Below are 72,089 nucleotides of genomic sequence, written 5' to 3' on the forward strand. Positions count from 1 at the left end.
TGACAGTGTTCCCCTGCCTCTGCTGGATTGGAGTTGCGTCTCTCTCGCATGTACGCCTTGGTTGGGCAACAACGAACTGTGACCTCTGCCGCTAGCGTGTTCAGATGGGATTTTTTTAACAGTTCTGCAGCAAGGGCCTTCTGGTACTGCCCCATTTTTGTAGACCTCTCCACCTCAGGAATAAGAGAGTGAAAGTTCTCCTTGTAGCGGGGGTCTACAAGTGTCACCAACCAGTAATGACTGTCACCCAACATTTTGACAACACGAGGGTCACAGTTAAGGCAGCGTAACATAAAGTCAGCCATGCGTGCCAGACTGGTAACGGGCAAGATTTCCATGTCCTCACCAAGATGACGACTGACCATGCTCTCCTCCTCCTCCCCCCCTGTCCTCAGGCCACCCACGCTGAACCGACGGTATGACAGTTGTAGAGGTACTACCGTCTACAGCGCATGATTCCAGCTCCTGTTCTTCCCCCTCCTCCTCCTCCTCTCCCTCATTGTCCCCTAATGCACGTTTGGATGAGATAAGGCTGGGCTGCGTGTAATCGCCCGCTATGGCTTCTTGATCCATCTCATCATACTCTGGCTGCAATGTCTCCTCTTTAATTCTCTGCAGAGAGCGTTGCAAAAGACAGACAAGTGGGATGCTGACATTAATGATGGCGTCATCGCCACTCACCATCTTGGTGGCCTCCTCAAAGTTTGTCAGGATGGTACATATGTCAGACATTCAGGTCCACTCCTGAAGTCTTATGTGTGGAGTCTGACATGAATATCGACGGCCTTGTTGCAGCTGGTACTCCACAGTTGCTCTCTTCTGCTCACAAATCCTTAGCAACATGTGGAGGGTAGAGTTCCACCGTGTGGGGACATCACACACCAGTCGGTGTGCCAAAAGCTGCAAACGCTGCTGCAACACAGCAAGGGCGGCGGAAGCTGTAGCCGACTTGCGACAATGAGCTGACAGGTGGCGTACTTTGACGAGCAGATCTGGCAACTCGGGGTACGATTTAAGAAACCGCTGAACCACGCGGTTAAGCCCATGAGCCATGCATGGTACGTGTGTGATCTTGCCTCAGAGCCGCCACCAGGTTACGGCCATTGTCACACACGACCATGCCGGGATGTAGGTTCAGCGGTCTCAGCCACAGATCTGCCTGCTCTTTCACAGCTGTCCAAAACTCACAAGCAGTGTGAGGTTTCTCACCTAAGCTTATGAGTTTCAGCACAGCCTGTTGCCGCTTGGCGGAGGCACTACTGCAGTGCTTTCAGCTTGCAACTGATGTGGTGATATCTGAGATGGAGGCTGAACATGAGGAGGAGGAGGATGATATGCAGGAGCTGTACACTGTGGGGGCAACTCTGACTGACATAGGGCCCTCGGTGTGGGGAGGATGTGTTCCGTCCCAAGGTCCGACTGGGTCCCGGCTTCCACTATGTTAACCCAGTGGCCCGTCAGGGAGATGTACCGTCCCTGGCCACAAGCACTTGTCCACGTGTCCGTTGTCAGGTGGACTCTCCCAGTAACTGTATTGTTGAGGGCACGGCAGATGTTTTGGGACACGTGCTTGTGTAGTGCGAGGATGGCATACCGGGCAAAATAGTGTCGGTTGGGGACCGAGTACCGAGGGACGGCCACCGCCTTAAGGTTGCGGAAGGATTCTGTCTCCACCAGCCTAAAAGGCACCATTTCCAATGCAAGCAGTCGTGAAATGTGCAAATTTAGGTCTGTGGCCTGTGGGGCGTAAGCTGCGAATTTCCGCTTTCATTCAAAGGTCTGGGTTATGGAAAATTGAATGCTGCGGTGGGATGTGGACAACAACGTTGATGCTGTTTCTTGAGAAACTGCCATAACAAGTGAAGACTGAGAGGAGGGGGCATCTTTACATGCAGTATGGACAGGGGATTGCCTTGCACACACAACAGGGGGTTCTATTGCATTCACAACAGCGGAAGAAGCAGTGGTGACACCCGCTGACACTGGTCGTGGACCCTGGGGTTCGCCCCACAAAGTCGGGTGCTTTGCTGCAATGTGCCTGATCATGCTGGTGGTGGTCAGGCTGGTAGTTTTGTCACCCCTGCTGATGCTGGCATTGCAGGTGGTACAAATGGTCTTTTTGGGGTTATCAGAAGAGTCTTTAAAAAAATTCCAGACTCTGGAAGACCTACAGCTTGTACTGGCAACGTCCCTCGTGTTGGTGTTACGGGGAACGGTTGCCCGCCTTCTGTCTGCGGCCACCACACTGCTTCTTCCTGCCTGTTGGGGCACTCTGCCTCCCTCCCCCTGTGTGCTTCTGGCCTCACTCTGCATGTCCTCCTGCCACAGTGGGTCAGTTACTATATCATCCACCACCTCCTCCTCTTCCACTTGCGCACCACGGTCCTCCTCCTCACTTCCTGGCAAATGTGTCACGTCATCGTCCACCTCTTGTGACAAATTGCCAGCGTCGACTTCCTGTGGCCGTGGCTGCTCAAATATTTGAGCATCGCTACATGGGATCTCCTCTTCCACCACTTCAAGCGGAGCAGGCGAGGGGCACAAATATGGAAATGGACCAGTGAACAGCTCTTCAGAGTGTCCACGTGTGAGATCAATTGCTGTCTGACGACACTCTGCATGGTGGGAGGAAGGCGCATCAGGGTGAGGAGGAGTATGCGGTCGAGACTCATGGCTACTAACATTTGACCGTGTGGAAGACAGACCGGAGGTGGTGGTGGTCAGGTAACTGGAAGTATTATCTGCTATCCAATTAATAACCTGTTCACACTGATCAGTTCGCAATACTGGTGTTGTTCTGTGCTTCCCTAGTAATTCGGTCAAGAAGTGGGAGCGAGAAGATGTGGCTGTTGGTTGTGGCACATTTTCACCTTGGCCACGGCCCCGTCCTCTGCACGCACCATCACCAGAACGTCCACTTCCACGTCCCTTGCCACGCGCCTTGCCCATTGTACAGGAAGTAAAATAGCTTACACTCGCACTATCAATGGAAAAAGGGTAAGAAAAAGGAGATTAGAACCGTGGAAGAGGAAAACCACAGTTCTATTTCTCTGGCCAACACCTGACTCTTTTAAACAATCAGAACAATCAGGGATAAACTATTTCTGTTTTTCTTTACGGAAAAAATACCAAAACCTGAATAATAGAGATTTTTTACCATGGAGTGGCAAAACCACAGTTATTGTTTACTGGGGTATACCATAAAATTTTAAATATATATATTTGTGGAAAAACAGTGAGCGACACACTCAAATTGTTTTTTTTTAGATACAAAAGGTCCACAACTAGATACTACAGAGATTTGACCCATGGAGATGCAAAACCACACTTGGATTTGTTGGGTCTACAACAGACTATTTTCAACAGATATATTTTGTGTCAGAACAGTTAGGAGACACTACTGTTTTTCTTTAAGGCAAAAAAGCGAAAAGCAGAATAATAGAGATTTTTTACCGTGGAACAGCAAATCCACAGTTATAATTTACTGGTGTATACCAGACTTTTTTAAATATATAGATTTGCGGCTGAACAGTGAGCGACACACTCAAACTGTTTTTTTTTAGATACAAAAGGCCCACAACTGGATACTACAGAGATTTGACCGGTGGAAATGCAAAACCACACTTCTGTTTCTGTGGCCTATTCCAGACTCTTTTCAACATATATATTTGTGTCTGAAAAATCAGAGACACACTTTTTTTGGGGGGAGGGGGGGGGGTACAGCTATAGGTTAATAAGACGGGTATTTGTACAGTGTGAAGGAGGAAAAAAAAAAGAGGATTTAGATAAAAAAAAAAGGATTTTTACTGGCCCCCAAGACCTGGAGCTAAGTCCAGCAATTTCAGAAACAGGAGCACACAGGACTGTAATGCAGCGTTTGCTGGTATAACCACTGCGTCTCATATGCAGCCTGCCTGCCTGCCTGATATCCGGGATGGATAATAGTCCTGAGAAGGACTGTTTGTTTGTTCTGGCAGCCTTTACAGACCCTACACTAACTATTTCGCAGGAAAAATCTCTCCCTAGCTCAGCAGCGCTGTCCCTACACTGTCTAATCCAGAGCGACTGTGTCCAAAATGGCGGCGCCCGGTTTTAAATACTTGAGGTGACGCTGTGCGGCCAGCCAATCACTGTAATGCCCACAAACAACATGGCTGCAGCATTACAGTGACTGGCTGGCAATCCCTGCATGTTCATTGGCTCTGTAAAGAGCGCCAAACATGCAGGGCGGAGACCCGAGCTCCCGCCCGAGTAACCCGGAAATGCTCGGTGCTCGCCGAACATCCCGAGTAGCGTGATGCAGAATGGAATAGAAAATCACAGAAGAGTCCCATACACACCTGAACAGAGTGGTGTAACAGAGAGATAGAATAGAACCTTGACTGAAATGATTAGATGTATGCTAACAGATTCCAATCGGCCTGAAAAATATTGGGGTGAAGCTGCAATAACAGTCACTTATCTACAGAACCGACTCTTTTCAAGAAAGGTGGAAAAGACCCCATATGAACTATGCAATGGTGATAAACTAAGTGTTAAATACTTAAGAGTTTTCGGTTGCAAAGCATTTACATTTTTTCCACAAGAGAAATGTTCCAAACTACAAAGCAGAGCCATACAAGGAATCTTTGTTGGATACAATGACAACTGCAAACAGAATACAGAATCCTAATCCTAAAACAGACAGAATTACTGTAAGCAACAGTGTAACTTTCATTGACGATTTAAACAAAAACACAATGACAACACTTGAAGCATAAAAAGAGAAAAACAATAATTGGCAGATTACAGTAACACCCAATGAGTAAATAGTTGAAATTACTGCAAACCCAAATACACAAGGTGAACAAATTCTAATGCACACAGATACCGAACCAAAACTTTCAATAAGAGAAAACGGAGGTAAACCATCATTATGTCTCTCATATAAAGTGAGCACAACTAGTGTATATGAACCCACATCATGGAAGGATATATCTCTACTCTCAGAAAGGGAAACCAGTAAATGGATAAAGGCAGTAGTAGAAGAAATTAAATAAATGCATTATTCAAGAACTTGGACATTAACAGAATTGTCAACAGGGAGAAAGGTCATAGGATGTAAATGGATTTTTAAAGTCAAATACAATACCAATGGCACAGCTGAATAATACAAGGAAAGGTTAGTAGTAGAAGAATATTCGCAAAAATATGAAAGAGATTCTGATGAGACATTTGCTCCGATGGTCAAACAATCAGCAATAAGAAGTTTGATTGTAGTTCCAACTACTAAACAAATGCAAGTGAAACATTTAGATGTGAAGACTGCATTTCTGAATGGTGAATTAACAGAAGATATTTACATGGAGCAACCTCCATGATTCAAAGATGAATATGGTCTTAAGCAAGCTGCCAGAGCATGGAATGTAAAACTGAATGAATTGCTTACAAATGAGAATTTCCAAAGAAGCGGAGCTGACCCTTGTCTATACATTAAGAAGGTGACAGACAGATGGATCTTCATACTCTTTTATGTGGATTATATTTTAATCTTCTTTGAGCAAGAAAGGGATGAAACAGAAATACTGAAAATTATAAATCGGCACTTTGATACCAAAGATTTTGGAAACATAAGCCATTACTTAGATATGAAGATTGAAAGATTTGATGATGGTAGTTTCCTTCTCAAACAAAACCAAAAGGTACACAAGATAGTTGAAATGTTTGGATTGAAAGATGCAAAACCAGTAGTCTCCAATTTAAACTGAACAACCAGCAGAATATGCTATCAAATAATGAACTGTATGCAAAGACAATATGAAAATTGTTATATCTTGCTACTGTTACAAGACTAGGTATTGCAGCAGCAGTGGGAATCTAATGCAGAAAATTATCAATGCCAAATCAGATGGATTGGAATGCTGTAAAGAGGATCATACACTACCTGAAACGAACCTCTGGTCTTAAATTCAAGTTACCAGCAAGTAAAGAATGCAATCTGACTGGATATGTTGATGCTGACAGGGCTGAAGACCCTTCTGATTTATTTTTACTTTCAGCCCGGGTCATTAGTTTGCTACTAGAAAGCAATCTACTGTAGCGCTGTCGTCAACAGAAGCGGAATATGTTGCTTCATCACAGGCAAGTCAAGAAGTCATATGGCTAAGACAACTATTGACAGATCTTGGTCAGCAAATGTTAAAACCTACAAAAATATTTGAAAACAATCAAGGATGTCTTGCATTAGTTCAAGTGGAAAGAGTTAACCCAAGAACGAAGCATATTGATGTTAAATTTAACTTTCTGAAGGATCATCAAGAACAAAGTCATCTGAATCTGGAGCACTGTCCAATTGATGACATGACCGCAGTTATATTTACAAAGGCACTAACTGCTGAAAGGCATCAAAGGCTAATAAAGTAGTTAGGACTTATCGAATAAGTCTTTGCTGTTGAGAACTGGTGTTGAAATACATGCAGCAAGCTACAGACTTATTGTATATTGGAGGAGTTAGATTGCAGAAGGAGCTGTTGTATCTGTTGATGCTTAATATGTAGTATATCTGTTTCTCTTGTTTAAACTGTCACTATCTAGTATAGCAGCCATCTTAGGCTAAGTCTCGTTTTTCCTCTCCGTTAATGATTTGTATAGTTCCTGTGTGTCTCCAGTGAACTATGGCTTCTCCCACAAATGTCTGATGTTACTTCTGTTGAAGTCGATCAAATCTTCAACACCTTTCCATCCTTTTCTAACAAGGAATGTATCTGTCATTGGATTGTCCGCCATAAAATGATTATCCTGCTCCTTGCCTTGCCATTAACTCCTTATCAATGGGCAATTTATCCTCATCAGCATTATAAGATCTGGAATTTTCTTTCCCTGCCTTCCCAGCAAGGAATGCCCCTTCCATTGTCCAATGACCTGAGTGCTTTGAACTGAAATCCCCCTATTCTCTGCTTTTATATAATTGACAGATGTGAGAGCAGGAGCAAAAATATAAAGACCCTCAGCTGATAGAAAAAAAATACACAAGGCAATAATCAGTGGACATGAAGTTACGTAGAAAGGTGACACCTAGCGGCATGGTAAAACTGCCGACAAGCTCATTTCAAAATATAACTAAAACATATTGTAAAGAAGGCCCTAATAACTAATTCTGTGGTTGATTTGCTAAAGTGTACATTGACTTATATAATTTATAATGAAGTTAATATGATATTCTCCATTTTTTTTAACATGGATGATTCTGAAAACTTTCTCTCACAGGTCACCTGAAATCTACCATAAATTTACCGGTCTCCAGAAAATATTAAATTTTACAAAACTTGTCAACACTAGCTTTTGAATTCAATAAAATTAATGATAGTCATAAGTATTTATTTCCGGAAGATATTTCAGTGATGTCTTCATTTGTATAATGTGCAAATTACGTGAGATTACTTGTGTTTAGTGTTTTATCCTTAAGGAATTCCAAACAATTTCTGGACAAGTACCTGTTTACCACCATATTCATGTCTCATTAATTTTATCAGTTAAAGAGTAAATTTGAAATGAAGTGGGAGCTTAAGGTCGGTAACCTCCATAATGCATCAGAATGTCTGGCAAGAACATTCTCTCTCTCACTTGCTTCCTTTACAACACATAGTAACTTTTATAGAGTTTTGTTAAGAAATATAATTCCGAGTCAGGATATCGGTGGCCAGTTGGCAAATAATCAGTACATTAACTTTTGGTTATTACAGTCTGTTTGGACGAAGTCAACAATTATTTCCCCTGAGAATGGTCTATTTTTTACTTTTAAATTTGAATGCAATGCATACAGAAATACAGTTTTTTTTGTGTATGATCTGATCAACCTTAGTAAACTTAAAGCATATTGCCGAAAGCTTAAGATGAGGATGTACAAAACAACGACTTATGGAAATCACCACAACAAATAATAAATCAAATAATTAATAAATAACTTATACAGCAGGTGAAATAAGTAATGAACATGTCACGAAAATAAATATGTTTCTAAAGTTGCTATTGACATTAAATTCTCACCAGATGTTGGTAACAATAACAACCCATCCAATCCACACAAGCTAGAATGACTCAGTAAATTGCCTAACCTGAATCCAATAGCAAAATTCTGTAAGGAACTAAAGCCCAGAGTTCATCAAATTAGTCCATGGAATCTTCAGGATTTGAAGAGTGTTTGTGTGCAAGAATGGGACAAAATCACACCGGAGCAATGCATGCCACTAGTTTCTCAATACAGGAGGCTAGAGATGAGCGTTTTCTACTCGAACTGTTCGCCAATCTCAAATTCGAGCTGTTTTGGGCGGTGTTCGAGCCGTTCGGCGAACACGAACAATTTGAGAAAAATTCGGCTGTTCGAGGTTATGTTCGATAACTGTTCGTGCACCAAAATCATAACTGGATTTTTTCTCAGTAATGATGAAAATTAATGTTAATACGCAGTTTGAGTGTACAGCGGGGCGGGGGGAGGGGCAGGGGATGGATCTCTGCAGGAACAATGAAGATCTCCATTTTTTTTTCTCTTTCCCGCATTTGCAGTGGGGAGGTGCAATCTGTCAGCCTATCAGCAGCGCACACACGGAGCGAAGTGCTTTTTTTCACACAAGCAAGGGCATGTGTCATTGGCAGTGTATGTCACATGTCCTTGCCCTATAAGACCAAGCCATTTTCCCCGTCGCCACCATTTTCTCACTGCTGCAGCTGCGTGTTAGACGGCACCGCTGTTGCTGTGTGCGCTATACCTTGTTAATTTCAAGCCAATTTTCGCACAAATATACAGATAGCTTGGGAGTAGGGAATAGTTGTGCTTGCAGTCCTTTTAAGGACTAGGTTACAGCATTTCCTACGACTTTTATCAGGGAGGTCTGTGCTCTTAAATAGATAGGTTGTGGGAGTAAAGACTAATTGTAATTGGAGTCCTTTTCAGGACTAGGTTACATGAGTTCCTATCAGTTTTTGCCAGGCAGGTCTGTGCCAGTGCTGTGCAAGTTTTTTTCACAGCATTTGGCTGAATCTAGCAAAGCTAATCCTTTTTGGCCTATAGCAGAGTGTGTTAGTCAGTGGAGTAGCCTATCTGTGTTGCAAGATATAACACCTGTGTATAGAATACCAATTTTTTTACTGCACCTAGTGAAGTAAAATCTTTTGGGCATAGCATCATTCTATTAGTCGATCTATACTGACCTCCATCAGGTTGCAAACTGAATATAATTTTTTTCTGCATCTAGCTCTGAAAAAATATTTGGGCTTCTAGCAGTGTGTGGGACTTGGTCTATTAGTCCATCTATACTGACCTCCATCAGGTTGCAAATTAAAAATAATTTTTTTCTTCATTTAGCTCTGAAAAAATATTTGGGCTTCTAGCAGTGTGTGGGACTTGTTCTATTAGTCCTTCTATACTGACCTCCAGCAGGTTGCAAATTGAATATAATTTTTTTCTGCATCTAGCTCTGAAAAAATAGTTGGGCTTCTAGCGGTGTGTGGGACTTGGTCTATTAGTCCATCTATACTGACCTCCATCAGGTTGCAAATTAAAAATATGTTTTTTCTGCATCTAGCTCTGAAAAAATATTTGGGCTTCTAGCAGTGTGTGGGACTTGGTCTATTAGTCCATCTATACTGACCTCCATCAGGTTGCAAATCAAAAATAATTTTTTTCTGCATCTAGCTCTGAAAAAATATTTGGTCTTCTAGCAGTGTGTGGGACTTGGTCTATTAGTCCATCTATACTGACCTCCATCAGGTTGCAAATTAAAAATAATTTTTTTCTGCATCTAGCTCTGAAAAAATATTTGGGCTTCTAGCAGTGTGTGGGACTTGGTCTATTAGTCCATCTATACTGACCTCCATCAGGTTGCAAATTAAAAATAATTTTTTTCTTCATTTAGCTCTGAAAAAATATTTGGGCTTCTAGCAGTGTGTGGGACTTGGTCTATTAGTCCTTCTATACTGACCTCCAGCAGGTTGCAAATTGAATATAATTTTTTTCTGCATCTAGCTCTGAAAAAATAGTTGGGCTTCTAGCGGTGTGTGGGACTTGGTCTATTAGTCCATCTATACTGACCTCCATCAGGTTGCAAATTAAAAATAATTTTTTTCTGCATCTAGCTCTGAAAAAATATTTGGGCTTCTAGCAGTGTGTGGGACTTGGTCTATTAGTCCATCTATACTGACCTCCATCAGGTTGCAAATTAAAAATAATTTTTTTCTGCATCTAGCTCTGAAAAAATATTTGGGCTTGTAGCGGTGTGTGGGACTTGGTCTATTAGTCCATCTATACTGACCTCCATCAGGTTGCAAATTAAAAATATTTTTTTTCTGCATCTAGCTCTGAAAAAATATTTGGGCTTCTAGCAGTGTGTGGGACTTGGTCTATTAGTCCATCTATACTGACCTCCATCAGGTTGCAAATTAAAAATAATTTTTTTCTGCATCTAGCTCTCAAAAAATATTTGGGCTTCTAGCGGTGTGTGGGACTTGGTCTATTAGTCCATCTATACTGACCTCCATCAGGTTGCAAATTAAAAATAATTTTTTTCTGCATCTAGCTCTGAAAAAATATTTGGGCTTCTAGCAGTGTGTGGGACTTGGTCTATTAGTCCATCTATACTGACCTCCATCAGGTTGCAAATTAAAAATAATTTTTTTCTTCATTTAGCTCTGAAAAAATATTTGGGCTTCTAGCAGTGTGTGGGACTTGTTCTATTAGTCCTTCTATACTGACCTCCAGCAGGTTGCAAATTGAATATAATTTTTTTCTGCATCTAGCTCTGAAAAAATAGTTGGGCTTCTAGCGGTGTGTGGGACTTGGTCTATTTGTCCATCTATACTGACCTCCATCAGGTTGCAAATTAAAAATAATTTTTTTCTGCATCTAGCTCTGAAAAAATATTTGGGCTTCTAGCAGTGTGTGGGACTTGGTCTATTAGTCCATCTATACTGACCTCCATCAGGTTGAAAATTAAAAATAATTTTTATCTGCATCTACAGTACCTCTGAAAAAATATTTGGGCTTCTAGCAGTGTGTGGGACTATTTGTATTAGTCCATCTATACTGACCTCCATCAGGTTGCAAATTCAAAATAATTTTTTTCTGCATCTAACCCAGCCAATAGTTTTGGCCTAATACCACAGTTTGGCCACTCAGCTCTGCTCGGTTACCATCCATTGTTTTTTTGTGCAAACAACTCCAGAGTTGTGAATTAGTTAACCACCAAAATGAGTGGAAAAAGGCCTGCTGCTGGTGGAAAGGGGAATAGGCGTGTTGGGAAGGGGAAAAAAGGTTGTGTCCGTGGGGTAGGTGTTAAAGCAACAGTAACATCTGCAGAAGAAAGACCATCTTCCAGCCAAACTAAAATGTCTACTTCTTTTAGCGGACAATGTGATAAGTTCCCTTTCTTACGGCCATGCCAATCGCTACAAATTCCAGATGAGGCACAAAAACAGCAGGTGCTTCAACGGATATCAAGTGCTCCTTTAAGTGGGCTCTCCTCCACATCAACTTCAACATCACAAATACTCCAGTCCTCAAAGGTGTCACCCAAATCGCACTTGCTTCCTCACAGCTCCCAAATCTCCAGCTGCCCGTCTGAGTATGAGGTAGAACAGATGGTTGAGTCTGCAGAGCTGTTTACTCATACTATAGCCTGGGAATCAGAGGTCGACTCCAGCGCTTCTGTGAATCCAGACGAGGAAATGATCTGCACTGATGCCCAGAATCTTTATGAGTCGGATCCAGGACCAGACGCAGAAGGTTCTGACCATAATGTAGACCCTCATTCCCAAACTGTAACTCCTGTTGGTGGAGACAATGAGGAAGACGATGATAAGACTCAAATACCTGATTGGAGCGACAACTTTAGTTTTTGTCAGGGCAGTAACAGGTTGGCTCTGAGGACGACGGGTGTGATAACGCACAGGGTGATGATGATGAGGTCGGAGATCCCACTTACTGTCAACCCACAGTCAGCCAAGAGATGAGGTCAGCAGAGGAGGTGGAGGAAGATGCTAGTGACGACGAGGTCAGGTTGCGCCTTCCTGGACAGAGACGTAGTACTGGAAGCACGTCAACAACTGCATCCTCAAACACAACTCTGCCTCTCGCCACAAGTCGTGGTGGCTCTTCAGGTCGAATGGGTGCTAAGCCTTGCATAGCCTGGGCATTTTTTCAGATCGATAAAGATGACCCAACTCGTGTTATCTGTAACATTTGTCAGCAAAAGCTAAGTAGAGGCCAAAAAATACATAGTTTGAGTACTTCATGCATGAACCGGCACATGGATATGAAGCATAAGTAGCAGTGGGAAGCTCAGTGTGCTACAATGCGGCCTAGCCGGCCGGGCCAATCACCGTCTTCCATATCTTGTGCATCCGCGGCCTCTTCATCCTCTGTGACTGGGGGGACAGCAGTCACACCTGTTTTGGGGCGCAGAGCTGCCACCTCTTTACCCGCAACAGCCAGTGTGATTGGCAGGTCATCATTTTCTTTGGAGGTGGTAACACCAGCTGGTGTTGAGCGCTGTCCGACATCGATAGCACCACCTTTGGATCAAGGCAACCTAACATGTCCGCCTGCATCTTCCTCACAGACCGGCAGTTTGCCGGGGACACCCTTATCAACCCCGTCTAAGCACAATAGCCAGCCCTCGGTCCCTCAGATGTGGACAAGTAAAAGACCATTTCCTCCTAGCCATGAGAAAGCTAAGAGGTTGAATTTCACCATCTGCAAGCTCTTGGCTACAGAAATGCTGCCTTTCCGCCTGGTGGACACAGAGGATTTTCGAGACCTTATGTCCGTCGCAGTGCCCCAGTACCAGATGCCCAGTCGGCACTACTTCTCAAAGAAAGGTGTGCCTGCGCTCCACCAGCATGTCGCACACAACATCACCGCTTCTTTGAGAAACTCTGTGTGTGACAGGGTGCATTTCACCACAGACACTTGGACGAGTAGGCATGGACAGGGGCGTTACATGTCGCTGACTGGGCACTGGGTAACTATGGTGACAGCAGGACAAGGGGCTGCTGTCCAAGTCTTGCCGTCCCCACGAGTTGTGCGTCAATCCTCTTTATGTCATTTTTCCTCCACTGCTTCTGCCTCCTCAACCTCCTCTCGGTCTTCCACCTGCACCCAAAGCCTGTCTGGTCATGCCACAAGCTTTCTAACTGCGCAGAAGGGATCCTGCACACCTCCTTACTATGCTGGCAGTAGGGCTCAACGTCATCAGGCGGTTTTTACATTGAAATGTCTGGGAAATGTGAGTCACACAGCTGAGGAGTTGTGGTCAGCTCTGGAGAACCAATTTCATGAATGGTTGTCTCCACTGGACCTGAAACCAGGGAAGGCCGTGTGCGACAATGCTGCAAACCTGGGTGCGGCCCTTCGCCGGGGCAATGTCACACACATGCCTTGTATGGCTCACGTGTTGAACCTGGTTGTCCAGCAATTTTTAGCCCACTATCCCAGACTAGATGGCCTTCTGCAGAGGGCACGGTCGCTGTGTGCTCACTTCCGCCGTTCGCATCCCGCAGCTCAGCGACTTACATCTCTACAGAAGTCGTTGGGCCTGCCACTTCACCGGCTAAAATGCGATGTGCCTACCCGGTGGAATTCAACTCTGCACATGTTGCAGCGACTGTGGCAGCACCGACAAGCCCTGGTGCAATACGTTCTGACGTATAGCCTGGGCCAACGAGATTCAGAGGTGGGGCAAATCACGCTGGAGGAGTGGTCTCAGATCAGGGACCTATGCACCCTTCTGCACAGTTTTGAAATGGCGACGAAGATGTTTAGTGCTGACGATGCCATTATCAGCATGACTATTCCGGTGATTTACATGCTGGAGCACATGTTAAACAGAATTCGGAGTCAGGTGGTGGCACAAGAGGAGGTGGAGGAAGTAGAGGAGGAGGAGTTGTATGCGGAAGGGCTAACATCTGCAAGGTCCAGACGGTCGGCAGCACCAAGGCAGCAGGCATGTGAGGGTGGGGGAGATGGTTTTACCAGGGCGCATGGTAGCAGCCAAACTAGTGAGGAAGGTGCAGGAGCCCAGGAAGAAGTTGAGGACGAACTGATGGAAGACTCATCAGATGAGGGAGACCTTGATCACATTTCTGTTGTGCGAGGTTGGGGGGAGAGGACAGAGGAAGGAAGCATGATTGTTACCTCGCCACCAACACAACAGGGACTTGGTGCTCCTGGATGCGCAACACACATGAGTGCCTTCTTGCTGCACTACCTGCAACATGACCCTCGAATTGTGAGAATTAGAAATAATCCTGACTACTGGGTTGCCACACTGTTAGATCCCCGGTACAAAAGTAAATTTGCAGAAATTATTCCTGCCATAGAAAGGGATGCACGCATGCAGGAGTATCAGCAGAGACTGTTGCAGAATCTTACATGTGCTTTTCCACAAAATACCAGTGGTGCACGTAGTGAATCTCACAGTTCCAACTTGCCAACCGTGGGACCGTCAAGTGTTCAGCACTCAAACCGTAACAGAACCACAGTATCTGCTGGTAACATCAATTTTGCGGAATCATTTCACCACTTTTTTAGCCCATCCTTTGCAAGGCCACAGGAGACAAGAAGTCTGACACATAGTCAACGCCTAGAGACGATGGTACAGGAGTATCTCCAAGTAAACATTGAATCCACGACTGTGTCACTGGACCCTTGCTCTTTTTGGGCTTCCAATCTGGATAAATGGCCGGAGCTAGCCACTTACGCCTTGGAGATCTTGTCATGCCCCGCAGCCAGCGTTCTGTCTGAACGTGTGTTCAGCGCTGCTGGTGGTGTGCTGACAGATAAGCGCACGCGGCTCTCCACTGATAATGTAGACAGACTCACGTTCATAAAGATGAACAAATCATGGATCCGAAACGACTTTTCTACCCCTGTGTCATCCTGGGGAGAGTAAAAGCTTGATGATTGGTTAAAATCACCCTACCAACCGTTTTAAGCTTTCAAATTACTAATCATGTTTATCTGTATCTTGACTGGAAAATAATTTGGGCTTTGTAGCAGTGTGCAGCACTGATCCTATTAGGCCATCTATACTAAAGCTTCACCAGATTTAAAATTAAAAATAATTTTTAGCTGCATCTAGCCCGGAAAATAATTTTGGGGCTCCGAGATGCGCAAGGCACATAAGTGCCTTCTTGCTGCACTACCTGCAGCATGACCCTCATATTGTCAGAATTCGAAGTAATCATGACTACTGGGTTGCCACACTCTTAGATCCCCCAAACTTTTCGATCAACCTTTTCATTTTAATAAAGACCAAAAAAATGGTCATTTTTGAAATTATGAGCATTAGCAGGTTGTTAGAAACTGAAATCAAACAGTTTTCAACTCAAAACTTTATTCTAGGTGATGTTACATTTTCACATAGGACCCCTTGTTCGAAAGGAGCTTCTGAACTCTCTCGTCCATTGAATTTGTCAGGTTTTGGATGGTTTCTGCTTCAATTGTTTTGCATGAGGACAGAATACCCTCCCAGAGCTGTTGCTTAGATGTGAACTGTCTCCCGCCATCATAGACACTCCTTTTAATGATGCTCCAAAGGTTCTGAATGGGGTAGAGGTCAGGGGAGCATGGGGGTCACACCATAAGTTTGTCCGCTTTTATGCCCATATCAGCCAGAGATGCAGATGTTTTATGTGCAGCATGAGATGGTGCATTATCATGCAGAAAAATGATCTTGCTGTGAAATACACGGTTCTTCTTCTTGAACCATGGCAGGAAGTGCTGTTTGAGAAAATCCACATACATTATGGAGTTCATCTTTAGCGCCTTCAGGGATCCTAAAGGGGCCAACAATCTCTCTCCCCATGATTCCAGCCCAAAATAATACTCCACCTCCTCCTTGTTGGCGCTGTAGCCGTGTTTGCGTGGGGTGTCCATCAACCAGCCATCCTCCACTCCATCCATCTGGACCATCGAGCGCTGCACGGCACTCATCCGTGAACAAAACAGTTTTGAAATCAGTCTTCATGTAATGTTTGGCCCACTGGAGCCGTTTCTGCTTGTGTGAAGTGGATAGAGGAGGTCGACAGGATGGCGCATGCACAGCTGCAAACCTCTGAAGGACCCTGCATCTTGTTGTTCGGGGGACGTTGGAGGCACAAGCAGCTTCAAAAACTTGTCTGCTGCTATGACAAGGCTTTTTTGCCGCTGCTCTTTCAACCTGACGTAATTGCCTGTAGGAAAGAGTCCTCAATTTGCCCTTATCAGCACGCACACGTGTGTACTGTGAATCAGCTACATACTTCTTGATTGCCAAGACACTTCATCCTGATCATCGAACAATGTTGATTGTAGTCATGCCTTGACCTAAACACTCCACAATTTGTTGCTTCTCAGCAGCCGACACATCCTTTTTCTTTCCCATTTTGGCAGAAAATGTAGGCTGCTTAATAATGTGAGAGAGCCTTCTTAAGTAGTCTTGCCTTTCATTGGACACACCTGCCAAACTAATTAGCACAGGTGTCTGCAATTGCTTACAGTGATATAAAGAGCCCTGACACACATCACCATCAATGAGTTTAACTGACAAACAAACAAATTCTTCCCTTATCACTCCTAAACACTTTTTGTATAATAATTTGGAACGCAGTGTACATGTGCTTTTCCACAAAACACCAGTGGTTCACGTAGTGAATCTTACAGTTCTAACTTGCCAACCGTGGTCTGTATGGAGTTGTTCAATAAAGGGCCCAAAATTAAGATAACATAGATGGGAGAGGTCTCTATGAATAGGAATTCCTAAGTATTTGATACCCTGTGAGGGCCAGGCAAAGGGAAAGTTGGACTGGATGGAATCCTATATGGATTTGGGGAGGGAGACATCGAGGGCCTCAGACTTCGCTGCATTGATTTTAAAATTTTACCATGTAACAAAGTGATCTATTTCAGCCACAACAGCATGGATGGATATATTTGATTGAGTGATATATACTAGGACATCATCAGCAAATACAGAGCACTTCTACTCGGTGCCTCCCACCTCAATCCACCTAATATTGGGGTTATGGCGAATTGATGAGAGCAGGTGCTCCGTCACTAGGATGTATAAGAGAGGGGACAGAGGACATCACTGCCTTGTCCCATTGGTGATTGTGAAAGGTGATGAAAATGTTCTGACGCACCCCCTGGGCCTTGGGACACCCGGAGCCGGACCCTTTTTGGTGGATGCTGGTGGTTGTAGTCTTCGTGGCGGCGACCCAGTTCCGTGGCTCAGGGCGGTCAAACCAGTGGCGGAACTATTTATGTGGTTTTCATGTTTAAATGTCCGACCACGCCACCCGTGGATTGCGGTCAGAGTGAACTGCCGCTACAGGGCAGACCACTGAGGCTGGTGTTGTGGGTGCAGCAGAGCGTAGCATAACTCCCCACGGGAGGAGTATAGCCTCAGGGCAGTGTATGCGGAGGATGGGGGTGATGGTGCAGGGCAGCAGCAGTAATGACACGGAGTCAGTGATGCAGTTCAGGGCCTTTACTCACAGTTCTTATTATCCAGACCACGTCTGCAGGTAACGGCTGCCCACGTCGTACTGTGCTCACCAGGTGAGGGGCTCAGACAACTCCCAGATAACTTTGGAGCACTTCACAGGACCCCCTTTGTGTGTCCTTTGTCTGGCCTTTCTTACCAACACTTCTGTCCGGCTGCCTCGGGCCTCCTCTTGGTAAACTTGGCGCCAGTTTCCCTGACCCTATGTGGTGCCTTCCTAGCGGGTGTAGCGAGGGGCTGCGCCACATAAAATGTCAGAGCCTCCGGTTTCTAGCTGAGGGTCGTTTCCTGCCTCCACTAGTTCGGGGACCGGTCTCCCCCTTTGGCCTGACCCCTCCACGCAGGTGGATTCGGGCGTGTGGTGGCGACTCGCCCGTCCGCACCCCTGGGATCCCTTCATTCCTCATTCCTGGAGCCTTCTCCGCTCCTCTTCCTTCCTTCTCCCTCTTCCAGGCCTGGGCCTCTGTTACTAGGCCCGCCTCCGGAGCAGAGCTCATGCAGAGCCCCTGCTCCCTGCCACTTCTGCTCAGACTTCTCTGCACTGAACTAAGATGGTGCCCACCTTTTATACTCCCTTCTCAATGCACCCAGGAACTGCTTCCTCCCTGCTCCTGCACTACAGGGTTCCCCTTCCTCAGTGTTCCCTCCCCCCACTCCAGCCAGGGACAGGGACTGTCGTGCCCATCTCAGGGGCATATTGGTCGCCCTGCCCCACGGCAATGTGGTGTAATGCATGCAGGTGTCGGGTCCTGATCCACACTCCATCCTTACCTGAGAGTGAGATATCACACCTCTGGGTGAGGTGCAATACGTCTGTAGCAACTGAGCCCTCAGGGTGCTACAGTTCCATTTATCTTCAGCCTAGGTGACGTATTGCGATACAGGGCCGTGATTTTGGCTATAAAAGGGTCCCCTAGACCCCTACCCCAAGCTTTTTAAGAGAATCATATATGGCGTGCCAGGAGACTCTATGGAATGCTTTCTCAGCATCCAACGAGAGTATCTAATTACAAATTTTTAACTGCATCTAGCCCAGGAAATACTTTGTGCCTAGTAGCAGTGTCTGCTAGTGAGCGGATTATCCCGGCTGTTAAGCAAGCTGCACCACCTGTAGTTTAGACACTTAATTTTTTCAAAGGAAATGCTTCGGGACCATGGGATACTTAGTGAAGAGCATCAGGAGGCACCCCAAGGCATAGGGGCTGGGACTGGCAGTAGGATGCCTTGCGGTGGACAGCCGAGCTCGATCCTTATAAAAGCTTTTTAACTGCAGCAGCTTTAGTGGACGCTACTGGAGCTGGAATTACCGCGGCTGCTGGCATGAGACTTGCCCTCCAATAGATCCTTGTAAATGGATTTAAAGTGTATTCATTCAAATTAGAGAGACAATTTAAATTAAAAAGCTTAGAGCTGCCTCCACCACAGGGGGGCTCGCTCGACCCACCAGCGGACAGGCACCAGTATTGGGAGAGGGGGGCTGGCCGTCAGGGTTCACCGCGGCTCTGGCACAAACCCGGCGACACGGAGGTGGCACGGGCAGGAGCGGACTGGCCGTGTCGGCTTCTCACTTTTTGGATTTTAGAAGGGCATGACATGCCTATATCTGTGTCTCCCCCTCCTTTTACTCCTCCACCTCTTTTATTTTCGCATGACTATATGTACTTGTCACTTTTCCATGTGTTAGTTATGTCTTCTGAGCAGTTTGTCAGGTTTTGGACACCTTTGAAGGTGTTTTCTATGTGTTTCTATGTGTTTTTGTTTGCCTGCCATTGGTTTTAACGGTGTTCGAAGGTGTTCGACGAACAGTTCGACGAGCAGTTCGGCGAACACACGGGTGTTCGACGAACCGAACCGAACTCGAACACTACGGGGGTGGCTCAACACTACAGGAGGCATCTTGAAACTGTTAACACCAACAAAAGCTTTTGTATGAAGTATTAAATAAACTTCAGTAAGCTTGTCCAATATTTTTCCCTCTGCCATTTCTCATTACAGTACACAACTTAATATATGGACATCTATGGTTTGATTTCTTTGCTTGAGTGGATTAGATGGATTGTTACCGACATCTGGTGAGAATTTCATGTCAATAGCACTTTAGAGATACATTTACTTAGAAAATTGGTGACATATTCAATAGTTTTTTCACCTGCTGTATGTAAAATAAAAATAAAATAATCAAAGATTATAAAATAATCAGCAAAGACACTGAGAATTCTGGTTGGAATCCAATACTACTACACCTCTGAGAGAAGAGAGGTTTTCTTGCATCTATAATGCAATTCTAGGCAGGCACATAAAGTGGTGACTAAATGCAGAAAACAAACAAAAGCTTGGATGTATCTGTATCTTCTGAAGACTTAATTGGAAAGAGCCACATACATTGGGACAAAAGCATCAGTGTCCTTGAACAGAGGCATCCTTTATTTCATTAGTTAGTTACACCCCTCTTCATGGTTACTATAATGGTGTGCAGTATATAATAATTTAAAAGATCGTGAAACAAGAAAAGAGCAAACACCAATTTCTTCTACCCCAGGTGGGTAAAAGTTTTGTGGTGTGCGTGTGAAACATCACCAGAAGCGGGTCTAATTTGAATCACCTCTTTGTATATCATGGAGCAGCATACACATTTTGACAATTTCCAGGATACAATTTAACTAGAGCAATTTGTATGCTTCTATGTGACACTGCACCAGCAAAGACATTTCTGTGATTTCACCTTAATTTTGTCTAAATTAAATATTTTTGTAAAATGATATGGTACGTTGGTATTCACAGTTTTATAATTAACTAAAACAACATAATGCATTTGACATATTATTTGATTTCACTTTGTCATTAGGTCTAGAACATAATCGAATGTCCAGTTTAGAAAATCTTTTTTCATATGCTCTACTAGGAAAACCTGAATCAATAGCGAAAAGTCCTCTTGTCACTGTCTGATATTTCATTTTATCTGTTGTGGTGAAGCCAGGAAGCTGAACACTATAGCAATATAAATTTTTATCATTGTTGAGCAGAATTCATTTTGTTGACTAGCTGATACTGATAATACATGATGGAATAAGGCCTATTTTTACATGTTCTTATCAGTAGCAATTAACCATGCAATTTATTGCTTTTGATAAAGTTTATAAAGAACAGTTAATCATATTGCTCCTGTTATGCAGCCATTTCCCTTGATCAAGAGCTCACAGCACAATATGATGCCCCCCCACAGTCCCCACACACTGTATGATGTCCCCACACAGCCCCTCAAACAGTGTGAGATCCTCTCACACAGTATGTCAGTATAGCTCATCACACAATATTATGTCCCCACACAGCCCCCTTACACTGCATTATGTCCCCACATAGCCCTTCTACACAGTATGTTCCCAGACAGCTCCCAACACAGTATGATGTCCCCATGAAGCCCCCCATACAGTATAATGTCCCCTCATAGAGTATGTCTCTACTGTCCCCACATTTTCCCATAATGTACTATAAAATAAATAAATAAGGCTACTCACCTAAGCCCATTCCTTCTCTGCTCCAGTCTGCACTGTGTACTGAGACTTAGCTGGCGTGATGTAGTAGCGACATGACACCTGCTGTGCTTTCAGATGCACAGGCTCAATAATAGAAGATAGAGCTGATGACACACTTTACCATTGTTGTTTCACCAGTATTCGCTTCTCGAGGATCATGGATGCTGGACACCACTGTATCCAGCCAAGCCAGGATGTAAAAATGGACTGTTTAAAAATAGCTATTGACCAGACTGGGCAAAGTGAGCCAGAGGGTCATATTTGGCCTTTTGGTTGCTCCGATGAGGCCCGCGGGCCACACTTTGCCGAGGTCTGGTCAACAGCCATTTCTAAATATTCTATTTTTAAATCCAGCAAAACCACCCCTATTACCAATTAGTGTCCTAATCTTGAATCTCAATCAAGTCATCTACAATGGCAACTTCATCTATGAAAAGCAGTGAATCACACTCATGGGAGACTTAACCGCTTCCTGACATGCGCCGCATGCGCTCACATTGAACGCCTACGATCAGTGCTAGAACCAATCGCGGACGTTTAACTATTGTGATGCAACATCACAGGGCATCGCAGAGAGAGTTGAGCTCCCCCTTGTGCTTCCACCTGCAAAAAGGTGGCCTGTTAGCAGAGAGCAGGAGCTGAGACACCTCCCCCCTGCTTGTCAGATGCTGATCTGATGCTCTGCAGTGCAGAAGCATTGCAGAGTATTAGATCAGCGATTAGTAGTGATGAGCAAGCATGCTCGCTACTGCTCGGTGCTCGCCTGAGCATCTCACCGCTCAAGATGCTCGGCGCTCACTGAGTATTTCCGGGTTGCTCGGGCAGGAACTCGGGTACCCTCCCTGCATGTTTGGCGCTCTTTAGAGAGCCAATGAACATGCAGGGATTGCCTGCCATGCACTGTAATGCCATAGCCATGTTGGTTGTGGGCATTACAGTGATTGGCTGGCCACACAGAGTCATCAGGTCTATATCAGACCTGGCGCCGCGATGCTCGTCACAGTCACTCTGGATCAGACAGTGTAGGGAGAGCTGCTGTTGTGTCAGGGAGAGATTTAATCGTGTATTAGGTAGTGTAGGGAGAAAAACCGTACATTACACATCCATCTTAACAAACAGTCCTTCTGAGGACTATTCCATCTGCAGAGATATCAGGCAGGCAGGGTGTATAGGCAGGCAGTGTATATAGCAGACTGCAGTGCATATAGCACAAGAGGCTCCATTCCAATTCTGCCTTCTGCTGCTGTTAAATATTTCTATACAAAGGCCCAGGTCTCAGGGGCCAGGAATACTTTTCTTTGGATCTTAATCCTCATTATTTGCATAAACAGCAATCCAGAGAACACTGTTTTTCTGCGCCATTTGCTTGTTTTGGAAGAGGTGCTGCTTTGTCAGGGACAGATTTGCTTGTGTATTAGGTATTGTAGGGAGAAAAACCATACATTACACATATCCTTCTTAACAAACAGTCCTTCTGAGGACTAATCCATCTGCAGAGATATCAGCCAGGCAGGGTGTGTAGGCAGGCAGTGTATATAGCAGACTGCAGTGCATATAGCACAAGAGGCTCCATTCCAATTCTGCCTTCTACTGCTGTTAGATATTTCTATCCTCATTATTTGCTTAAAAAGAAATCCAGAGAACACCGTTTTTTTCTGCGCCATTAGCTTGTTGGTACTGCAGAATACAGCCAGGTCTTTTCTATATTAGAGCGCTAGAAAGCCAGCTATTTAAAACGGTGTTTTCTCCGTCAAACGGATCATATATACGTTGTCAGAAATACTGCCATTTCTGGCCTCCATTAAAAATTTCCTTTAGTGTGTCAGTGAAGCAATTCACCGCAGTTTGCTGGTCAAACTACTTACCTACAGGCCAGTTATTTAAAGCCCTGTTTTCTCCGTCACACGGATCACATATACGTTGTTAGAAAATACTGCCATTTCTGGCCTCCATTAAAAATTTCCTTTAGTGTGTCAGTGAAGCAATTCACCGCAGTTTGCTGGTCAAACTACTTACCTACAGGCCAGGTATTTAAAACTCTGTTTTCTCCATCACACAGATCACATATAAGTTCGCTCCAAACTCAGTCATTTGTAGTGAGCATGGAAGATACTGTCCTCCATTTAAAATGGGCAAGGCACGTGGCAAGGGACGGGGAACTGGACGTGATGCTGATGGTGCATGCAGAGGCCGAGGACATGGCCGTGGGCAAGCTGAAATTGTGCCACAACAAACACAAACATCTTCTCGCCTGACCTTCCTATCCCAATTTCTAGGGGACTGCAGCACATCACTATTGAACCCAGAGCAGTGTCAAAAGGTTGTTGGTTGGATAGCGGATAATGCTTACAATCACTTTGCCACCACCACCACCCTGTCTTCCACATGGTCAAGTCTCAGTAACCGTGAGTCTGGACCACATATTTCTGACCCTGATCCTCCTTCCTCCCACCATGCCGAGTAACCAGAGACAACTGATCCCACACTAGGACACTCTGAAGAGCTGTTCACTAGTGATGAGCGAGCACTAAAATGAACGGGTGCTCGAAGCTCGGGTCGAGCACATTGGAATTCTCGGGTGCTCGACCCGAGCAACGAGACCAATGTAAGTCTATGGGAAACTCGAGCATTTTTCTGGCGGTCCCCCCCCCCGGCGGTCTGCAGAAGGTCAAAAATTGCCCAAATTGATGGGAAAATTGCCTGCGCTCTGCAGTGTCTCTGAAGGATGGCATGCTGGATGGCAGCGTTCTGCTACCATCCAGCCTGCCATCTCAATGCCATCCCAGTGTGGGAGAATTCTCCTGCTCAAGTGGTGACGTCATTTGCTGGCACCGCATGCGCAGGAGAATTCTCCCACGCTGTCAGTGATGTGCATGAGGTGAGCTGAGTTTATTGGACATGAACTCGGATCATCTGGATGCCGTCACAGCCAGACACTGAGGAGCTTCACTGAGGAGCTTCTCAGTGTCTGAGGCATGGCAAGCTGGATGGCAGCGTTCTGCTGCGATACAGCCTGTCATGTCAATGTAGCAGTGCTGGAGCCGTCCAAGGAACCATGGAAAGGTAAGGTTGAGGTTGGTTAATTATTTTACTATTATTGCAGGAGATCGTTGGCTTCAGCTGGAATGGGCGATACGGTAAGTAGAGTTTAATTTAGAACATTAAAGTATTGTGTCTATATTTCAATTAAAGGATTTTATTCTGGGTGTTGGTGTTTTTTTTAACTTTCACTATGGGGTTAGTAATGGGGGTGTCTTATAGACGCCTCTCCATTACTAACCTGGGCTTGATGTCAGCTAGCATTATAAGCTGACATCAACCCTAGCCCTATTACCCCACTGCCACCGCTACAGGGCAGTGGGAAGAGCGAGGCTAAGTGCCAGAATTGGCACATCCTATGGATGCGCCATTTCTGGGGCGGCTGACGTCTGGTGTTTCTAGCCTGGGAGGGGGCCAATATTCATGGCACCCTTCCTGGGCTATTAATATCAGCCGCCAGCTGTCTGCCTAGCCTTTGCTAGCTATTAAAATAGTGGGACCCCACGTAATTTTTTTTTTGGTCCCCCATTTTAATATCTAGTAAAGGCTAGGTATTCAGCTGGGGGCTGATATTAGTAGCCAGGGAAGCTCCGTGGGTATTACCCCCTTCCCAGGCTTCAAACATCTGCTCCAGCCGTCTGCTTAACCTCCGCTAGAGACTAAAATTTACGGGAACCCCACGACAATTTTTTTTTAAATAAATCCTTTATTTTAACACTAAATGAGAAGCACAGTAACCAGCACTGTCACTGTACTTATTATATATGCGACTGACATGTTTCTAGCTATCTAATCTATGTGTGATGCTCTATTCTTTCTGTTCTAAATTGTCGGGTACCGATGTATGCCGCTAATGAATTGCCCGCTTTTCACGTTTCACTGTGAGCACTGTTCCCATCGATTTGGGCAATCACTGTAATGCCACAACCAACATGGCTGTGGCATTACAGTGAGTGCCAGACAATCCCTGCATGATTGGTGCTCTAAATAGCGCCAAACATGCAGGACGGGGACCCGAGCTCCCGCCCAAGCATTGCGGAAGTACTCGGCGAGCTCCGAGCTACTCGAGTACTGAGGTGCTCGGGCCAGTACCGAGCAGTGGTGAGCATGCTCGCTCATCACTACTGTTCACTTTTCCATTTATAGATTCGGGCCTATCGCCCGGTCCACTTGAAGCAGGGCAAGAGGAGATCGCGTGCAGTGATGCCCAAATATTTGAGCAGCCACGGTCACACGAAGGTGATGGTGGGAAAGTGTCACAAGAGGTGGACGATAATGAGACACAATAGCCAGAAAGTCAGGAGGAGGACCAGGGTGCGGAAGTGGAAGACGAGGTGGTGGATGATAGTAACTGACCCAACCTGGCAGGAGGACATGCAGAGCGAGGACAGCAGCACACAAGGGGAGGGTGTCAGAGCACCCCAACAGGCAGGAAGAAGCAGTGTGGTGGCCACAGGCAGATGGCAGGCAACCTTTCCCCGTAACACCAACACGAAGGAAGTTGCCTGTACAACTGTTAGGTCTTCCCGAGTCTGGTTGTTTTTTAAAGACTCTGCTGATAATCCCAAAAAGGCCATTTGCGCCACCTGCCAAGGCCAGCATCAGCAGGGGTGGCAAAACTACCAGCCTGACCACCACCAGCATGATCAGGCACATGGCAGCAATGCACCCGACTTTGTGGGCCGAACCCCTGGGTCCAGGAACAGTGTCTGTGGCTGGCACCATTGCTTTTTCCGCTGATGTGGATGCAAGCCAATCCCCTGTCCATGGTCCATGCGAAGAAGCCTCCTGCCCTGCACCTGTCATTGCACACTCTCAAGTAGCAGCATCTGGAAGCACGTCCATGTCCTTGTCCCACCGCAGCGTTCAGTTGTCTATAGCCCAGTCCTTGGAACGCAAGCGCAAATATGCAGCCAATGCCCCACTTGCCACACTACTAAATGCTCACATTTCATGACTGCTTGCACTCGAAATGTTGCCTTTTATGCTCGTGGAGATGGAAGCATTCCGCAACCTGATGGTGGCGGCCATCCCTCGGTACTCGATCCCCAGCCGCCACTATTTCTCCCAGTGTGCCGTCCCCGCATTATACAAGCACATGTCCCAAAACATAAGCCGTGCTCTCAACAACGCAGTTACCGGTAAAGTTCATCTAATAACTGACACATGGACAAGTGCTTGTGGGCAGGGACGGTACATCTCGTTGACGGCACACTGGGTTAACATAGTGGAAGCCGGAACCCAGTTGGACCTTGGGACGGAACACGTCCTCCCGACGCCAAGGATTGCGGGCCCTAGGTCAATCAGGGTTGCCCCACGGTCTACAGCTCCTGCACCTCATCCTGAACCTACTGCCAGGCATGGCTGTGTGTGACAATGGCCTGAACCTGGTGGCGGCTCTGAGGCGAGGCGAGCTCACACACGTACCATGCCTGGCTCATATGCTTAACCTCGTGGTTCAGCGGTTTATCAAATCCTTCCCGGAGCTGCCAGATCTGCTTGCTAAAGTACGCCACCTGTGTGCCCATTTTAGAAAGTCAGCTACAGCTTCCGCCGCCCTTGCAGTGTTTCAGCAGCATTTGCAGCTTCCTGCTCACAGACTGGTGTGTGATGTCTCCACGCGTTGGAACTCTACACTGCAGATGTTGGGAAGGATTTGTGAGCAGAAGAGGGCAGTTGTTGAGTACCAGCATCAACAAGGCCATCAGTATTCAGTTCAGACTCCACACATAAGACCTCAGGAGTGGACATGGATGTCAGACATATGTACCATCCTCCAAAACTTTGAGGACTCCACCAAGATGGTGAGCGGCGATGACGCCATAATTAGCATCACCATCCACTTCTCTGTCTTCTGAAACGCTCTCTGCTCACATTCAAGGGATGCAGGAGGAGCCCTATGAGATGGAGCAATGAACCATACAGGGCGATTACACACAGCCAAGCCTCATCTCATCCTAACATGGATTGGGTGACAATGAGGAAGAGGAGGCAGAGGAAGGACAGGAGCTAGTTTCATGCACTATAGACGGTACTACCTGAACAGCTGTCATATAATCTGTTGAGCGTGGATGGCCAAAGAACAGAGAGGAGGAGGAGGAGGAGGAGATCATCGTCAGTCATCCTTTTGGTGAGGACACGGAAGTCTTGCCTGTTAGTAGTCTGGCACGCATGGCTGAGTTTATGTTATGCTGCCTTTCCCATGACCCTCGCGTTCTCAAAATTTTGGGTGACGGTCATTACTGGTTGGTGACACTTCTAGACCCAGCCTACAAGGAGAACTTTATATCTCTTATTCCTGAGGCGGACAGGTCTACAAAAATGGGGCAGTACCAGAAGGCCCTTGTTGCGGAACTATTTAAAAAATTCCCACCTGAAAACGCTGGCGGCAGAGGGCACACTTCGTTGGACAACCAAGGAGTACAGGCAAAAGAGACACAACTTCAAACCAGCAGAAGCAGGGGAACACTGTCAAAGTTCTGGGAGAATTTTCTCAGCCTCTCCCATCGCACAGGTCCTGAGGCGTTGGGTACTCTCACAAGGAGTGCAAAGTTTGGGAAGATGCTGAGGGAGTACCTTGCCGATCGTACCAACATCCTCCATGATTCCTCTGTGCCTTATAATTATTGGGTATCCAAGCTGGATACATGGAATGAAATGGCTCTCTATGCCTTGGAGGTCCTGGCCTGCCCTGCCGCCAGCATTTTATCATAGCGGGTTTTTAGTGCCGCTGGTGGAATTATAACTGATAAGTGCATCAACCTGACAACTGAAAATGCTGACCTGCTGAGTCTTATAAAAATGAACAAGGGCTGGATTGGGCCAGACTTCTCAACACCACCGAATTATAGCAGCGTAATATAAACTCCAATCCAGTGTCTTTTCTTGGGAGGTATATTCCCATGCACCTTTTCATACCCACACATGGGTATACGCTTGCTGATTTTGTCTATTTGCTCTTGTCCTCCTCCTTCTCCTCATCCTCCACCACCATATCACCAGGGTGACCGTGGTCCGTGATGCAACACCCACATAATTTTTTTAAAGGGTGTTTATGATGCCTGTAAAAAAAAATTTTTTATACAGTATATTCATGTATACCCAACAGGGGTAAATGTTTGTCAGCCCACACACTTAGTGCATTGGCATTACAAGTATAGTAGGCCCGCTCCTTTCTAATGACAACATTTTTTTATGAGGCCCTCCTCCATGTCTCTTCCAAGGGGCATTGATGTGCCTCCAAATTTTTGGCAGCCCTTGCATTCACTGCATAGGCCAACACTATGGGAGACTCTCTCCTTTCTAATGGGAATTTGTTGTTACTGTGGCCCTGCTCTTTGTGTCTTTAAATTCTTAGTGGGGTTTTTCCTTAAATTGGTCAGCCGTTGGACTCACTGCATACCCTATAACTGTAAAGCAGACCCTCTCCTTTCTAATGGGAACATGTCATACCTTGTTACTGTGGCCCTGCTCTATGTGTCTTTAAATTGTTAGTGGGGTTTTTCCCAATTGTTGGCAGCTCTTGCAGTCACAGCATGGGCATTACCACTATAGGAGACCCACTCCTTTATAATGGAAACATTTATTTTACTGAGACCCTCCTCTATGTCTCTTCAAAGGGGTATTGAGTTGCGTTTAAATTTTTGGCAGCCCTTGCAGTCACTGGATACGCAATAACAGTACAGGAGACCCAATTGTTAATAATGGGAACAACAAAGCATAGCCGACTGATGGCTCTCTAACAATAGCTAGGGCCGACTGCTGGCCTTTTAAGAGTAGTAATGGCCATCTGTTGTCCCTATAAAAAGAGGCATTATGACTTTCAGAGTCTCTCCATCATAAATAAAAAAGGATGTGTCTGATGATGTGTCACACACCACATTGCCAGATAAGGTTATAAAATGTTAAAATGACATTTCCCGGTGAATGCATTTGTCTTAAAAAATAACGTAAAAAAACAAAACAATAGGATCTTTCTTTAGTATAAAAAACAGCGTCACCAATTTAACCTCAATGTAATCACATTGCTCAGCTCATGCACCTCTTCCTCCATCTCCAAAATGACCACATCAGTCACAAGCTGACAGCACTGCAGCACTGCCTTGGCCAAGTGGCAACAGGCTATGCTGAAGATAACATGCTTAATGCTTAATTGACAAACCGCCCAGCGCTGCAGAGTTGTTGAAAGCTGTAACACAGCAGCCTGATCAGGGGTTCTCACCGCTGAACATACAGCCAGGCATGGTCGTCTATGACAATGGGCGGAACCTGGTGACGGAGAAATGACAGCCGGGGTAGATACGGTTTCCCTCTATGCCAGTCCTTTCACCAAGCTAAAGAATATTGCTGAGATGAAATACAACTCCCACTAAGAAGCTGTTTCAGATTGAAAAACATTGGGCCCACCAGAGGATTTGATTCTGAGGGCTAACCTTTCTCACCTGCTCAAGAGCCCCATAGCTGCTGCAAAGTTAGCGCTATCATGAACTCTCCTCAGGTAGAAGCCAAGGCACACCAGAGGATTCTCTGTTGGGACCGTCCAACCCTGCCGAGTAGAGATGAGCGTTGTTCTACTCGAACTGTTCGCCAATCTCAAATTCGAGCTGTTTTGGGCGGTGTTCGAGCCGGTCGGCGAACACGAACAATTTGAGAAAAATTCGGCTGTTCGAGGTTATGTTCGATAACTGTTCGTGCACCAAAATCATAACTGGATTTTTTCTCAGTAATGATGAAAATTAATGTTAATACGCAGTTTGAGTGTACAGCGGGGCGGGGGGAGGGGCAGGGGATGGATCTCTGCAGGAACAATGAAGATCTCCATTTTTTTTTCTCTTTCCCGCATTTGCAGTGGGGAGGTGCAATCTGTCAGCCTATCAGCAGCGCACACACGGAGCGAAGTGCTTTTTTTCACACAAGCAAGGGCATGTGTGATTGGCAGTGTATGTCACATGTCCTTGCCCTATAAGACCAAGCCATTTTCCCCGTCGCCACCATTTTCTCACTGCTGCAGCTGCGTGTTAGACGGCACCGCTGTTGCTGTGTGCGCTATACCTTGTTAATTTCAAGCCAATTTTCGCACAAATAAACAGATAGCTTGGGAGTAGGGAATAGTTGTGATTGCAGTCCTTTTAAGGACTAGGTTACAGCATTTCCTACGACTTATATCAGGCAGGTCTGTGCTCTTAAATAGATAGATTGTGGGAGTAAAGACTAATTGTAATTGGAGTCCTTTTCAGGACTAGGTTACATCAGTTCCTATCAGTTTTTGCCAGGCAGGTCTGTGCCAGTGCTGTGCAAGTTTTTTTCACAGCATTTGGCTGAATCTAGCAAAGCTAATCCTTTTTGGCCTATTGCAGAGTGTGTTAGTCAGTGGAGTAGCCTATCTGTGTTGCAAGATATACCACCTGTGTATAGAATACCAATTTTTTTACTGCACCTAGTGAAGTAAAATCTTTTGGGCATAGCATCATTCTATTAGTCCATCTATACTGACCTCCATCAGGTTGCAAACTGAATATAATTTTTTTCTGCATCTAGCTCTGAAAAAATATTTGGGCTTCTAGCAGTGTGTGGGACTTGGTCTATTAGTCCATCTATACTGACCTCCATCAGGTTGCAAATTAAAAATAATTTTTTTCTTCATTTAGCTCTGAAAAAATATTTGGGCTTCTAGCAGTGTGTGGGACTTGTTCTATTAGTCCTTCTATACTGACCTCCAGCAGGTTGCAAATTGAATATAATTTTTTTCTGCATCTAGCTCTGAAAAAATATTTGGGCTTCTAGCGGTGTGTGGGACTTGGTCTATTAGTCCATCTATACTGACCTCCATCAGGTTGCAAATTAAAAATAATTTTTTTCTGCATCTAGCTCTGAAAAAATATTTGGGCTTCTAGCAGTGTGTGGGACTTGGTCTATTAGTCCATCTATACTGACCTCCATCAGGTTGCAAATTAAAAATAATTTTTTTCTTCATTTATCTCTGAAAAAATATTTGGGCTTCTAGCAGCGTGTGGGACTTGTTCTATTAGTCCATCTATACTGACCTCCATCAGGTTGCAAATTAAAAATAATTTTTTTCTGCATCTAGCTCTGAAAAAATATTTGGGCTTCTAGCAGTGTGTGGGACTTGGTCTATTAGTCCATCTATACTGACCTCCATCAGGTTGCAAATTAAAAATAATTTTTTTCTGCATCTAGCTCTGAAAAAATATTTGGGCTTCTAGCAGTGTGTGGGACTTGGTCTATTAGTCCATCTATACTGACCTCCATCAGGTTGCAAATTGAATAAAAAAAATTTCTGCATCTAGCTCTGAAAAAATATTTGGGCTTCTAGCGGTGTGTGGGACTTGGTCTATTAGTCCATCTATACTGACCTCCATCAGGTTGCAAATTAAAAATAATTTTTTTCTGCATCTAGCTCTGAAAAAATATTTGGGCTTCTAGCAGTGTGTGGGACTTGGTCTATTAGTCCATCTATACTGACCTCCATCAGGTTGCAAATTAAAAATAATTTTTTTCTGCATCTAGCTCTGAAAAAATATTTGGGCTTCTAGCGGTGTGTGGGACTTGGTCTATTAGTCCATCTATACTGACCTCCATCAGGTTGCAAATTAAAAATATTTTTTTTCTGCATCTAACCCAGCCAATAGTTTTGGCCTAATACCACAGTTTGGCCACTCAGCTCTGCTCGGTTACCATCCATTGTTTTTTTGTGCAAACAACTCCAGAGTTGTGAATTAGTTAACCACCAAAATGAGTGGAAAAAGGCCTGCTGCTGGTGTAAAGGGGAATAGGCGTGTTGGGAAGGGGAAAAAAGGTTGTGTCCGTGGGGTAGGTGCAGAAGAAAGACCATCTTCCAGCCAAACTAAAATGTCTACTTCTTTTAGCGGTCAATGTGATAAGATCCCTTTCTTACGGCCACGCCAATCGCTACAAATTCCAGATGAGGCACAAAAACAGCAGGTGCTTCAACGGATATCAAGTGCTCCTTTAAGTGGGCTCTCCTCCACATCAACTTCAACATCACAAATACTCCAGTCCTCAAAGGTGTCACCCAAATCGCACTTGCTTCCTCACAGCTCCCAAATCTCCAGCTGCCCGTCTGAGTATGAGGTAGAACAGATGGTTGAGTCTGCAGAGCTGTTTACTCATACTATAGCCTGGGAATCAGAGGTCGACTCCAGCGCTTCTGTGAATCCAGACGAGGAAATGATCTGCACTGATGCCCAGAATCTTTATGAGTCGGATCCAGGACCAGACGCAGAAGGTTCTGACCATAATGTAGACCCTCATTCCCAAACTGTAACTCCTGTTGGTGGAGACAATGAGGAAGACGATGATAAGACTCAAATACCTGATTGGAGCGACAACTTTAGTTTTTTGTCAGGGCAGGAACAGGTTGGCTCTGAGGACGACGGGTGTGATAACGCACAGGGTGATGATGATGAGGTCGGAGATCCCACTTACTGTCAACCCACAGTCAGCCAAGAGATGAGGTCAGCAGAGGAGGTGGAGGAAGATGCTAGTGACGACGAGGTCAGGTTGCGCCTTCCTGGACAGAGACGTAGTACTGGAAGCACGTCAACAACTGCATCCTCAAACACAACTCTGCCTCTCACCACAAGTCGTGGTGGCTCTTCAGGTCGCATGGGTGCTAAGCCTTGCATAGCCTGGGCATTTTTTCAGATCGATAAAGATGACCCAACTCGTGTTATCTGTAACATTTGTCAGCAAAAGCTAAGTAGAGGCCAAAAAATACATAGTTTGAGTACTTCATGCATGAACCGGCACATGGACATGAAGCATAAGTTGCAGTGGGAAGCTCAGTGTGCTACAATGCGGTCTAGCCGGCCGGGCCAACCACCGTCTGCCATATCTTGTGCATCCGCGGCCTCTTCATCCTCTGTGACTGGGGGGACAGCAGTCACACCTGTTTTGGGGCGCAGACCTGCCACCTCTTTACCCGCAACAGCCAGCGTGATTGGCAGGTCATCATTTTCTTTGGAGGTGGTAACACCAGCTGGTCTTGAGCGCTGTCCGACATCGATAGCACCACCTTTGGATCAAGGCAACCTAACATGTCCGCCTGCATCTTCCTCACAGACCGGCAGTTTGCCGGGGACACCCTTATCAACCCCGTCTAAGCACAATAGCCAGCCCTCGGTCCCTCAGATGTGGACAAGTAAAAGACCATTTCCTCCTAGCCATGAGAAAGCTAAGAGGTTGAATTTCACCATCTGCAAGCTCTTGGCTACAGAAATGCTGCCTTTCCGCCTGGTGGACACAGAGGATTTTCGAGACCATATGTCCGTCGCAGTGCCCCAGTACCAGATGCCCAGTCGGCACTACTTCTCAGAGAAAGGTGTGCCTGCGCTCCACCAGCATGTCGCACACAACATCACCGCTTCTTTGAGAAACTCTGTGTGTGACAGGGTGCATTTCACCACAGACACTTGGACGAGTAGGCATGGACAGGGGCGTTACATGTCGCTGACTGGGCACTGGGTAACTATGGTGACAGCAGGACAAGGGGCTGCTGTCCAAGTCTTGCCGTCCCCACGAGTTGTGCGTCAATCCTCTTTATGTCATTTTTCCTCCACTGCTTCTGCCTCCTCAACCTCCTCTCGGTCTTCCACCTGCACCCAAAGCCTGTCTGGTCATGCCACAAGCTTTCTAACTGCGCAGAAGGGATCCTGCACACCTCCTTACTATGCTGGCAGTAGGGCTCAACGTCATCAGGCGGTTTTTACATTGAAATGTCTGGGAAATGTGAGTCACACAGCTGAGGAGTTGTGGTCAGCTCTGGAGAACCAATTTCATGAATGGTTGTCTCCACTGGACCTGAAACCAGGGAAGGCCGTGTGCGACAATGCTGCAAACCTGGGTGCGGCCCTTCGCCGGGGCAATGTCACACACGTGCCTTGTATGGCTCACGTGTTGAACCTGGTTGTCCAGCAATTTTTAGCCCACTATCCCAGACTAGATGGCCTTCTGCAGAGGGCACGGTCGCTGTGTGCTCACTTCCGCCGTTCGCATCCCGCAGCTCAGCGACTTACATCTCTACAGAAGTCGTTGGGCCTGCCACTTCACCGGCTAAAATGCGATGTGCCTACCCGGTGGAATTCAACTCTGCACATGTTGCAGCGACTGTGGCAGCACCGACAAGCCCTGGTGCAATATGTTCTGACGTATAGCCTGGGCCAACGAGATTCAGAGGTGGGGCAAATCACGCTGGAGGAGTGGTCTCAGATCAGGGACCTATGCACCCTTCTGCACAGTTTTGAAATGGCGACGAAGATGTTTAGTGCTGACGATGCCATTATCAGCATGAGTATTCCGGTGATTTACATGCTGGAGCACATGTTAAACAGAATTCGGAGTCAGGTGGTGGCACAAGAGGAGGTGGAGGAAGTAGAGGAGGAGGAGTTGTATGTGGAAGGGCTAACATCTGCAAGGTCCAGACGGTCGGCAGCACCAGGGCGGCAGGCATGTGAGGGTGGGGGAGATGATTTTACCAGGGCGCATGGTAGCAGCCAAACTAGTGAGGAAGGTGCAGGAGCCCAGGAAGAAGTGGAGGACGAACTGATGGAAGACTCATCAGATGAGGGAGACCTTGATCACATTTCTGTTGTGCGAGGTTGGGGGGAGAGGACAGAGGAAGGAAGCATGATTGTTACCTCGACACCAACACAACAGGGACTTGGTGCTCCTGGATGCGCAACACACATGAGTGCCTTCTTGCTGCACTACCTACAACATGACCCTCGAATTGTGAGAATTAGAAATAATCCTGACTACTGGGTTGCCACACTGTTAGATCCCCGGTACAAAAGTAAATTTGCAGAAATTATTCCTGCCATAGAAAGGGATGCACGCATGCAGGAGTATCAGCAGAGACTGTTGCAGAATCTTACATGTGCTTTTCCACAAAATACCAGTGGTGCACGTAGTGAATCTCACAGTTCCAACTTGCCAACCGTGGGACCGTCAAGTGTTCAGCACTCAAACCGTAACAGAACCACAGTATCTGCTGGTAACATCAATTTTGCGGAATCATTTCACCACTTTTTTAGCCCATCCTTTGCAAGGCCACAGGAGACAAGAAGTCTGACACATAGTCAACGCCTAGAGACGATGGTACAGGAGTATCTCCAAGTAAACATTGAAGCCACGACTGTGTCACTGGACCCTTGCTCTTTTTGGGCTTCCAATCTGGATAAATGGCCGGAGCTAGCCACTTACGCCTTGGAGATCTTGTCATGCCCCGCAGCCAGCGTTCTGTCTGAACGTGTGTTCAGCGCTGCTGGTGGTGTACTGACAGATAAGCGCACGCGGCTCTCCACTGATAATGTAGACAGACTCACGTTCATAAAGATGAACAAATCATGGATCCGAAACGACTTTTCTACCCCTGTGTCATCCTGGGGAGAGTAAAAGCTTGATGATTGGTTAAAATCACCTCACCAACCGTTTTAAGCTTTCAAATTACTAATCATGTTTATCTGTATCTTGACTGGAAAATAATTTGGGCTTTGTAGCAGTGTGCAGCACTGATCCTATTAGGCCATCTATAATAAGCTTCACCAGATTTAAAATTAAAAATAATTTTTAGCTGCATCTAGCCCGGAAAATAATTTTGGGGCTCCGAGATGCGCAAGACGCATAAGTGCCTTCTTGCTGCACTACCTGCAGCATGACCCTCATATTGTCAGAATTCGAAGTAATCATGACTACTGGGTTGCCACACTCTTAGATCCCCCAAACTTTTCGATCAACCTTTTCATTTTAATAAAGACCAAAAAAATGGTCATTTTTGAAATTATAAGCATTAGCAGGTTGTTAGAAACTGAAATCAAACAGTTTTCAACTCAAAACTTTATTCTAGGTGATGTTACATTTTCACATAGGACCCCTTGTTCGAAAGGAGCTTCTGAACTCTCTCGTCCATTGAATTTGTCAGGTTTTGGATGGTTTCTGCTTCAATTGTTTTGCATGAGGACAGAATACCCTCCCAGAGCTGTTGCTTAGATGTGAACTGCCTCCCGCCATCATAGACACTCCTTTTAATGATGCTCCAAAGGTTCTGAATGGGGTAGAGGTCAGGGGAGCATGGGGGTCACACCATAAGTTTGTCCCCTTTTATGCCCATATCAGCCAGAGATGCAGATGTTTTATGTGCAGCATGAGATGGTGCATTATCATGCAGAAAAATGATCTTGCTGTGAAATACACGGTTCTTCTTCTTGAACCATGGCAGGAAGTGCTGTTTGAGAAAATCCACATACATTATGGAGTTCATCTTTAGCGCCTTCAGGGATCCTAAAGGGGCCGACAATCTCTCTCCCCATGATTCCAGCCCAAAACATTACTCCACCTCCTCCTTGTTGGCGCTGTAGCCGTGTTTGCGTGGGGTGTCCATCAACCAGCCATCCTCCACTCCATTCATCTGGACCATCGAGCGCTGCACGGCACTCATCCGTGAACAAAACAGTTTTGAAATCAGTCTTCATGTAATGTTTGGCCCACTGGAGCCGTTTCTGCTTGTGTGAAGTGGATAGAGGAGGTCGACAGGATGGCGCATGCACAGCTGCAAACCTCTGAAGGACCCTGCATCTTGTTGTTCGGGGGACGTTGGAGGCACAAGCAGCTTCAAAAACTTGTCTGCTGCTATGACAAGGCTTTTTTGCCGCTGCTCTTTCAACCTGATGTAATTGCCTGTAGGAAAGAGTCCTCAATTTGCCCTTATCAGCACGCACACGTGTGTACTGTGAATCAGCTACATACTTCTTGATTGCCAAGACACTTCATCCTGATCATCGCACAATGTTGATTGTAGTCATGCCTTGACCTAAACACTCCACAATTTGTTGCTTCTCAGCAGCCGACACATCCTTTTTCTTTCTCATTTTGGCAGAAAATGTAGGCTGCTTAATAATGTGAGAGAGCCTTCTTAAGTAGTCTTGCCTTTCATTGGACACACTTGCCAAACTAATTAGCACAGGTGTCTGCAATTGCTTACAGTGATATAAAGAGCCCTGACACACATCACCATCAATGAGTTTAACTGACAAACAAACAAATTCTTCCCTTATCACTCCTAAACACTTTTTGCATAATAATTTGGAACGCGGTGTACATGTGCTTTTCCACAAAACACCAGTGGTTCACGTAGTGAATCTTACAGTTCTAACTTGCCAACCGTGGTCTGTATGGAATTGTTCAATAAAGGGCCCAAAATTAAGATAACATAGATGGGAGAGGTCTCTATGAATAGGAATTCCTAAGTATTTGATACCCTGTGAGGGCCAGGCAAAGGGAAAGTTGGACTGGATGGAATCCTATATGGATTTAGGGAGGGAGACATCGAGGGCCTCAGACTTCGCTGCATTGATTTTAAAATTTTACCATGTAACAAAGTGATCTATTTCAGCCATAACAGCAGGGATGGATATATGTGATTGAGTGATATATACTTGGACATCATCAGCAAATAGAGAGCACTTGTACTCGGTGCCTCCCACCTCAATCCACCTAATATTGGGGTTATGGCGAATTGATGAGAGCAGGTGCTCCTTCACTAGGATGTATAAGAGAGGGGACAGAGGACATCCCTGCCTTGTCCCATTGGTGATTGTGAAAGGTGATGAAAATGTTCTGACGCACCCCCTGGGCCTTGGGACACCCGGAGCCGGACCCTTTTTGGTGGATGCTGGTGGTTGTAGTCTTCGTGGCGGCGATCCGGTTCCGTGGCTCAGGGCGGTCAAACCAGTGGCGGAACTATTTATGTGGTTTTGATGTTTAAATGTCCGACTACGCCACCCGTGGATTGCGGTCAGAGTGAACCGCCGCTACAGGGCAGACCGCTAAGGCTGGTGTTGTGGGTGCAGCAGAGCGTAGCATAACTCCCCACGGGAGGAGTATAGCCTCAGGGCAGTGTATGCGGAGGATAGGGGTGATGGTGCAGGGCAGCAGCAGTAACGACACGGAGTCAGTGATGCAGTTCAGGGCCTTTACTCACAGTTCTTATTATCCAGACCACGTCTGCAGGTAACGGCTGCCCACGTCGTACTGTGCTCACCAGGTGAGGGGCTCAGACAACTCCCAGATAACTTTGGAGCGCTTCACAGGACCCCCTTTGTGTGTCCTTTGTCTGGCCTTTCTTACCAACACTTCTGTCCGGCTGCCTCGGGCCTCCTCTTGGTAAACTTGGCGCCAGTTTCCCTGACCCTATGTGGTGCCTTCCTAGCGGGTGGAGCAAGGGGCTGCGCCACATAAAATGTCAGAGCCTCCGGTTTCTAGCTGAGGGTCGTTTCCTGCCTCCACTAGTTCGGGGACCGGTCTCCCCCTTTGGCCTGACCCCTCCACGCAGGTGGATTCGGGCGTGCGGTGGCGACTCGCCCGTCCGCACCCCTGGGATCCCTTCATTCCTCGTTCCTGGAGCCTTCTCCGCTCCTCTTCCTTCCTTCTCCCTCTTGCAGGCCTGGGCCTCTGTTACTAGGCCCGCCTCCGGAGCAGAGCTCATGCAGAGCCCCTGCTCCCTGCCACTTCTGCTCAGACTTCTCTGCACTGAACTAAGATGGTGCCCACCTTTTATACTCCCTTCTCAATGCACCCAGGAACTGCTTCCTCCCTGCTCCTGCACTCAGGGTTCCCCTTCCTCAGTGTTCCCTCCCCCCACTCCAGCCAGGGACAGGGACTGTCGTGCCCATCTCAGGGGCATATTGGTCGCCCTGCCCCACGGCAATGTGGTGTAATGTATGCAGGTGTCGGGTCCTGATCCACACTCCATCCTTATCTGAGAGTGAGATATCACACCTCTGGGTGAGGTGCAATACGTCTGTAGCAACCGAGCCCTCGGTGCTACAGTTCCATTTATCTTCAGCCTAGGTGACGTATTGTGATACAGGGCCGTGATTTTGGCTATAAAAGGGTCCCCTAGACCCCTACCCCAAGCTTTTTAAGAGAATCATATATGGCGTGCCAGGAGACTCTATGGAATGCTTTCTCAGCATCCAACGAGAGTATCTACTTACAAATTTTTAACTGCATCTAGCCCAGGAAATACTTTGTGCCTAGTAGCAGTGTCTGCTAGTCAGCGGATTATCCCGGCTGTTAAGCAAGCTACACCACCTGTAGTTTGGACACTTAATTTTTTCAAAGGAAATGCTTCGGGACCACGGGATACTTAGTGAAGAGCATCAGGAGGCACCCCAAGGCATAGGGGCTGGGACTGGCACTAGGATGCCTTGTGGTGGACAGCCGAGCTCGATCTTTATAAAAGCTTTTTAACTGCAGCAGCTTTAGTGGACGCTACTGGAGCTGGAATTACGCGGCTGCTGGCATGAGACTTGCCCTCCAATAGATCCTTGTAAATGGATTTAAAGTGTATTCATTCAAATTAGAGGGACAATTTAAATTAAAAAGCTTAGAGCTGCCTCCACCACAGGGGGGCTCTCTCGACCCACCAGCGGACAGGCACCAGTATTGGGAGAGGGGGGCTGGCCGTCAGGGTTCACCGCGGCTCTGGCACAAACCCGGCGACACGGAGGTGGCACGGGCAGGAGCGGACTGGCCGTCTCGGCTTCTCACTTTTTGGATTTTAGAAGGGCATGACATGCCTATATCTGTGTCTCCCCCTCCTTTTACTCCTCCACCTCTTTTCTTTTCGCATGACTATATGTACTTGTCACTTTTCCATGTGTTAGTTGTGTCTTCTGAGCAGTTTGTCAGCTTTTGGACACCTTTGAAGGTGTTTTCTATGTGTTTCTATGTGTTTTTGTTTGCCTGCCATTGGTTTTAACGGTGTTCGAAGGTGTTCGACGAACAGTTCGACGAACAGTTCGGCGAACACACGGGGGTGGCTCAACACTACTGCCGAGTAGCAGTCCTGGCTAAGAAAATTGTGTGGGAAGGTTCCCGGACACTCTATGGCTGCTTTTTAACTGAGGAGGAAACACACGCAAACACGGGGAGAACATACAAAGACCTTGCAGATGTTGTCCTTGCAGGGATTTCAACCCAGGATCCCAGCGCTGCAAGGCTTCAGTGCTAAACACTGATCCAATGTGCTGCCGTTCACCCTCTAATATCTAACAGGCTGGAGAAACTTGTACTGCTACTCTATCTTCAGCTACTTTGTGAGAAAATGTATTTAGGAAGCCACTCAGTCTACCAAATAAAATTCCTGAGAAGGAAATTGGGGATGGCTTCGCTACTGGTACTGGGGGCAGTGCTAATACCATGGCGTTGTACCTTAGTTTGCTGGAAATACTCCAGGCTGGTAGGAGGCAAGAAAATTCCCACAGAAAAGTACCAGCAGTAATGTTCAGGCCACATTTCAAGAGCAAGCAGCTTTAGAGGACTTCCTGGGAGAAATGACACGCAGGGTAGATAAGGTTTCCCTCTATGCCAGTCCTTTCACCAAGCTAAAGAATATAGATGTGGTGAAATACAAATCTCAGCAAAAAAAGCTGTGGACTGGCTCCGTACCATCCCTGGCCACATTCACCTGTCCATGTGTTTGTGGTTAGGCGGTCCTTTCCAGTAAGTGCACCGGGGAGGGCACGGGTAATGTTATGGGACCCATGCTTGTGGAAAGCGGAGGCGATACCGGGAAATATAGTGGCGGCTGGGGACCGCGTATGGACACCCTGCCGCTGCCGGCATGAGGTTGTGAAAAACTTCCGCTTCCACGAGCTTAAAAGGCCATATTTCAAATGCAAAGAGCTGCCCAGAAATCTGTCAGTTTAGTGTTGCGACCTGTGGGTGGGTGGCAGGCTGCATACTTGCACTTCAAGTAACAGAAAACTAAGCAGATGGTGGCCTCTATCATCATCATGGCCTCACCTCGGCACTATGAACTCTCCTGAAGGAGAAGCCAGGGCCCATCGGAGGAGTCTCCGGTTCTCTGGTGGGCCCGTCCAACCCTGCCGAAAAGCAGCCCTGGCCAAGAAAAGTGTGGGGGAAGGTTCCCAGACACTCTATGGCTGCTGTTTTAATGTGGATTGGCCATGCTTATGCATGGTATTTCTCAAAACGCATTCCAGATGAGGCCATTGTCCAATTTTGTATTCAAGAAATTAAATGCGCAAAAAAAGATATGTGTGTGTCAAAGCACCACCGACAAGTGCGAGTTGATGTTGGATGGGCTGCCATTGCTTCTGCAACAAGCTCAATTACAGGACTTCCTGGGAGAAATGACATGCAGGGTAGATATGGTTTCCCTGTATGTCAGTCCTTTCACCGAGCTAAATACAACTCTTAGCAAAAAAACATTGTGGACTGGCTCCGTACCATCCCTGCCCACATTCACCTGTCCACATGTTTGTGGTTAGGTGGTCCTTCCCAGTAAGTGCATTGGGGAGGGCACGGGTAATGTTGTGGGACCCGTGCTTATGGAAGGAGGAGACGATACCGGGAAAAATAGTGGCGGCTGGGGACCCAGTATGGACAACTTGCCGCTGCCGGCATGAGGTTATGAAAAGCTTACGCCTCCACGAGCCTAAAAGGCCACATTTCAAGTGCAAACAGCTGTAAAAAATTTGGCAGTATAGTATTGCGGCCTGTGGGTGGGTGGCTGCCTGCATACTTGCCCTTGCATTCCAAGGAATGGGGTAGGGACAACTGAACGCTGCACTGGGACAAGGACGTGGACGGTGATTGTTGCAAGTCTGCAACGACAGGTGCATGGCGGGAGGCATCTTTGCATGTGCCAAGGATCACTTATGATGGGCACACTTTTAGGCAGTGACCTGGGGAGTCTGAGATGCTTCCAGAGGTCTTCCCCATGCTGTTCCCATGTCTTTTCAGCACTGTATGCATGTGTCTGATGATGTGTCACACACCACATAGCCAGATAAGATTGTAAAATGTTAAAATGACATTTCCTGGTGAATGCATTTGTCTTGGTTGAAAACAATGCAAAAGTGCAAAAACGCATCAAAAATGCTACGTGTGAACATAGCCCAAGGTGTGGAGGAGTATTTTTGTCTTTGGTTATTTATTTTGCCATATATACAAGTCATTACCCTGGAAAGGATGTTCCTTAACATATTTCCCAGGAAAATCCATTTTGGTTTTGTTCTTGTATGTTTTATTGTGAGTCCGTAAAAGTGGCGTAATACTCTGACAATGTTGTTGACAGCAGTGATCTGGGAGTCAGAGATGCTTCCAGGGGTTATCCCCATGCTGTTCCCATGTCATTTGAGCACTGTTCCCATCAATTTGGGCAATTTTTAGGCCCTCTGCCGATCGCCGGGGATAGCCGCTTGAATAATGCTCGAGTTTCCCATAGACTTACATTGGGCTCGTTGCTCGGGTCGAGCACCTGAGTATTCCAATTTGCTCGACCCAAGCAACGAGTACCAGTGCATTTTAGTGGTCGCTCATCACTAGCGATTAGTGCAGGGAAAACACTGGGACAATGTTAAAAATTAAAAAATAGTTAACAAAAATTGTAAAAATATTTAAATCAGAAAATAATGAGCAAAAAAAATTCCAATAAATACATTTATCTGGGTAAAAAAATAAATAAATAAAAAAGTACACATATTTGGTATTGCCGCGTTCGAAAAGACCCAAACTATAAAACTATCCTACTAGTTAACCCCTTCAGTGAACACCATAAAAAATAAATGAAAAAACAGTGAAAAAAACAAACAGTGGAATGAAACGCGATCAAAAAGACGAATGTAAATAAATGGTATTGCTGAAAACGTCATCTTGTCCTGCAAAAAGCAAGCCACCATACAGCTCCATCAGCAGAAAGATAAAAAAGTTACAGCTCTCAGAAAAAAGAGACGCAAAACGAATTATTTTTTCTATAAAATAGTTTTATTGTGTAAAAATTCCAAAACATAAAAAACTATATAAATGTGGTAGTTCTGTAATCAAACTGACCCGAAGAATAATACTGACTTATCAATTTTTCTTCATGCGGAATGGCATAAAAAAAAATCCCCCAAAAAACAATTTTTTTTTACAATAATAAGCGTCTTTTACTGTGTGACAATCATAAAACCCAATATAAATCTGGCATCGCTATAATCACACCGTCCCAAAGAATAAAGTCGCTTAATCACTTATACCACACGAGGAACAGCATGAAAAAATAAATACGAATTCTGTTGATTTGTTCATTCTGCCTCCCAGAGATTGCAGTAAGGCTCAGCTCACATTTGTCCTGCGCTTTGCGCTGAGCAGTTATACCGGGGTTCCGGTGTAAATCTCTGAAATATGTGATTTAGACAGAAACCCTGGGAAAAGATTCCCTATAATGAGGCAGATGAATGCACTGTGGAAGCCGTCTGGCCTATGATCCAGCGGTGTCCGTGTTTTTATTAGGTGTGCATAAAAGCACCGTCGGCCACAGTTTTGTGCACTTCTGAATAGAAGGACGATCCTGAACAGAGGCTAGACGTCCAGAGTAACTCTGCTGCCTCATTATATTGATTGGATCCCACGGGGGGTTTCATCTGAATCACGTCACTTGGAAATTTAGATGGAAACCCTGATATAAGTGCTAAGTGAAGAGGCAGGATAAATGTTATGCAAAATGTTACCAATAAAAGGTTCAACTCCATTCACAAAAAAATAAAGTTCCCACTCAGATCCGTCATCTGTTAATGGAAATATAGGGGGCTTCCACATTACTGGTAGCACAAAGGCTCTTGAAAAACTAAATGGCTCCTCACTCTCCAAAAGAAATCCAGGGAATTCTGTGCTCTCAAATCCAAATGTCCCACTCCCTTCTGGGTCCCACAGTATGCCTAAACTGCAGTTAGCATCCACATATTTGGCATTCCTGTAATGATGAGAGCTCACCTAATTTATAGGTGCATGTCTCCTGAAGCATGAGCTGAGCATAACGTACTGGTCACTACAACATAGAGGTCACTACAACGTACTGGTCATTACAACGTTTTGGTCCCTACAACAGCAGTTTGCATTCTTCACTTAGCATCATCCACTGCTGCTTGTTTCTGGAAAACATCCATGTAGTCAAAATTCGCCACTACACCAGTAGATTAAATCTCAAAAGGGGTATATTTTCCAAAATGGGGTCACTTGAGGTGGATTCTGCTCTTCTAGCACGTAGGGGCTCTGTATATGGATTCCAAAAACTATTCTAGGAAAATGTGCGCTCCTGGAGGCAAAAAGTGCTCTGTCCCTCCCGAATCTCGCCTTATGGCTAAGCAGTACTGCACAGCCACATATGGGGTATTTCTACATTCAGCAGAAATTGTGGGACAAATTTTGATGCCATTTTACACATTTCCAGTGTGAAAATGTAAAATCTGGGGCTAAAACAAAATTTTGGTGGTAAAAAATTTGTTATTTTTCTTCACTGCCCAATGGAATAAAATGCTGTGACACACATGTTTTGAACTAGGTGAATTAATTGAGAGTGTAGTTTGTAAAATAGAGTCCCTTATGGGGGGTTCTGCTAATCTGGCACCTCAGGTGCCCTACCAATGTGACATATTACCCTCAAACCAGTCCAGCAAAATCTGAACTCCAAGATGGCACTTCTTCCTTTCTGAGCTTTGCACTGTGCCTCAAAAGTAGTTTTCGACCACATATGGGGTATCTGCGTACTCAGGAGAAATGAAAAAATTTGGGAATAAAAAACATTTTTGTTGGAAAAATTGGATTTTTTATTTTCACGGCTCAACGTTATAAACTTCTGAGAAGCACCTTGGAGTTCAAGGTGCTCACCACACATCTATATAAGTTTACTGAGGGTTCTAGCTCCCAAAATGGTGTTACTTGTGGAGGGTTTCCACTGTTTAGGAACATCACGGGTTCTCCAATCGCGACATGACGATTGCTAATTATTCCAGTAAATTTTACATTCAAGAAATCACATGGCGCTCCTTCCCTTCCGAGCCCTGCTGTGCACCCAAACAGTAGTTTTTCCCCACATATTGGATATTGATGTGCTCAGGAGCAATTGCAAAACAAATTTTGAGGTCCATTTTCTCCTTTTACCCTTGTAAAAGTAAAAAAAAATGGGTCTAAAGTAAAATGTTTGTGAAAAGTAAGATGTTTATTTTTTCTTTCCACATTACATTAATTCCTGTGAAGCACCAGAAGGGCTAATAAACTTCTTGAATGTGGTTTTGAGCACCTTGAGGGGTGCAGTTTTTAGATTGGTCGCACTTTTTGGTATTTTTTGTCACACAGACCCCTAAAAGTTACTTCAAATGTGATGTGGTCCTTAAAAAAATTGTTTTGTAAATGTTACTCTAAAAATGAGAAATCGCTGGTCAACTTTTAACCCTTCTAAATTCCTAACAAAATAAATTATGTTTCCAAAATTGTGCTGATATAAAGTAGACAATTGGGAAATGTTATTGATTAACTATTTTGTGTGACACATCTCTTTGATTTAAGGGCATTCAAATTCAAAGTTTGAAAATTCCAAAATTTTCACAATTTTCACCAAATTTCCGATTTTTTCACAAATAGAGGTAAGTCATGTCAAATAAATTGTACAATGAAGTACAATATGTCACCAAAACAAGCACTCCAGAGTTATTAACATAAAATGACACTGATCAGAATTTTAAAAAATTGCCTGGTCAGGACGGGGAACACAGACTTTGGGGTGAAAGGGTTAAAGGGGTTGTCCCATGAACAAAGTTAATTTCAATCAATAGATCTTGGAAAAATAATAATTTCCACAATTAGATGTGTTTAAAAAAATGTTCCTATGCTGAGATAATCTTATAAATGTGCCCCTGCTATGTACTGTGCAATGGCTGTATCTAACATTGTGTTATACGCTTTGCAGAGTGACCAAGCAAGACTGGCACCAAACCAGCAAAGGCGCAGCCACAGATGCACTTGGCACAAGCAGCCCAACAAGGCGAGCCCTTGATGGCCAGGAATACTGTTCATCCAGCTCAAGTAAATGGAAGGGGGACTTTGGCAGAGCCCACTGTCGCTGGACAGCTGGCATATGGTGATGCAGCTGGTGCCTAGTCAAGAACCAGGTGAGTACCTCTGCAAGAACCCCAAGAAGTGTAATCAGAAGGAAAAATGAGAACACCCCTGTAAAGATAGCAATACTAATGCTAGTACCAATCACCAACACAGCACAGGAACTGCAATAACAACAAGGCACTGAGCAGGGAGCAGGATTAAAAATCCCACCCATTGATCAGGTGTTTAATACCTCCCAATCATCCCCAGACAGCCACTCCCTACTGGCTTGCACAGCAGAATGAACATAATTTTGCCACTGCTTAGTGTCAGACAAAGAAGCATCCTGCGCTGCCTGGCAACCGGGGAAATCAGTGAGCGACATGGTGTCCCACGTCCTCACACATCCTAAAACACCAGTACACGATGCTCCATAAAATTGGGACAGTCTCTGTGGACGCATTGTAGCTCTGCCTCCAGGGTCATGATAATGGCGGCGCCTGCGACCAGAGTAGTGTATCACAGGACCTTCTCCATTCCCAGGTGGGAGTCCAGAACCACAATTCCTAACACCGTGCTGGAAAATGGTATGATCATACCACAGCTCCTTGGCAGGAGAGGAAGCAAAAGAGTATTCAGATATTACAGCATGGAATCACAGCTGATTCTTTCTGTGAGATAAAGCATTTCACTGCCTGTTTTAAAAAAAATGTTTTACCTCAAAGAAATAATTATTTGCGATCCCATGCTGTAATGTCTATATACTTTTTTTGTTTCCTCCCCTGCCCAAGAGCTGTGGTATGATCAGGCCATGTTCTGTGCACTGGCAGAAACAACCATTACACAGTACATACAGTAGCAGGGACACATTTATAAGATTATCTCAGCACAGAAACTTTTTTTAAACACATCCAATTGTGGAAATTATTATTATTCCAAGATATGTTGACTAAAATCAACTTTAAAATTAACTTTATTTGTGGGAAAACCTCTTTAATTATAGCATCTGAGACTGGTCTGTTAAGGGTGAAGCGAAGCCCAGCTAGACAAGTAAGGTAATTAGCATATGCTGAGAATGGCAAAAGATGTTTTACCTAATGATACGGCCCCACTATCAGTATTTGGTCAGTATTGGTCAGTATTTTTTCTCAGAAGTGGGAGCAAAAACCAGGAGTGGATGATAAATGCAGAATTGGTGCAATTGTTTCTATTATACCTTTTCTCAGATTGTTCCTCACCTGGTTTTGGCTCCCGCTCCTGAGAAAAAATACTGACCGAATACTGGCCAAATACTGATAGTGGGACTGTGGTCTAACAAAGAAACTAGTAACTGGGCTATCATAGACTTGATTGACACATTAAAATTATGGCTCTAGATGGTAATGTGAATGGTTTGGAAGCCTTACTAGACCTGAAAATTTCACTGTAGAAATAACGCTTGTGTTTTACATGTGACTTCATCATATAAAGTACACAGTGTCCATGTTGGACCTGTTATGCCTTTTTTACAGCAATAGTGCACAGAGCATCTGCATAACATTAAGCTTCATTGGATCATAGTTTTACAGCATTGTAAATGACTATTTTTATTTCAAACAACAAAGTTAAACAGTTGCCAATTTTGTATATAACTGATTATTTTCAGGCCAATTACCACCAGTAAGAGGCTTTCTAACACCTATAAAAATGTATCTAGGAAAAAACAAACAAGAGCTTTGGTTTGTGCTTTATATAGTTTTTCCTCTTTCTGTGAATATACAGTGGCTTGCAAAAAGTATTCACCCCCTTGGCATTTTTCGTGATTTGCTACCTCACAACTGGAATTTCATTGTTTTTAGGGTTTACATCAGTTCATGGAAAGAACATGCCTACAATTGTGAACATTTGATTTTCTTTTTATTGTGAAGCAAACAACAAATAGGACAAAATAACTGGAAACTTCAATGTGCATAACTATTCAACCCCCTAAAGTCAGTACTTTGTAGAGCCTCCTTTTGCGGCAATTACAGCTGCAAGTCTCTTTGAATAAGTCTCTATGAGCAATCAACATCTTACCACTGGGATTTTTGCCCATTCATAAAAGCAAAACTGCTCAAGCTTCTTCAAGTTTGATGATTTTCTCTGGTGAACAGCAATCTTCAAGTCTGACCACAGATTCTCAATTGGATTAAGGTCTGGGCTTTGACTAGGCCACTCCAAAACATTTACACATTTCCCCTTAAACCACTCGAGTGTTGCTATAACAGTATGCTTTGGGTCATTGTCTTGTTGGAAGGTGAACCTCCGTCCCAGTCTCAAATCACTGACAGACTGGAGCAGGTTTTGATCAAGAATATTCCTGTATTTCACACCATCCTTTTTCACCTCAACTCAGGCCATTTTCCCTGTCCCTGCTACTGAAAAACATCACCACAAACATGATGCTGTCACCACCATATTTCACTGTGGGGATGGTTTTCTTGGGGTGATGAGCTGTGTTAGTTTGACGCCCGACATAGAGTTTACCTTGATGGCCAAAAATTTCAATTTTTGGTCTCATCTGACCACAGCACATTCCTCCATACATTTGGGGAGTCTCCCACATGTCTTTTGGAAAACTCAAAAAGAGCTTTACAATTTTTGTGTGTAAGTAAAGGCTTATTTCTACCCACTCTTCCATAAAGGACACCTTTATGAAGTGTATGGTTTATTGTAGTCATATGGATAGATACTCCAGTCTCTGCTTGGGAACCCTGCAGCTCCTTCAGGGTTACCTTTGGTCTCTGTGCTGCCTGATTAATGCCCTCCTTGCCCGGGCTGGAAGTTTTGGTGGGTGGCACTGTCTTGGCAGATTTATTGTGGTACCATATTTTTTCCATTTGATGATAATTGAGTTGATGGTGTTCCTAGAGATCATCAGAGATTAGGATATTTTTTAGAACCAAACCCTGACTTATATATCTCAACAACTTTGTCCCTGTCTTGTTTGGAGATCTCCTTGGTCTTCATGATGTTGCTTGCACCAGAAACTTTTAGGGGCTTCATAGAAAAAGGGATGAATACATATGCACATGCCAATTTTTAGTTATTTAATCCCATAAATCCAATTTCTGCCTATATTTTTCTCTTTCACTTCACCAGCTTAGACTATTTAGTGCTGATGATTGCACACAAATAGGATTACAAAAATATTTAAACACAGGTTGTAATGTAATAAAATAGGTAAGAAACCAAGATGGTGAATACTTTTACACAAGAAAGAGTTCAATTTTCATCACTGTTTAGGATTCGATTATCATCAATGTTTGGTCAGTGTATCGGTTTTTAACAGAATTATATCAGATTGTTTTTGATGTACCACAAGCTTTCTCAAACTTCTCCTATTGAACAAAGATGAAAATTGGAAAACACTAGGATGCAACCAGGATGGCATATGAGCACTTTCTCAGATACACAGATTTGGATTGAAGAGTTCAATCGGTAACTAGCATCAAAAATGGACAAGTCTCCATTGTTTTGCAGACCACTCAGTTTGCAAAAATAAAAATGAAAACATGTGGACAGCCAAATATTTTATAATGAGTACATGATTAATCAGTGAAAAACATTAATAGAACTTATGTGTGAAAAATTGACGTCTGAATAAGCCCTAATAGTTAGCAATAAGCTGAAGGATGCACTGCTTCTGAATATATGCAAAAGGACATTTAACAGTTGTTATTGTATCCACTGTTTTAAACCTTTCATATCATCAGATACCTCCATGGAAGAAGTGTGAGAGATGCTCTTTTCAATATAATTAGTCAAAAACACAATTTTTTTCAACATGAAAATGGTCAAATTATTGCCAAAAATACAAAGAGAAGATGATAGATAGATAGATAGATAGATAGATAGATAGATAGATAGATAGATAGATGATAGACCGTGTAATAGTGGAGTACAATTTACAAGACTGTGTTTTATTAAATTAAAATCGAATTAATTTACAAACACTTTTTCAATTTTCAAAGAAATGATTCGTTTGATTAGTATATTTTGGAAACAAAGTCTGGTCTAAACAATTTTTTGTTTAGCCTCTTGACAATGGTTTAACTGTACTGTTTTTTTATAAACAAATAGTGATGTAACAAAAAAATTTCCGAGGCACAATTAAACAACATAATAAATATAAAAAAATATAAAAATTCCAAAATATTTTAAGAAAAGTAGTAACAGAGTCAGTTTGCAGACTAACATCAAATCTACCAATTCAGTGTTGTTTGTTGTTTACAGAACACCAAGACTGAAAGAAATGATATTTTATACATACACAAGCAACATTTTTGTTACTTATTAGCAGACATTTAACAAGTTGTTTTAGCTACATATAACAAAGAGCAGCAATATGTGTTTTGTATGCATAGGTTAAACAGCAGTGTGCAGCTACAAGTAAAACCCACAGGAAAATGTTGGAGCATTGATCAACTATAGGCTTATGTTGGTGTTTATTTTAAAGGGGTTATCCACTAAACGGACAAACCCTTATGAATCCCAATGTTTTCCCCCTATGTCACGTGTACCATGCGTCCAATCAGCGCTGGCTTCAAGCTCTCAACCTATGGGCGTAACTAACATCCAGAGGAAGTGAAAGAGCAGCAGCAGCTCTCATTTCCTCTGGATGTCTTGATTTATCCGAAGGAATGGAGAGTGAAGCCAGCTCTGACTGGCCGCAGGGATTGCGTGACATAACAATGTCAAACGAGAGAGAGCAAGGGCCGATACTGCTGGAATGACGACAGCACCAGAGGTGAGTGTAAGTATTATGAATTTACTGGTAGAAAACATAGGGATTCAGAAGGGATTGGTTGTATGAGTAGTGGACAACCCCTTTAAGCAGACAGCACATGGTACTGTGCTAATCATTGGTATTATTTTCCAAACAATCTATTGACCCCCTCCGCGTGCATGCCATGCATGTACATCATGGTGAGGTGTTTTTATCATACTACTCCATACATGTACAGCACAATGATGGAGTGGGCACAAGATCTAAGTCCATGCCCTCCACAGTGGGAGACTACTATAACAGTCAGATTCCTACTAGAATAATCAGGATCGCAGCCATATGTGATCCCTGCCATTTAACTCTTTATATGAGATAGTGGCTAAAAAGTTTGCATGTAAGTTTTTTGACAGAGGGAAAGCATTCGCTCTGTCAGCCCACTGGCACCCCACAACATGATTGAGGGGTTCCAATGAGTTGCCATGAGGCCCGACAATGGCCTTGAGGTCTTTCATACAGGGGAGGGGCCTGATCTACTGACTGACAGGTAGGTAGCCTAACCCTGAAAGGTTAACGGGACTGTCAGCACAAAATAACAGTTCAAAGCAAGTACTGGTCCTTGCTCCATCATGGCATGACCAATCATTAAATACACCTTCATACCTGCTTCGTTTCCATCTATCTCCACCATTCTCTGGCTCTAGGAAGCCAGAACTATCAATAAGAGAATAGAGGGGGCGGAGACAGATGGAAACCAAGTAGGAGGTAAAATGCACTTAAATGTTTGGCCACATCATATTGCAATGAGCACCTATTTTGGTTTGAACAGTCATTCTGTATGTTCAAATAGAGCACGACACCATTCTGGTAGATGGTTTTATTTGATTATGTAAGCGTCAACAATCTTTTTAATGGTTTCTTAGAAGTTATGTTTAAATACTCAAATTTTGCTGACATACCTATTGTACTAAATGCCAGTTTTCTTTTGGATGTGGAGTGAGTTTAATTTTTCTCCTTCCCCGTCTTTTTTGCTGTTTACTATTCTGGTTTATGGAGTGATATGAATAAGACTTCATGATGCAGGTGTCTTAACCCCTTACCAACATCCGCCATACATGTACGGTGCAAGTCAGTAGCGGGTGTATGAAGTGGGATCACCCACCCAGTAGTTTATGGCTGTTTGTTACAATCAGGACCTGCCTCTAACAATTGCGAATGGTGCAAAGTGCCGCCCGCGATGGTTAAAATGTTAAATTCCGCTGTCAAACTCTGAAAGCGGTGTTAACAACATGCCAGCATGGAGGTGCGTCTTTAAATGCGACCATCGGCTCGCCCGTGACATGATCACTGGTTGCTGATGGGTTATTATGACAACAGGGGGTCTGTTGAAGACCTCTGTGCTTGTGATTAGGGAGCTCCTTTGAAACCCTGCATTTGGCCGGGCTTCAAAGAGGACCGTGATTTTTACTATGTGCCCCAATACTGTGGTATTGCAGTATATAGCACAAGCAATCAGACAATCAGAGGTTAAAGTCCCCTAAGACGACTAAGAAGTACAGTGAAAAATAAATGAAAAATGTTTTAAAAAATATGAAAAAAAATAAAAAAATGCTGTAACAAGAGAACAAAATGAAACATCCATCCCAAAATGGTATTACTAAAAATGTTGTCTCACTCCGCAAAAAATAAGCCATCACACAGCTCCATCAACCCAAAAATTAAAACGTTATGGTCTTGGAAAATGGCGTTACAACCCCCAAATTATTTTGTTTCAAACTTCAGATTTTTTTCATCACTAATATAATAAAAAAACTTGACATGTTTGGCATTCCTGTAATTATACTGATGAACTGAGTCATATTGCAAGATCATTTTAGGAAATAGCTTACCAGCAACTTAGAGTCGCTCTTTACCACTTACTACAACTTAACACTCCAGAATCCCCATAATGACCCATTTTTGAAAAACATGGAACTCCATAAAACACTTCTTTCTTATCTCCCCCACTTGCCCCTAGCACATTGAAAGATAGGTTTTAACAAGGCTGGTGTCATGCGTCTGGGTTCGAACCCTTGAGCCTGTGCTTTGTGGTCGGCTTCTCTGTCCATCAGGCCACAGAAGATGCACCTTTTCCATTTAGTTTCTGTTAGTTTCTGTTACCCTAAAAAGACTTAAGCAAGGATAACAGCTGTCTTCATTTACTCATTTATCTGACCTATCACCTTTCGGATGCGGCTTTATATACTTTCCCTGCTGGTATTTCCTGCTGGTGATAGTCTCATTTGGATGCCCAGCCATACTGCTGTAGTTTAAGGCAGTCAGTGTAATACCTGCTAGGGTTTATCTCTCTGCTGTTAATGTTCTTTAACCTACACATATCTTCTCAGCTCATGCAGGAACCACTAGGGATTGCAAAGTCAGGATCTCTAGTCCATATAGGAACTGGCAGGGTCAGTTGCAGTTTTTAGTGTGTTACCTGTTTTCACAAGTGAGTTGCTACATTATCATAATAATGGATGTATTCCTTGGGTAAACTAGCCATACACCTTTGCCATACCCTGCATAAACCTATGAGGTGTCAGGCAAATCAGGTAACCCTAAAGCTTTTCTCCAAAGTGATTTCCCCTGAATCTATATAGGGTCAATTTAACTCTTAAATCATTTCTTGTTACTATGCCCTATTGTTCCTTCATATGACCTTTCCTCTTTACATGTTTGACAGATATCCTCAACAGTCCTTTTCTATTCCTAGAGAGATCCATCAGTGTGGCTGAACTATATGTCAATATGAACCACAATTTGGGCCTCAATTGGCCTCAAATCCATTTCACCTTTGTCTTCAATATTATTAGTCTGTCCGGCGAACACAGATTGCTCTCTTTGGTAATTTACCCCAATCATTGGACAAAATGTTGTAAACCACTATGAAAATTGGAAGGTGACAGACTTTCTTTAGGAATAATCATTTATGTTTATAGTTTTCATGTGAACTCATAGGTAGAGATTTCTCAAGGATTATTGCACTGAAAAACAAATGGATGCAGAGCATATGTTCAATATCACATCTTGTTTACCATATGATAACAACTCTTTTATAAGACACATCTTGTAACTCTGTAGCCATGGTGGATTTTTATAAAGATTCTTCATTGTGGCTTCCTTTTCTGTTTGTACAGTTGAAATTACATTTGTCCTAAATTGTGTTTTGCTAAAAATTAAAAGCTTCAAATGACATTGTAGGAACAATGAAATGTTTTACTTAATGTTTCATAATGTTATCTGGGTAGGTTTATTTGATCCTCTTCCTGCCTACAACACTAGTCTCAGCAGTTTCATCCCTCTTGAGAGCAGACTGGAAACTCAGTAACAAAAGATGTCAATGTTACAAATGTATTCAATTATCTCATAATCATAAGAACATGGGCTAAATTAATGTACAACATTCCTGCATTCTCTCACATTCCAGATCCTATTTGAGTTGCCAACACTACAACTCTCATTAGAATTTAGTGTTTAGATGTTTTAGATTTTTTTTAACAACTCGATCTGACTTAAGCTAATTATACACTCCATCACAGTTCATTGATTGAATCTGTTATTCCCTTTCCATTCAGTTTCATTCTTTACCCATAAGAATTATGTGCAATTTAAAGGGAACCTATCATTGGGTGGTGTGGTCCCCTATAGGGCTCATCACCCTTATCCACCCATCTTTCCGAAACAAGGTTTTAATTGCAAGGTATGCCTGGTTTCCTTAGGGACCATCCATGTTTAAAGGTACACCTTGATGTGGTTGGATAGCTTTTGCGCTCTTTGATCACATTACGTTTTTAGCATGTACAGCAACATTGGAGTTCATGTATTCATTAGTCACAGTGTGCTGATGCATCGTGTATATATATCAAAGTAAAATGCGTCTGCCAGCAATCTTGCAGCCAGGCTCTCATTCATGCTGCCCATTGTTTGAGCAGCATAAATCTACTGACAGTTTACCTTAGAAGTCTCCATGGACACTGCAAATTTGCTCAAGTGCAATTACATTTTATATATACATTTTTTTTTAATAAATATCAATTTTAGCATAATATACCGTTTACATCAATACCGCCAATTATTTGCCCCAACTGAACTTATCTAATATCCCTAATAAATATATACATACTTGAGCCCTTTTTTAATAAAAAGAAAAATAGTCAAATAGTCAATTATAATACCAGCTTATGATTTTGGAGTGTGGGAGAATATTAATGCCAAAAAGTGAAAACATGCAAACTCCATGCAGATTTTGTTATGTATCATTACTGATTTCTGAGATCTCTGCAAGACAAAAGTGCTAACTAGTGTTGAGCGAGCACTAAAATGCTCGGGTGCTCGAAGCTCGGGCCGAGCTCTCCGTGATACTCGGGTGCTCGACCCGAGCAACGAGCCCAATGTTAGTCTATGGGAGACCCGAGCATTTTTGCGGCAGCACCCCCGGCAGCCGGGGGTGCCGGGGATCGCCCCAGGAAGCATTTCTGACCCCCAGGTCACTGCTGTCAACAACGTGGTCAGAGGTATTAAGCCACTTTTAAGGGCTCACAATAAAACGTTCAAAAACGAAACTGAAACTGCTTTCCTGTGAAATATGTTAAGGAAGTTCCTTTCCAGAGTAAAGACATGTGTATAAGGTAAAATAAATACCCCCCCCAAAAATACTCCTCCACACCTTGGGCTATGTTCACAAGTAGCATTCACTGGGAAAAGTCATTTTAACATTTTACAACCTTATCTGGCCATGTGCTGTGTTACACATGCATACAGTGCTGAAAAGACATGGGAACAGCATAGGGAAGATCCCTGGAAGCATCTCTGACACCAAGGTCACTGCCTAAAAGTGTGCCCATCAGAAGTGATCCTTGCCGCATCTGAAGATGCAGACTTGCAACTATCCCCATGCAAGTCCTTGTCCCAGGGCACTGTTCAATTGTACCTCCCTCATTCCTTGCAATGCAAGCGCAAATATGCAGCCAACCACCCACCCACCCACCCCCAGGCTGCAATACTAAACTGCTACCTTGCACTTGAAATGGAGCCTTTTAATTTGGAGGAGGCCGAAGCTGGCCACTACCGCATGGTTGCTTCGGCAGCGAGGTATCCATACTCAGTCCCCAGCCGCCCAGTGGCCGGGTGTCCACGCTCGGTCCCCGGCTGCCAGGGGGTGGCCGGGTGTCCATAAACGGTCCCCAGCTACCCCTATTTCTCCTGTCACCTTCCCACACACTTTTGTTAGCCTGGCCTGCTTTAGGGCAGCATTGGACAAGCCCACCAGAGAACCCGACTCCTCCGGTGGGCCATGGCTTCTCCATCAGGGGAGTTGAGAGTGCCAAGGTGAGGCGCATGATGATGATGATAGAAGTTAGCATCTGCTTTGCTTTCTTGGAATGCAAGCGTAAGTGTGCAGCCTGCCACCCACCCACCCCCAGGCTGCAATACTATACTGCTAGCTTGCACTTGAAATGGGGCCTTTTAGTTTGGAGGAGGCCGAAGCTGGCCACTACCTCATGGCTGCTTCGGCGGCGAGGTCTCCATACTCAGTCCCCAGCCACCACTATTTGTCCCGGGAACCTTCCCCACACTTTTCTTAGCCTGGCCTGCTTTGGGGCAGGATTGGACGAGCCCACCAGACAACCAGAGACTCCTCCGGTGGGCCCTGGCTTCTCCATCAGAGGAGTTGAGAGTGCCAAGGTGAGGCGCATGATGATAGAAGTTAGAATCTGCTTTGTTTTCTTTTAATGCAAGCGTAAGTGTGCAGCCTGCCACCCACCAACCCCCAGGCAGCAATGCCAGACTGCTAGCTTGCACTTGAAATGGGGCCTTTTAGTTTGGAGGAGGTCGAAGCTGGCCACTACCTCATGGCTGCTTCGGCAGCGAGGTATCCATACTCAGTCCCCAGCCGCCCGACGGCCGGGTGTCTACGCTCGGTCCCCAGCCGCCAGGGGGCGGCCGGGTGTCCATACTCGGTCCCGAGCCGCCCCGCGGCCGGGTGTCCACACACGGTCCCCAGCCGCCTGGGGGCGGCCGAGTGTCCATAAACGGTCCTCAGCCGCTCCTATTTCTCCTGTCACCTTCTCACACACTTTTCTTAGCCTGGCTTGCTTTAGGGCAGCATTGGACGAGCCCACCAGAGAACCAGACTCCTCCGGTGGGTCCTGGCTTCTCCATCAGAGGAGTTGAGAGTGCCAAGGTGAAGAGCATGATGATGATAGAAGTTAGCATCTGCTTTGTTTTCTTGGAATGCAAGCGTAATTGTGCAGCCTGCCACCCACCCACCCCCAGGCTGCAATACCATACTGCTAGCTTGCTTGCACTTGAAATTGGGCCTTTTAGGCATGTGGAGGCGGAATCTGGCAACCTCGTCATTGCTGCGTCGGCGGCCTGGTATCCATGCTCAGTCCCCAGCCGCCCGGCGGCCGGGTGTCCATGCTTGGTCCCCAGCCGCCAGGGGGCAGCCGGGAGTCCAAAAACGGTCCCCAGCTGCCCCTATTTCTCCTGTCAACTTCCCCCCACACACTTTTCTTAGCACGGTCTGCTTTAGGGCAGCATTGGACGAGCCCACCAGAGAACCAGAGACTCCTCCGGTGGGCCCTGGCTTCTCCATCAGAGGAGTTGAGAGAGCCAAGGTGAAGAGCATGATGATGATGATAGAGGTTAGCATCTGCTTTGTTTTCTTGGAATGCAAGTGTAAGTGTGCAGCCTGCCACCCACCCACCCCTAGGCTGCAATACCATACTGCTAGTTTGCACTTGAAATGGGGCCTTTTTCTTTGGAGGAGATCGAAGTTGGCCACTACCTCATGGCTGCTTCGGCAGCGAGGTATCCATACTCAGTCCCCAGCCGCCCGGTGGCGGCCGGGTGTCCATACTCTGCTTTGTTTTCTTTTAATGCAAGCGTAAGTGTGCAGCCTAACACCCACCCACCCCCAGGCTGCAATGCCATACTGCTAGCTTGCACTTGAAATGGGGCCAATTAGTTTGGAGGAGATACAAGTTGGCCACTGCCTCATGGCTGCTTCGACAGAGAGGTATCCACGCTCAATCCCCAGCCGCGTGTCCACACATGGTCCCCAGCCGCCTGGGGGGCGGCCGGGTGTTCATAAACGGTCCCCAGCCACCCCTCTTTATCCTGTCACCTTCCCACACACTTTTCTTAGCCTTGCCATGCTTTAGGGCAGCATTGGACGAGCCCACCCGAGAACAAGACTCCTCCGGTGGGCCCTGGCTTCTCCATCATGGGAGTTGAGAGTGCCAAGGTGAGGAGCATGATGATGATAGAAGTTAGCATCTGCTTTGTTTTCTTGGAATGCAAGCGTAAGTGTGCAGCCTGCCACCCACCCACCCCCAGGCTGCAATACCATACTGCTTGCTAGCTTGCACTTGAAATGGGGCCTTTTAATTTGGAGGAGGCCGAAGCTGGCCACTACCTCATGGCTGCATCGGTGGCGAGGTCTCCATACTCAGTCCCCAGCCGCCACTATTTGTCCCGGGAACCCTCCCACACACTTTTCTTAGCCTGGCCTGCTTTAGGGCAGCATTGGACGAAACCACCAGACAACCAGAGACTACTCCGGTGGGCCCTGGCTTCTCGATCAGAGGAGTTGAGAGTGCCAAGGTGAGGAGCATGATAATGATGATAGAAGTTAGCATCTGCTTTGTTTTCTTGGAATGCAAGTGCAAGTATGTATTAGCAGCTAGGCCTGAGGTGGTCAGCGTTTTGGCGCATATCCTACCTCCTCCGAGGATTGCTGGATGTTTTCCTGCTACTATCCCAGTTCTATGACTCCCGTTAAAACAAAGCTTCAAGTGATAAATGATGGATGAGGTGGTGGCAAAGGAGAAAGAGCAGGAGGAACAGGGACCATTCACATCAATATCAGGCCCGTCAACCACATATGTCTTGTAGGATATGTTTCTGTAACAAAAGGAGCGGTTCGGCTAAACAGTTATAGGGCATACAGTGAGTGCAATGCCTACCAAAAATTTAGAGGCACTCCAATGCCCCTTAGAAATGATATGGAGGTCAGAGTGCCTTAACTAAACCATTTTTTCCATTTATAGCAACTGGGTCTCCTGTACACTGTTGGCCTAAGCAGTGAAAGGAAGTCTTTCCAAAAATTATGAGGAACTGCAATGCCCCTTGAAACAGACGTGGATTACAGCGTACTAAAAACCTTCACCCATTTTTGGGGAGTGGGTCTCCCTTAGTTTTTGCCTTCGCATTGAAAAGCAAAAGCTGACTAAAATCAGGAGGAAATGCAATGCCCATTGGAAGAGTCGTGGAGGTTAGAGGTAATTAAAAACAAGATTTCAATGCCCCTTGGAAGAGCTGTGGAGTTCAGAGTGGCTTAACAAGATGGTTTTAATGCCCCTCGGAAGAGACGTGGAGGTCACAGTAGCATAACATGACGGTTTTAATGCCCCTCGAAAGAGACGTGGAGGTCACAGTAGCTTAACAAGACGTTTTTAATGCCCCTCGGAAGAGACGTGGAGGTCCCAGTAGCTTAACAAGATGGTTTTAATGCCCCTTGGAAAAGTGGTGGAGGTCGCAGTAGCTTAAAAAGACGGTTTTAATGCCCCTTGGAAAAGTGGTGAAGGTCACAGCAGCTTAACAAGATGGTTTTAATGCCCCTCAGAAGAGACGTGGAGGTCCCAGTAGCTTAACAAGACTGTTTGAATGCCCCTTAGAAGAGACGTGGAGTTCCCAGTAGCTTAACAAGATGGGTTGAATGCCCCTTGGTAGAGACGTGGCGGTCACAGTAGCTTAAAAAGACGGTTTTAATGCCCCTTGGAAAAGTGGTGGAGGTCGCAGTAGCTTAACAAGACGGTTTTAATGCCCCTCGGAAGAGACGTGGAGGTCCCAGTAGCTTAACAAGATTGTTTTAATGCCCCTCGGAAGAGACGTGGAGGTCACAGTAGCTTACCAAGACGGTTTTAATGCCCCTTCAAGAGACGTGGAGGTCCCAGTAGCTTAACAAGACGGTTTTAATGCCCCTTGGAAAAGTGGTGGAGGTCGCAGTAGCTTAACAAGACGGTTTTAATGACCCTTGGAAAAGTGGTGGAGGTCACAGTAGCTTAACAAGACGGCTTCAATGCCCCTCGGAAGAGACGTGGAGGTCACAGTAGCTTGACAAGACGGTTTTAATGCCACTTGGAAAAGTGGTGGAGGTCATAGTAGCTTAAAAAGATGGTTTTAATGCCTCTTGGAAAAGTGGTGGAGGTCGCAGTAGCTTAACAAGACGGTTTTAATGCCCCTTACAAGAGCCATACAGTACAGCATCTTAAAAATATTATTACCAGTATTGGGGAGTGGGTCTCCCACAGTCTTTGCTTATGCCTTCCATGCAAAAGCAGACAAAAATAAGGACGGAGGAACTTTCAATAATGGCAACATGGACCACGGTCACCCTGGTGGTATAGTGGTGGTGGAGGCTGAGGATAAGGAGAAGAACATAAAACAGCTGAAATGAGGAAGCGTATACCCATGTGTGGGTGTGAAGCGGTGCATGTGAATACACATCCCGAAATAACACAGTGGATTTGACTTTATGTTACTCTGCTGTCATTTGGTGGTGATGAGAAGTCTGGCCCAATCCATTTTGATAAGGGTCAGCTTGTCAGCATTGTCAGTTGACAGGCGAGTGCGCTTATCAGTTATAATTCCCCCAGCGGCACTAAAAACACGCTCCGATAACACTCTAGCGGCAGGGCAGGCCAGGACCTCCAAGGCGTACAGAGCGAGTTCATTCCAATTGTCCAGCTTGGATACCCAATAATTAAAAGGCACAGAGGAATCACGGAGGACGCTGGTACGGTCGGCAAGGTACTCCCTCACCATCTTTTGAAACTTTCCACTCCTTGTGAGAGTACCCCGCGCCTCAGGGTCTGTCCGAAGGGAGGGTCTGAGAAAACTGTCCCAGAACGTTGACAATGTTCCCCTGCCTCTGCTGGATTGGAGCTGCGTCTCTATCGCATTTACTCCTTGGTTGGGCAACGAACTGTGACCTCTGCCGCTAGTGTGTTCAGATGGGAATTTTTTTAACAGTTCTGCAGCAAGGGCCTTCTGGTACTGCCCCATTTTTGTAGACCTCTCCACCTCAGGAATTAGAGAGTGAAAGTTCTCCTTGTAGCGGGGGTCTAAAAGTGTCACCAACCAGTAATGACTGTCACTCAACATTTTGACAACACGAGGGTCACGGTTAAGGCAGCGTAACATAAAGTCAGCCATGCGTGCCAGACTGGTAATGGGCAAGACTTCCATGTCCTCACCAAGATGACGACTGACCATGCTCTCCTCCTCCTCCCCCTTGTCCTCAGGCCAGCCACGCTGAACCGACGGTATGACAGTTGTACAGGTACTACAGTCTACAGCGAATGATACAAGCTCCTGTTCCTCCTCCTCCTCCTCCTCTCCCTCATTGTCCCCCAATGCACATTAGGATGAGATGAGGCTGGGCTGTGTGTAATCGACTGCTACGGCTTCTTGATCCATCTCATCATACTCTGGCTGCCATGCCTCCTCTTTAATTCTCTGCAGAGAGCATTGCAGAAGACAGACAAGTGGAATGCTGACGCTAATGTTGGCGTCATCGCCACTCACCATCTTGGTGGACTCCTCAAAGTTTGTCAAGATGATACATACGTCAGACATCCAGGTCCACTCCTGAGGTCTTATGTGTGGAGTCTGACCTGAATATCGACGGCCTTGTTGCAGCTGGTATTCCACAACTGCTCTCTTCTGCTCACAAATCCTTTGCAACATGTGGAGGGTAGATTTCCAATGTGTGGGGACATCACACACCAGTTGGTGTGACGGAAGCTGCAAATGCTGCTGCAACACAGAAAGGGTGGCGGAAGCTGTAGCCAACTTGCGAAAATGAGCTGACATTTGGCGTACTTTGACGAGCAGATCTGACAACTCGGGGTACGATTTAAGAAACCGCTGAACCATGAGGTTAAGCACATGAGCCAGGCATGGAACATGTGTGATCTCGCCACGACTCAGAGCAGCCACCAGATTACGGCCATTGTCACACACAACCATGCCTGGATGTAGGTTCAGCGGTCTCAGCCACAGATCTGCCTGCTCTTTCACAGCTGTCCACAACTCACAAGCAGTGTGAGGTTTATCACCTAAGCTTATGAGTTTCAGCACAGCCTCTTGCCGCTTGGCGGAGGCAGTACTGCAGTGCTTCCAGCTTGTAACTGATGTGTGATATCTGAGATGGAGGCTGAACATGAGGAGGAGGAGGATGATGCGCAGGAGCTGTACACTGTGGGGGCAACTCTGACTGACATAAGACCTGCAATCCTCGGTGTGGGGAGGATATGTTCCGTCCCAAGGTCCGACTGGGTCCCGGCTTCCACTATGTTTACCCAGTGTGCCGTCAGGGAGGTGTACTGTCCCTGGCCACAGGGACCGACCGAGGGACGGCCACCGCCATAAGGTTGCGGAAGGATTCTGTCTCCATCAGCCTTAAAGACAGCATTTCTAATGTAAGCAGTCGTGAAATGTGCGAATTTAGGACTGTGGCCTGTGGGGCGTTAGCTGCAATTTTCCGCTTTCATTCAAATGTCTAGGATATTGACAATTAAATGCTGCGGTGGGACGTGGACGTGGACGTTGATGCTGTTTCTTGAGAAACTGCCATAACAAGTGAAGACTGAGAGGAGGGGGCATCTGTGGATGCAGTATGCACACACAACAGGGGGTTTTATTGCATGCACAACAGCGGAAGAAGCAGTGGTAACACCCGCTGACACTGGTCGTGGACCCTGGGGTTCACCCCACAAAGTCGGGTGCTTTTCTGCCATGTGCCTGATCATGCTGGTGGTGGTCAGGCTGGTAGTTTTGTCACCCCTGCTGACGCTGGCATGGCAGGTGGTACAAATGGCCATTTTGGGGTTATAAGCAGAGTCTTTAAAAAAAATTCCAGACTCTGGAAGACCTACAGGTTGTACTGGCAATGTCCCTCGTGTTGGTGTTACGGGGAACTGTTGCCTGCCTTCTGTGTATGGCCACCACACTGCTTCTTCCTGCCTGTTGGAGTACTCTGCCTCCCTCACCCTGTGTGCTGCTGGCCTCGCTCTGCATGTCCTCCTGCCACGTTGGGTCAGTTACTAGATCATCCACCACCTCCTCCTCTTCCACTTGCGCACCACGATCCTCCTCCTCACTTCCTGGCAATTGTGTCTCGTCATCGTCCACCTCTTGTGACAAATTGCCAGCGTCGACTTCCTGTTGCTGTGACTGTTCAAATATTTGGGCATCACTACATGGGATCTCCTCTTCCACCACTTGAAGCAAAGCAGGCGAGGGGCACAAATCTGGAAATGGACCAGTGAACAGCTCTTCAGAGTGTCCAAGTGTGGGATCAGTTGCTGTCTGATGACACTCGGCATGGTGGGAGGAAGGAGCATCAGGGTGAGGAGGAGTATGCGGTCGAGACTCACGGCTACTAAGATTTGACCGTGTGGAAGACAGACCGGACGTGGTGGTGCCCAGGTAACTGGAAGTATTATATGCTATCCAATTAATAACCTGTTCACACTGATCAGTTCACAATACTGGTGTTGTTCTGTACTTTCCTAGTAATTCGGTGAAGAAGTGGGAGCGAGAAGATGTGGCTGTTGGTTGTGGCACATTTTCACCTTGGCCAAGGCCCCGTCCTCTGCACGCACCATCACCAGAACGTCCACTTCCACGTCCCTTGCCACGCGCCTTGCCCATTGTAAAGGAAGTAAAATAGCTTACATTCGCACTATCAATGGAAAAAGGGAAATAAAAAGTAGATTAGAACCGTGGAAGAGGAAAACCACAGTTCTATTTCTCTGGCCTACAACCGACTCTTTTAAACAATCTGAACTATCAGGGAGAAACTATTGCTGTTTTTCTTTACGGAAAAAATAACAAAAGCTGGATAATAGAGATTTTTTACCGTGGAACGGCAAAACGAGAGTTATAATTTACTGATGTATACCAGACTTTTTTAAATACATACAGTACATACCAAAAGTTTGGACACACCTTCTCATTTAAAGATTTTTCTGTATTTTCATGACTTTGAAAATTGTACATTCACACTGAAGGCATCAAAACTATGAATTAACACATGTGGAATTATATACTTAACAAAAAAGTGTGAAACAACTGAAAATATGTCTTATATTCTAGGTTATTCAAAGTAGCCACCTTTTGCTTTGATGACTGCTTTGCACACTCTTGGCATTCTCTTAATGAGCTTCAAGAGGTCGTCACCGGAAATGGATTTCCAACAATCTTGAAGGAGTTCCCAGAGATGCTTAGCACTTGTTGGCCCTTTTGCCTTCACTCTGCGGTCCAGCTCACCCCAAACCATCTCGATTGGGTTCAGGTCTTCAGATGACTGTGGAGGCCAGGTCATTTGGTGTAGCATCCCATCACTTTCATTCATGGTCAAATAGCCCTTACACAGCCTGGAGGTGTCTTTGGGGTGATTTTCCTGTTGAAAAATAAATGATGGTCCAACTAAACGCAAACCGGATGGAATAGCATGCCACTACAAGATGCTGTGGTAGCCATGCTGGTTCAGTATGGCTTTGATTTTGAATAAATCCCCAACAGTGTCACCAGGAAAGCACCCCCACACCATCACACCTCCTCCTCCATGTTTCTCGGTGGGAACCAGGCATGTAGAGTCCATCCGTTCACCTTTTCTGCGTTGCACAAAGACACGGTTGTTGGAACCAAAGATCTCAAATTTGGACTCATCAGACCAAAGCACAGATTTCCACTGGTCTAATGTCCATTCCTTGTGTTCTTTAGCCCAAACAAGTCTCTTCTGCTTGTTGCCTGTCCTTAGCAGTGGTTTCCTAGCAGCTATTTTACCTTGAAGGCCTGCTGCACAAAGTCTCCTCTTAACTGTTGTTGTAGAGATGTGTCTGCTGCTAGAACTCTGTGTGGCATTGACCTGGTCTCTAATCTGAGCCGCTGTTAACCTGCGATTTCTGAGGCTGGTGACTCGGGTAAACTTATCCTTAGAAGCAGAGGTGACTCTTGGTCTTCCTTTCCTGCGGTGGTCCTCAATCGATAAAAATCGTGGTTGTCCTGATGAAGAAGCTATATGCTTTGAAACGCATTGACAAATAGACCACTTATTATTAGATTGCCATCCATTATTCTTCTTCCTACTGTAGCGCTGAGTCAATCCAGTTGTTTTCTTTCACCTATGCTTTTATTGCCTGGTGGATCTTCAGCAGTCTCAAGGGTTTTCAGTGGTTGTGTGTACACAATCCAAACCAGGTGAGCGCAATTGTGCTATTCTTCCATATTTGTTTTCCCAGATAAGACTCTATTTGTGCTTTGTCGCCTTACAGTATTTCTCTTTGAAACTAGCTTGTTTGGCAGGTGGCTAACTCTTTAGATCCTCCTATGTACATGAATTCACGGCTTTGCAAAATTTTCATGTATTTTCTACAGGAAGAGCAGAGTAAAGGTACCATCTCACATAACGACGCACCAGCGATCCCGACAACGATGTGACCTGGCCGTTATCGCTGGTGCGTCGCTAAGTGATCGCTGGTGAGCTGTCAAACAGGCAAGCTCACCAGCGATCAGGGGAGCAGTGACATCGTGGAAAGAATCTTTCCACTATGTCCTGCTCCTGGTTACCAGCCTGCTGCTGAAGCAGGAGCAGGCTGGTAACCATAATAAACAGCGGGTTACTAGGGGCACACGCACACTTAGTAACCCGCTGTTTATCATGGTTACCACTCTGCTATGGTGAGCGGGAGGTTACCGCTCACCGAAGCAGAGTGGTAACCATGATAAACAGCGGGTTACTAAGTGCGCGTGTGCCCCTTGTAACCCGCTGTTTATCATGGTTACCAGCCTGATCGCTGGTCCCGCTGGTCACACACAGTGATGTGTGCTGACCAGCGGGAGGGCAAGGACCAAAAAATGGTCCAGGACACTTTGCAGTGATCAGTGACCTCACAGCAGGGGCCTGATCGCTGCAAAGTGTCAGACACAACGACATCGCTGGTGAGGTCGCTGTTGCGTCACCAAAACCGTGACTCAGCAGCGATCTCGCTAGCGATCTCGCTATGTGAGACGGGGGGCTTAAGTCACTGGCAATGACTTATCTATCAACAACACAAAAGGATTAGTTGAATGAATTCAAGTCAACAAATTATCTCCTGTATCTCATCTGTCAGGGGATAGTCGGGAGTCTAGCATACACATTAGATGGTCAGCCGATCATGCCAATATCAGCTCATCTGGCTTAATTTTATTTATTGCTAAATGGGGCCTTAGGCTATGTGCTCCCGTAGCAGATTTGATGCAGAGCGTTTTTGCCTCTCTCTGGCAGAAAAAAAACGCATGCAGATTTACATGCGTTTTTTCTGCCAGAGAAAAGTGTTTTTTCAGCGTTTTTACATGCGTTTTCGCATGCGTTTTTTCAAGCAGTTTTCGAAGCGATTTTGAGCATCACTTGGAAAAGTGCTTGACATGTTGGTCACACAATATAAATCCATGCAACCGGCATGGATTTATAATGTGTGAACAACTGATCCTTTAAATGCAGCATCTATAGTAAAAAAAAAGAGAATTAAAATGTTAAAAATAAAAAAAAACCTGTATACTCACTTCTCCAGTCTCCTCCAGTCTTCTCCCGGCCGTGTCCTCTCTCTTCGGCATCCCGCAGTGTACTGTCAGGACCAGCGGTGACATCATTTAGTCAGGTGATGGTCACGTGACCATCACCAGACCGCCGACGTCAGCGGTTGCGTGACCATTAGGTGACTAAATGACGGCACCGCAGGTCCTGACAGTACACCGCGGGATGCCAAGGAGAGAGGACGTGGCCGGGAGCAGACCGGGGGCCGCCAGAGAGTTGAATATACAGGTTTTGTTTATTTTTAACTTTTTTCTTTCTTTTTTTCACCGCGTGGTAGCCGGGATGAAGAGGAGTTGAATTTAATTGAAACGCAGAAAATACACATATACCTGTGGGTTTGCTGCATTTCAATGTTCCTCAATGGCCGCGAATTTGCAGCGTAATCACGGTAGAAATGGTCATGCTGCGTTTTGCAATGCAATACGAATTCAGCGCGCAAATTAGCGCATCATGTGCACAGTACAGCCAAATTCACATTGCTTTGCATGGCAGACTGTTTTACAAGCGTTTTCACGGCATTTTCGCAGCCGTAAAAAAGGTGCAAAAACGCTACAAAAATGCTATGTGGGCACATGGCCTTAAAAGGATTGTCCGCTACTAGTACAACCCCATTTTAATAAAAATGTTTGCATCCGTTAAAATAAAAACAATTATACTCACCTCCGGTGCCTCCGCCGTCCCAGCGGCATCTGTAATCATGTTCTCGGGGGCTCACTTCATGTTTATTTTACATCATGTAAGCCCTGCGACTAATCAGTGCTGGCTTCACTCTCCCCACCTTCAGATGAATAAGTAATCAAGAGGAAATCAGATCTGCGTCTGCCTTCTCACTTTCTCTTTATTACTTATATATCCGATGGCGGGGAGAGAGCAAAGCTGACACTGATTGGGCGCAGGGCTCACATGACAAAACAGCCTCTCGTGAACCCCAGGAATGCGAGTGTCAACACCACTGGAACGGCGTCGGCACCGGAAGTGAGTATGTATTTTTATTCTAATGAGAGGCAAACATTCAGATTGAGAATTAGAAGTGAACAATCCCTTTAAGCCCTTCTATTGTATAGATAACATTTTGCTTAAATAATATCTCAGTGAATGTTTTTAAAAAATGAAAACCTTCATTTATAACTGTTACCATTATCCCAGAGTGAATTAAAACTTATTCCAAAACTTTATTTAGCACTAACAAGCTTTGCTTATCGCCAATGACTGTAGAAAAAACATTTACATATCAAGGATGGGGTTATGAGGAGCATACACATATCACCTTTGTCATATATGCCAATGGAGCCTGAAAAAGCCATTGCCTCAATATGGACCAGGAGCTCTCAAATAATTTCTTAACAAAATGTCAAAATATAACTATTTACTGACATATGGTGCTCAAAAGCAAAGTCATTTTTCAGTTTGGCCATAGTATGATTGTAAACCACTTCATGTTATTTATCTTATGTGAGAATCATGTTTTTTTACTTTTTTCATCACTTTAAACTTTCTTAAATTGCACAATTTTGTGGTCACTTGAAAACATGATTTTATGCCTTTACAGTAAGTAAGCCATATGATACAGCACCAATACCCCATTTCTCCATTTTTTAGGCCCTATATATTAAATTCCATATAGTGCGTTATATGTTATACAAATACAGACCCTACTCTGGAGTATGGTATGTGAGAATGGAATAGTTTTGGGTCCTGAATGTATATACAGTATTAGCATAGTAATTCATCTATAAATGAACCTTTTTTGTAGTTTTACAGGTTAAATCACAATACACATATAATAGATTTGTCTTGTAATGCTGTAAGTTGGACCTTATATAAAGACCTTTCTGCTGTCCTAAGTCTTCACTAGATTATAGGAAAAACAAAGAGGAATTTGCTAAAAGGCCTTTTATACATAAGGGCCTCCATCTCCCAATTTCATCCAGCCTTCCTAGACACAAGCAGTAATTCATATCTCTAAATGTATGAAAAGTTCAACATGTAATTACAATTACTTGAAAAAGTAAATGTATTTTATTGGGATTTTATGCGATATAACAATACAAAGTAGCAAGCATTTGTGAAGTGTAAAGGAAATGATACATGGTTTTCGAATTATTTTAAAAATATAAATCTGAGTCAATACATTATAGGACCACCTTTCGCTGCAATTACTGCTGCAAGTCTATTGGAGTATGTCTCTACCAGCTTTACACATCTAGCGACTGAAATGTTTTCCCATTCTTCTTTGCAAACCAGCTCTAGCTCAATGAGATTGGATGGAGGTGCCTGTAAACAGCAATTTTCAAGTCTTGCCACTGATTTTCAATGGGATTTAGTTCTAAACTTTGATTGGGCCATTCAAACACATGAATATTAGTGTTGAGCGAGCACTAAAATGCTCGGGTGCTCGAAGCTCGGGCCGAGCTCGCCGTGATACTCGGGTGCTCGACCCGAGCAACAAGCCCAATGTTAGTCTATGGGAGACTCGAGCATTTTTGCGGTGGCACCCCCGGCAGTCTTTTAAAAGCCTAACAAGTGCCCAAAACGATAGTGACAGTGCTCAAATGACATGGGGACAGCATGGGGATCGCCCCAGGAAGCATTTATGACCCCCAGGTCACTGCTGTCAACAACGTGGTCAGAGGTATTAAGCCACTTTTACAGGCTCACAATAAAACGAAAGTGAAACTTTTTTCCTGAGAAATATGTTAAGGAACATCCTTTCCAGGGAAAAGACTTGTGTATAAGTTAAAATAAATGACCAAAAACAAAAATACTCCTCCACACCTTCGGCTATGTTCACAAGTAGCATTTTTTATGCGTTTTTGCACTTTTGTATTGCTTTCAACTATAACAAATGCATTCACCGGGAAATGTCATTTTAACATTTTACAACCTTATCTGGCCATGTGCTGTGTAACACATGCATAAAGTGCTGAAAAGACATGGGAACAGCATGGGGAAGACCCCTGGAAGCATCTCTGACTCCCAGGTCACTGTCTAAAAGTGTGCCCATCAGATGTGATCCTTGCCGCATCAGAAGATGCAGACTTGCAACTATCCCCATGCAAGTTCTAGTCCCAGGGCAGTGTTCAATTGTACCTCCCCCATTCCTTGCAATACAAGCGCAAGTATGCAGCCTGCCACCCACCCACCCCCAGGCTGCAATACCATACTGCTTGCTTGCTTGAACTTGAAATTGGGCCTTTTAGGCATGTGGAGGCGGAATCTGGCCACCACGTCATGGCTGTGTTGGCGGCCTGGAATCCATACTCAGTCCCCAGCCGCCCGGTGGCCGGGTGTCCATACTCAGTCCCCAGCAGCCCCGCGGCCGAGTGTCCACACGGTCCCCAGCCGCCTGGGGGCAGTCGGGTGTCCATAAACGGTCCCCCTCCATTTCTCCTTGGAACATCCCCCCAGACACTTTTCTTAGCCTGGCCTGCTTTAGGCAGCAATGGACGAGCTCACCAGAGAACCAGACTCCTCCGGTGGGCCCTGACTTCTCCATCGGTGGAGTTGAGAGTGCCAAGGTGAGGAGCATGATGATGATGACAGAAGTTAGCATCTGCTATGTTTTCTTTTAATGCAAGTGTAAGTGTGCAGCCTGCCACCCACCCACCCCCAGACTGTAATTCATACTGATAGCTTGCACTTGAAATGGGGGCTTTTAGTTTAGAGGAGGCCGAAGCTGGCCACTACCTCATGGCTGCTTCGGCAGTGAGGTATCCATACTCAGTCCCCAGCCGCCCCTATTTGTCCTGATGTGCCTTATACATAAGATTAAGCGCGTATACCAAAACATTACCTGTGCCCTCCCCAGTGCATTTAGTGGGAAGGAGAACCTATTCCGCTGTAGTGTGTGTATGCCAAACCTCTGTTCATGGTACATGCGAAGATGCCTCCCACCTTGCACCTGTCATTGCAGACTTGCAACTATCCCCATTCAAGTCCTTGTCCCAGGGCAGTGTTCAATTGTACCTCTCCCATTCCTTGCAATGCCACCCACCCACCCCCAGGCTGCAACACCATACTGCTTGCTTGCTTGCACTTTAAATTGGGCCTTTTAGGCATGTGGAGGCGGAATCTGGACACTACGCCATGGCTGTGTCGGCGGCCTGTATCCATACTCAGTCCCCAGCCGCCTGGTGGCTGGGTGTCCCCGCTTGCTCCCCAGCCTCCAGGGGGTGGCCGTGTGGCCATACTCGGTCCCCAGCCACCCCTATTTGTACCGGTAACCTTTCCCACACTTTTCTTAGCCTGGCCTGCTTTAGGTCAGCATTGGCCGAGCCCATCAGACTCCTCCGGTGGGCCCTGGCTTCTCCATCAGGGGAGTTGAGAGTGCCAAGGTGAGGAGCATGATGAGGATGATAGAAGTTAGCATCTGCTTTGTTTTGTTGTAATGCAAGCGCATGTATGTAGTAGCGGCTAGGCCTGAGGGGGTCAGCGTTTTGGCGCATATCCTGCCTCCTCCGAGGATTGCTGGATGTTTTCCTGCTACTATCCAAGTTCTATGACTCCCGTTAAAACCAAACTTCAGGTGATAAATGATGGATGAGGTAGTGGCAAAGGAGAAAGAGCAGGAGGAACAGGGACCATTCACATCAATATCAGGCCAGTCAACCAGATATGTCTTGTAGGATATGTTTCTGTAACAAAAGGAGCAGTTCGGCTACACAGTTACAGGGCATACAGTAAGTGCAATGCCTACCAAAAATTTCGAGGCACTCCAATGCCCCTTGGAAATGACATGGAGGTCAGAGGGCGTTAACTAAACCTTTTTTTCCATTTATAGCAACTGGGTCTCCTGTGCACTGTTGGCCTAAGCAGTGAATGGAATGCTTTCCAAAAATTATGAGGTACTGCAATGCCCCTTACAAGAGCCATGTGTGGCACCCCAGGGGTCTGGTCACAACAGTAATAGAGATTACGTCGGAGAGCAAGTGGGAGGTTTCCTGGTCAGGATCCGTTAAACATGCAACATCCTCCTGCCCCAGTCCTGGGAGGGGAGAATTCTGCCCTTATAAACTGGATCTGGGGTGGGGTTGAGTGAGTCAGAGAACAGAGAACAGTCAGAGTCAGAGTGAGAGCAAGGGAAAGTAACAGCAAGGAGCTCTGTAGGAGCTAGGAGCTAAAGACGAGGGGCTGGAAGCTGAGCAGAGCTCGCCCTGGCAGAAGACAATAGGAACCGGTCACAGGAGTCCGAAGCTGTGAGGACTTATATATCCAGCAGCAGAAACCAGCCGGCAGGGGATTTCAGGTCCTCTCGCCATAGAAGCCGGAGGCTCAGTCACAAGCAAGGGACCAGCACCTCCGTCATGGAGCGGAGGCTAACAGAAGGCCCCAAGTCACCAGCCATACGGGTGAGCACTACACGGTACACTCAGGGACGTGGGCTACTTCTACCCGCTTACAGCAAGGTAGCCAGGAAGAGTGCAGACAGACGGGGAGGCCTACAACTCCACCTGGCCAAGGGAACTCCTGCTTGCTCACAGACTGACCAGGCCTCTTATGCTAGCCAGTACTCCCGGGAGGGTCTACCTTATAATCATCAGTAAAGACCCAGAACTGTACTGCAAAGAATCTGAGTCACTCCTGCTGCGCTCGTGCACCATCACCCCCATCATCCACACTCACTGCCCTGAGGCTATATTCCTCCC

Source organism: Phyllobates terribilis, unplaced genomic scaffold (genome assembly GCF_046119375.1).
Source record: "Phyllobates terribilis strain yellow unplaced genomic scaffold, ASM4611937v1 Scaffold_4__5_contigs__length_816908805, whole genome shotgun sequence".
Taxonomy (NCBI): domain Eukaryota; kingdom Metazoa; phylum Chordata; class Amphibia; order Anura; family Dendrobatidae; genus Phyllobates; species Phyllobates terribilis.